The 72,089-nt window shown below is 43.0% G+C and overlaps 1 protein-coding gene across 1 annotated transcript; it reads right to left on the reverse strand.

The window, feature by feature from the left end:
- Window positions 1–33,758: 33,758 nt before the first annotated feature.
- On the reverse strand, window positions 33,759–59,687 carry SLC17A9 (solute carrier family 17 member 9). Its single transcript, XM_072110931.1, has 13 exons — window positions 59,275–59,687; window positions 53,291–53,488; window positions 51,072–51,211; window positions 48,350–48,449; window positions 47,250–47,380; window positions 45,199–45,295; window positions 44,937–45,033; window positions 43,853–43,940; window positions 38,685–38,719; window positions 36,908–37,023; window positions 36,771–36,826; window positions 35,241–35,270; window positions 33,759–34,429 (listed from the first exon to the last, which is right to left on the reverse strand). Exons 1-13 carry the CDS (start codon window positions 59,412–59,414, stop codon window positions 34,272–34,274), a joined length of 1,386 nt encoding a protein of 461 aa, XP_071967032.1. The 5' UTR covers window positions 59,415–59,687; the 3' UTR covers window positions 33,759–34,271.
- Between the last annotated feature and the right edge of the window lie 12,402 nt (window positions 59,688–72,089).

Below are 72,089 nucleotides of genomic sequence, written 5' to 3' on the forward strand. Positions count from 1 at the left end.
CCTGCCTGATGAAGACCTGATGGAAGGGGCAGATGTACCAGAGGAGGAGCAGGAGGAGGAGGCCCTATTGTCAGGGTCAGTGTGTACTGTGCCAGAGACCCCAGATATTAGTGGTGCTGCCCCGGACCATCCAGGGACAGGTAACACAGAGGGGGACATGGAGGTAGTGGAGCAGCCATTAGTGCAGCCAGTGCCCTTCCCTTCCCCTGCCTCAGCACCAGCACCTACCACCGGGGATAATTATAATGTTGTTAAAAAGAGAAAGAAGGACAAGAGCTCCCGCAAACCCGAGAGTGCATGGACCACTGTTCAAAAACCCTCTAAAATGAGAGTTGAGAGTCAGGCTGATGTTACTGTTACAACAAACAGGTACAGTGTACTGTCCGAGTCAGATGAAGATGAGGAATTAGAGAGAGAATTGAAGCGCATGATGGAGGAATACGACGATGATCCAGGGGGAGATCCTCCGACAAAAAGGAGACCCCTTCATGCCGAGTCACAGTCAGTTTGGGATATGGAAGCCGGTAGTCAGGAAGATAACTCTGACTCTGACTTATGAGGATGGGGATGATCTTTTTGTTTCTTCTCATGATGGCAGGCTTCCATCTTACTGTGGTCACCAGCAATGTGAATAGTATTAGGGCTAGAAGGACCAGACATGTTGTGTACAAACATCTAAGATATCTCAATGCCGATGTGTTTTTCTTACAGGACACCCGTTTAAACACCTTGGGTCTCATGCGAGAGGCGGAGAGAGATTGGCAGTCTGGTCCTTCCTTTTGGTCGCTGGCTGTGGAGCCTTATGCCGGGGTCTCGATTTTGTTTAACACCCATGATGTCACCGTCCACAGACTCACCGAGGTATCGATGGGACGGTGCCTGCTGTTAGAGGTCACCATCAGAGGCAGAAGACTCCAGCTCATTAACATCTATGGCCCACAGACAGTGACCGAAAGGACTCAGCTTTTTAATGATGTAAAGCCATATCTATTCACGTCTATTCCGGTCATCATGGCTGGGGACTTTAATGCCACCACTACCACCAGGGACAGGAACAGTAGGCCCCTTACCAGGGACTGTAAGGTCCTTAATAGCATAATTCAGCAGGCTGGCCTGTCCGATGTTTTTGAACAAGGTGGTAGGAGTCCTAAGTTTACTTATACCTGTGCAGGACGCAGAAGTAGAATAGATCTAGCTCTGGTGAGTCCTACTGAAGCCATCAGTGAGAGAATGGAAAGGAATGTCCCATATTCGGATCACTTGGCCTTATATTTTTGTTTGGGTGCTACAAAGTATCCTGAGGCTGGTAGAGGGCTGTGGAGACTTAATTGTAGTCTACTAGATGATAACTCGGTCCAGGAATACATTTCATCTTTTTTGCAGCATCAACTGGACAGAGTGGATTTTTATGACAACATGGCCGACTGGTGGGAGGACGTCAAGGAGGAGATCCGGTCCCTCTTACAGAGACTGTCAATTAAGAAGGGGAGAAGTAAGTACAGCCAGTATCTGAGACTGCGTAAAGAATTGGAGTCACTCTATTCGGCGGGTGGGGATGACCAACAAAGCATTGACCGGCTGAAATCTGAGATAAGGCAGTATCAGTACAGTAGGTACACCTCCCTGGTGGTCGAACGTGACTATGGCACCCGAGGGGCACCGGATCCGTTTGAGAATTGCCGGGAGCGTGTGGAGAAAAAACTGATCGCAGGTCTCACTGACTCCCAGGGTGTCTTACAAGAGTCTCAGGAGGGTATCCTGGGAGTGGTGAGATCGTACTATACTGACTTGTTTCAGAAGAAAGCTTTGGATAAGGAAAAAGTGACCCAATTCTTGGAGGCAACTCCAGGCCCTGATACTAGAGAATTGGACTTTTCTCCTTTGACAGCAGAAATAACGGTGGAGGAGATAAAAGAGGCTATTGATAAGTTAAATCTGAAGAAGGCACCAGGTCCTGACGGTATTACCGCAGAATTTTATAAGAAATTCAGAGACCTCTTGGCTCCAATCCTCGTGGATGTTTACAGAAATTGTCTAGAAAATCACCTGATGCCTCCATCCATGAGGGTCTCATCGTTAATCCTGCTGTCTAAAGGGAAAGAGCCGAGTGACATCAAGAACTGGAGGCCGATCGCCCTCTTGAATGTCGACAGGAAAATTATGGCAAAAATTCTATTCTCTAGATTAGTCTGTTTGTCCCCGGCACTGTTGGCAGGCTCTCAGTACGGCACGGTAAAAGGGCGGAACATCTCTGGAGCAGTCATCTCGATAAGGGAGATGTTTGAGAGATGTAAAGCTCTGAGGTGTGGGAGATATGTTGTAGGTCTGGACCAGGCTAAAGCCTTTGACAGGGTTGATCATGAGTATCTATGGGCCACTTTATCAAAGTACGGTATTCCGGGACAATTTATAGATTGGCTAAGAACTTTGTACAGAGAGGCGAAGAGCTTTCCTCTGATCAATGGTTGGCAGGGGGACACTTTCAGGGTAGAGGCAGGGGTGCGACAAGGCTGCCCCCTGAGTCCACTGCTGTATGTGTTTGCTTTCGATCCGTTCCTGAGATCACTGCAGCGGTGTGAATTTCAGGGGGTGCCTGTCCCCCAGTGCTTGCCCCTGGATGTTGTTGCCTACGCGGATGATGTGACTGTGGTGATATCTGAACCTCGTGAGGTGGAGATGTTGTCTGCAGCCATCAGAAGTTACTCAGGGGCCTCCGGGTCTCTGGTCAACCTTGAGAAGAGTCAAGCTTTCTGGACATTGGATGCTGCTCCTGGCTTTGATCTACCACAGTTCGCCAAGGCCTCCACCCATATTAAGATCCTTGGGGTTAAATTCGGGAGGGAAGATAATGCCAAACTAAATTGGGAGGAGAAGTTGGAAGCCGGAAATGTAAAGGTTCAGCGATGGAAGAACTGGAGGCTGACCTATAGAGAAAGGGTTACTCTGCTGAAGACTTACCTGGTCCCTGTCTTCCTCTACGTCTCTGTCGTCTTTCCTTTGCCAGAATATTTCTCCGCTAGGCTCTTTAGCCTGTTCTTCCAGCTTTTATGGGGGAACAGGTTCAACCCAGTGAAAAGAGGGATCACCTACCTGCAGAGGAGAGAGGGTGGACTGGATATGTTAAATCCAAGGGTTTTCTTTGACTCCATGTTTCTGAAAGCTAATTTTGGTAACTTGAACTCAAACCACAGTCCCCTGTGGGTGAATAGTATCAAGGACTGGATATTGCCTTTTGCAGAATCTTGGATGCGAGGCGGCAGTCTCAAGAGGGGCCGATGGACTCCTGGCTTCCTCCCCCAGTATCTGGAGTATGGGATACGGTGTCTGAAGAAATGGGGGATAGACAAGGGTTTTATTGAGAGTAAGACCAGGAAAGATCTGTACTCCCGAATATGTAGGACATTCTACTCTCTACAGCTGGCACTTCCAGATTGTCCAACCACCACACTAAAGGACAGTCTAAAGTTTCTGAATGGTCGGAGGCTGCCCCCCAAGTTCGGTGACATTGCCTGGCTCTCATTACAAGGGAAGCTCTTTGTTAGGGGGAACCTAAAGTTCCTGAGTGTGACAGACCTCATGTGTCCCCTCGGGTGCCAGCAGAAGGAGACTATGGTCCATTTTATCTCTCAGTGCTGGGGTGGTCGGAATATTTGGCGTGAAATATCCACCAAGCTTAGGAGTCCCTTGTTGCAGTCCCTACAGTACCCGGAAATCCTCTATGGTATAACATCTAATGTAAGCAACATCAACCGGGAGACCACGTATATAGTTATCCAGGTCATAAAGTATTATCACTGGCAAATCAGGACTAGGGTGTCCATACATGGTGAGACCTTCCATCATGACAAAGCGATAAGCCTCATCATGTCAGAGCTCAGGTGGATCAGGTCATTGGAGGTCAAGAAAAAGGAGGAGAATAGGAGTCTATGGAGGAACATTCATCTAGACTGACATATGATTGTACAATGTGATTGTATTTGTTTTCTAATTTTTTTTTTCCCCCTTTTTGTAGCCAAAATGGACTCAAGTTAAAGTTGATCTAATTTTTCTCTCTTATAATCTTGTATGATTTGTACTGAATGACTTCTGATTTTGATTTATTTGATGGAAAAGTATTTCTGCATTTTTGTTTGTTTTATACTAATAAAAATTGCCCCCTATGTACAAGAATATAACTACTATAATACTGCCCCCTATGTACAAGAATATAACTACTATAATACTGCCCCCTATGTACAGGAATATAACTACTATAATACTGCCCCCTATGTACAAGAATATAACTACTATAATACTGCCCCCTATGTACAAGAATATAACTACTATAATACTGCCCCCTATGTACAAGAATATAACTACTATAATACTGCCCCCTATGTACAAGAATATAACTACTATAATACTGCCCCCTATGTACAAGAATATAACTACTATAATACTGCCCCCTATGTACAAGAATATAACTACTATAATACTCCCCCTATGTACAAGAATATAACTACTATAATACTCCCCCTATGTACAAGAATATAACTACTATAATACTCCCCCTATGTACAGGAATATAACTACTATAATACTGCCCCCTATGTACAGGAATATAACTACTATAATACTGCCCTCTATGTACAGGAATATAACTACTATAATACTGCCCCCTATGTACGGGAATATAACTACTATAATACTGCCCCCTATGTACAAGAATATAACTACTATAATACTGCCTCCTATGTACAAGAATATAACTACTATAATACTGCCCCCTATGTACAAGAATATAACTACTATAATACTGCCCCCTATGTGCAAGAATATAACTACTATAATACTGCCCCCTATGTACAAGAATATAACTACTATAATACTGCCCCCTATGTACAGGAATATAACTACTATAATACTGCCCCCTATGTACAGGAATATAACTACTATAATATTGCCCCTATGTACAGGAATATAACTACTATAATACTGCCCCCTATGTACAGGAATATAACTACTATAATCCTACATATATACACAGAAGCGAACATGCAAAAAATCAGTATGTATCATATACAGCTACAGAAAACACATGAGATCCTCACCTATTGCATCCAGTGACATCAGGTGACGTTTCCTCGGATTGTACTCGTTCCTCTTCTCCATTAGTTCCACCATCACCTTGTCTCTTCTTCCAGGTACACAGCTTTCCTGCAGAGTTTACCACACAGACGTCTTATGTTCTGCACTTTCCCATTGTCCCTTCTTCTGCTACCACCAATACTGTGCCCCAAATACTGTAATAGAGCCCCCTAAAATATTAGTACCACACAAATAGTGCCCCATAATGTAACATACAGTAATGGTAAGGATAATTTATTTCTTCTATTCTCTCTTGAAACCTCCGTTACCCCCCCCCCCCCCCAGTATTGATAGAGCTCCGACTATGACCCAGGTGTAATAATAATGGCCCCAGCCTACCCCAGTCATAAAATTAATGCCCCCAGCCTGCCCCAGACATAGAATTAATGGCCCCATCCCACCCCAGAAAAAGAATTAATGGCTCCAGCCTGCCCCAGAAATAGAATTTATGCCCCCAACCTACCCCAGACATAGAATTTATGCCCCCAACCTACCCCAGACATAGAGTTTATGCCCCCAACCTACCCCAGACATAGAATAATGCCCCATGCCAGCCCAAGATATAGAATAATGCCTGCCAGACATATCATTAATGCCCCCTGCCAGCTCCAGATATACAATAATGCCCCCACAAGGAAAAGCAAAAACTCCCTAAAATAGCTCATGTAAGTTAAAATTGTGAAAGGTGGGATAAAGGCAATTGAAAAAAAAAGTAAATCCTGAGGTAAAAATCCAACACAGACAAGACTGCAATTCTTAACATGCAACACGCATAGTGGATAGCACACTCAGCTCCAGAACTAGGGGCATAAATGATCACCTTCAACCAGGGGCGGACTGGGAATTTAAAACGGCCCTGGAAAAAAACTATAAAAGTGGCCCCATTTTATGGGCGGAGTCAAAACAAGTGGGTGTGGTCATATAATGTGGGTGGGATTATAACAGACAAATTGTTGGTAGATGGCCTTAATGCAAAACAAGAACATGTTTTGCTAGTAAGTGAATCTAATGTGCAAGGAATGTGACCTGTCGATCAGTAAATGATGCAAACACACGACCCGATAAGCCTTAAATACCTTTCCCCTGTGCCATACATGTACAATTCAGAGAAATAATATATTGATACTGCCTCCTACGTACAAGAATAATGCTGCAATAACACATTTAGAATAACACATTCAATCCTGCCTTCTATATACAAAATAAAACTACTACAATACCTACTCCCATATGCAAGCCAACTACTATAATACTGCCCCTATGTACAAGGATATAACTACTATAATACTGCCCCCTATGTACAGGAATATAACTACTATAATACTACCCCCTATGTACAAGAATATAACTACTATAATACTGCCCCCTATGTACAAGAATATAACTACTATAATACTGCCCCCTATGTACAGGAATATAACTACTATAATACTGCCCCCTATGTACAAGAATATAACTACTATAATACTGCCCCCTATGTACAAGAATATAACTACTATAATACTCCCCCTATGTACAAGAATATAACTACTATAATACTCCCCCTATGTACAAGAATATAACTACTATAATACTCCCCCTATGTACAGGAATATAACTACTATAATACTGCCCCCTATGTACAGGAATATAACTACTATAATACTGCCCTCTATGTACGGGAATATAACTACTATAATACTGCCCCCTATGTACGGGAATATAACTACTATAATACTGCCCCCTATGTACAAGAATATAACTACTATAATACTGCCTCCTATGTACAAGAATATAACTACTATAATACTGCCCCCTATGTACAAGAATATAACTACTATAATACTGCCCCCTATGTGCAAGAATATAACTACTATAATACTGCCCCCTATGTACAAGAATATAACTACTATAATACTGCCCCCTATGTACAAGAATATAGCTACTATAATACTGCCCCCTATGTACAGGAATATAACTACTATAATACTGCCCCCTATGTACAGGAATATAACTACTATAATATTGCCCCTATGTACAGGAATATAACTACTATAATACTGCCCCCTATGTACAAGAATATAACTACTATAATACTGCCCCCTATGTACAGGAATATAACTACTATAATACTGCCCCCTATGTACAGGGATATAACTACTATAATACTGCCCCCTATGTACAGGAATATAACTACTATAATCCTACATATATACACAGAAGCGAACATGCAAAAAATCAGTATGTATCATATACAGCTACAGAAAACACATGAAATCCTCACCTATTGCATCCAGTGACATCAGGTGACGTTTCCTCGGATTGTTCTCGTTCCTCTTCTCCATTAGTTCCCCATCACCTTGTCTCTTCCTCCAGGTACACAGCTTTCCTGCAGAGTTTACCACACAGACGTCTTATGTTCTGCACTTTCCCATAGTCCCTTCTTCTGCTACCACCAATACTGTGCCCCAAATACTGAAATAGAGCCCCCTAAAATATTAGTACCACACAAATAGTGCCCCATAATGTAACATACAGTAATGGTAAGGATAATTTATTTCTTCTATTCTCTCCTGAAACCTCCGTTACCCCCCCCCCCCCAGTATTGATAGAGCTCCGACTATGACCCAGGTGTAATAATAATGGCCCCAGCCTACCCCAGTCATAAAATTAATGCCCCCAGCCTGCCCCAGACATAGAATTAATGGCCCCATCCCACCCAGAAAAAGAATTAATGGCTCCAGCCTGCCCCAGAAATAGAATTTATGCCCCCAACCTACCCCAGACATAGAATTTATGCCCCCAACCTACCCCTGACATAGAGTTTATGCCCCCAACCTACCCCAGACATAGAATAATGCCCCATGCCAGCCCAAGATATAGAATAATGCCTGCCAGACATATCATTAATGCCCCCTGCCAGCTCCAGATATACAATAATGCCCCCACCATATAATTAATGCCCCCTGCCAGCCCCAGACATATAATTAATGCCCCCTGCCAGTCCTAGATATACAATAATGCCCCACCGCCCCAGACATATAATTTATGCCCTCTGCCAGCACTAATGCCCCCCTGCCCCAGTCATATAATTTATGCCCCCTACCAGCCCCAGATATAGATTAATGCCCCCTGACAGCCCCAGATATAGAATAATGCCCCCCAGCCCCAGACATATAATTTATGCCCCCTGCCCCAGACATATTATTTATGCCCCCTGCCAGCCCTAATGCCCCCCCCCCCGCCCCAGACATATAATTTATGCCCCCTACCAGCCCCAGATATAGATTAATGCCCCCTGCCAGCCCCAGATATAGAATAATGCCCCCCCCTGCCCCAGACATATAATTTATGCCCCTGCCAGCCCTAATGACCCCCCCGCATATAATTTATGCCCCCTGCCAGCTCTAATGACCCCCCCCCCCGCCCCAGACATATAATTTATGCCCCCTGCCAGCCCTAATGCCCCCCCGTACCAGACATATAATTAATGCCCCCCTGCCCCAGACATATAATTTATGCCTCCTGCCAGCCCTAATGCCCCCCACCCCAGACATATAATTTATGCCCCCTGCCAGCCCTAATGCCCCCCACCCCAGACATATAATTTATGCCCCCTGCCAGCCCTAATGCACCCCCCGCCCCAGACATAATTATTGCCCCATTCTATCATTAAAAAAAAAAAAAAACATCATACTCACCTCTTTGGAACAGGTTTCTTCCCTCGGTCTTCGGTGGCTTGGTGTAAGAGGCGCGGGATAGTGACGTCACTGCTCCGCGCCTCTTACACCAAGCCGCGGAGATGCATGGAGGGCCGGACAGCTGACAAGGTAGGAGTCAGCCTCCTCCACGCTACACAGGTCACGCAATGACATCAATTGCGCAACCTGTGTAGCTGCAGGTGTACACAGACGCAGAAGCAGCGGTACGATGCAGGTACTATAGATTAGATGAAAAGTTTTAGGGAGTCCGGACCGGCCCCGCACCAGCTCCGGACCGGCCCCACACTGGCCCAGGACCAACCGGCCCACCGGGAAAATTCCCGGTGGGTACAATGGCCAGTCTGCCCCTACCTTCAACACAACATTGATCAAGCTTTCCCTATTATATCAGGATCTACCGCAAGTCTGAGCTGTACTATGTACATGCATTCCGGATAGTTGCCCCCGCCCTCCATCAACAGCACAGGGACAAACCCCGGCCTAGTATCTACATAAATCACTACCATGCACCAGATGTAGTAGCAATGGACACACCACCTCCTATGTGGTGTAGTTTTGTGCTCTTTTGAAAATTCGCCGTTCATGTATCCTGCATTGTACACCCAGGTAAGTTGTTGTATGCCAAGGTGGCATATTTTCTCTGACACTGCATGATTGCAAAAAATTGTGCAAAATAATACGCCAAGAAGCTAGACACAACTACTATAAATTCATAAAGCTTCCTGGAGATTGGAGGATGCCTCTGCCTGCTTTCAATCTGCAGTCAGGACCTTTGGAGGACCTTCAAAGATCCGGAGATGGCTGTTGTGTACATGTGTATCAAGAGCAGGAATAGATGTGTGAGGATTTCATGGGTGAAAGTCCTTCTCAGCATAAAATTGGGTGGGTGGTTTGGGTGCCCATGGGCCCCCTAAAAGGCTTGGAATCCCAAACTACTGTCCAAACTTGCTATATTATAATCCCTAATGACTGTGACTGTCCCATATCCAGCAGTAACCAGACCTGTATAATCTGTTCCACATAAACTTGAAGCCAACTCCATCTGCCAGTATATATCAATGTATACGCACAGTGTATACGTCGGGAGCTTTCCATGTGTATACGCCAAGAGTATCCAAAAAAGAGGTGTGAACTCAACCTTTGCTGTAGTTGTATTGAGTTTGGTTGTTGTCAAGATTTTCAGTTTTTTTTTTTCTTTATCATAGGTCATAGGACCAGAGGTGAATTTACTGCATGTAATGAACCTGCAACGACTAGAAAACACATTTGGGAGATTGATTAGGCCTTTTTATGTACGTTTTCTGGCAGAGAATGTACATTAATCTTTGCCTCCCCACCAGTTTTATGCTTTCTACAACCCAAACGCCACTATGGGCATGTGGGGCTGAAGAGCAGGCAGAGGGGAGCCTGGGGCTTGGACGGAAAACCGGCAGAGACTACAGCAAAACACTCTGCAAGTTCTGACCTAATGTACAGGTCAGAACTGGCAGAGTTGGTGCCCATAGTCACTAAATGGACAGTGCCTCTTAGTCAATACGGGGGGGATTTTAAGACTGGCGTTCTAAACACCAGCCTTAATGAATTCCCCCCATTCAAGCTACTGCAAATATGTGTTTCAAAATGGCAGGTTATTCCATATCTCTTTGAGGTATCCATTGGACTTAGGATCCTGCAGTGTAGCACGGAGTGTGACATTACCACATTTGGATAAAAACGAAGCAGTCCAGCAAATAAAAGGTTACATTCTTGCTTTGTTTAAAGGAAACAGATGGATGATTCTTTTAAAAGCCCAGCGTATGCAAATCTCCATACTAAAGTGTGCGGGATGTATTTAATAAGAGACCACCGCCTGAGGCCATCATTTAAATCCATCTCACTGAGGCGCTGGGCTTTTTATCAGTCAGATGCCTTGAGCGCACAGTCAGTGCGGACATCTGGGGGTCTCTCTATGCTTTTCCTTTACATGCTGCCAGAAAAGCTCTGCAAATCGAGGGAGCACAATGTATTTAAAGCAAATGTGGTGTGCATATTTCCTCACTTTTTTACCCAATTTTAATAGCAAGCACTCACGTTTCTGCATCCATGTCATGGATACTTACTTTAAAAAGACTGCAACCCTTATTGAGTACGGTGGTTTCATAATCAATCATAAATTGGTGCTTTATATTGCTGCCCAGCCCCATTCCTTCAAGTGACCACAGAGCATCTAAAATGCTTCAAGCAGCCCATCACCAGGTGGGTACTGGTTATCAACCCCCGCCAATCTGTGTCACATTCTAGGGATAACCCAACTTAAAAAATAAATTTCTGAGTTTCTGCAACCACCACCAGGGGGAGCTTACTATGCATTGTTTTACTATGGCATATGGTGTAAGCTAAAAGCTGCTTTATAACGTATCAGGCTGATAATACACATACCACCTAATACTAAAAGCCACCTGATGCAGGGTAGGCATGCCATTAGCACAACAGCTGAACAGAGACCCAAGTGGCTTTTGTCCTCCTATATATTTGTATGGGCTAATTCATTTCAGGGTTAACTATTACTAAAATTTGTTGATTGTTACAGAGATCCATAATAAATTATGGAATAACATAAGGTATCGCTACTGTTCCTGTACAGAGGTCCTCTATTGGCTGTATCTCCCCCACTGAACCAGTTGTACTGGAATTGTCCTCCTACACGGTTCTGTTACATCCAAGGTTTAGTTTTAGCAAATATTTCACAGACCTTTCCCCCAGTAGCTAGCTTTTATTCCTGATTCTGAAAAGGATGTCTTCCCTATGTACAATAAGGATAGAACCCCTAGCTGGTGGGAGCTGCTAAATAGGCAAGGCTCCCTAGCTCAGCTTTGTCCAAAATTCAGGTTCTTCCAAATTGTTTAAAATGAGTGGCTACCTAGAAGGTCCTAGGTGCAATGCAAACTTTGCCACTAGGAGCATAGCTATTTGGGGTGCAGAGGCAAAAGGTCCCCCTGTGGTGCATAAGGAAACCAAAAGTTTTTCTACAAAATAGAGATACAAGTATCATAAACGTCATATTTTTGTTGTGTAGACCTGTTACTGACCTTACCGTGGGGGCCTGGATCATCAGATTACAGTTTTTCATCACTACACCATTAAAAACGGTTTCACATTTCATATCGCGCAACTTTTGATTTAAAAAGTCTCTATATTCAAAGCTAGACTCTCTATTAAGGTTTGCAGAAAAGTGGCACCCACAAGGCTTAGTACAGCCCAGATACACACTATTTCAAGAATTTTAATAGTTTAATAAGCTGCTTTCTTTCAAAATAAATTCCACCATGGCACCCCACAGGCTTTGTATATTCACTTCTATGGAAATATTCAAGACCATACACTATATCCATGGATCAATGTGACACTGATGGAAAAAAAATCAACCATTTATTTTATATCTTGTATAAATCCTTAAAGACGCACATTTAATTACTAGGTCACGGGGGAAATGTGGAACTAGAGGCATAGGACGACATTTATCTAAAATAGTTCTAACAACACTATGTGCAGTTTTCCTGCAGAGCAGGGGTAGGGAACCTATGGCTCGGGAGCCAGATGTGGCTCTTTTGTTGGCTGCATCTGGCTCTCAGACAGATCTTTAATAATTAGTGATGGCTGCTGTGTGTCTCTTAGACTGATCACTGGACACAGGCAGCGATGTTACCACTGCCTACTTCCTTTGTGCAGGCGCCATCACTGCTATCGTGTAAGCCTGAGTCAAAGAGAAGAACATGGGAGCGATGAGGAGCTAGCTGCAGGGAGCGGATTGGTGAATATTCTTTTTTTTTTTTTGCTGTGACTACCTGTCTTCTGTGAAGCATGTGCTGTGGCTACCTATCTACTGGGGTGCATGTGCTGTGGCTACCTATATACTGTGGGGAATGTGCTGTGGCTACCTATATACTGGGGGGCATGTGCTGTGTCTAGCTGTCTACTTGGGGGCATGTACTGTGTCTACCTATCTACTGGGGGTATGTGCTTGGGCTACCTATATATTTGGGGGTATGTGCTGTGGCTGCCTATCTACTGGGGGTATGTGCTTGGGCTACCTATATACTTGGGGGCATGTGCTGTGGCTACCTATCTACTGGGGGTATGTGTTTGGGCTACCTATATACTTGGGGGTATGTGCTGTGGCTGCCTATCTACTGGGGATATGTGCTTTGGCTACCGATCTATTTCGGGGCATGTGCTACCTAGTAACTGGGGGTATGTGCTGGGGCTACCTAGCTACTGCGGGTATGTGCTGGGGCTACCTATGTGCTGGGAGGCATGTGCTGTGGCTTCCAGGGGTGTAACTACAGTGGTAGCAGCCAAAGCAACCACTATGGGGCACACAGTGTCAGGGGGCCCCAGCATACGACCTGATACACTAAAGAGTGGAGGATGTGCATCATTATATCCATATTATGCTGCACATTGTACTGCATAATATGTATATTGTCAGGCTTGCGGGTTGTGGATCATCTGGACCACTGATGACTGATGACTCAAGCCACTACCTGGGACCGGAGTCTAAGTGGTACCTGGTTTTCACCAGAGCCCGCCGCAAAACGGGTTAGACAAGCTGTGGCATGGTACCACCAGGTCGTTCCTCAGGCGTGACTTGTCTGCAGTGGCGGCCAAGGTTGAGGTACAGAAACAGCAGTCAATCTCGAGGTCACAGTCCAGGCACAGGGTCAGGGCAGGCAGCAAAGATGCAATCCGGGGTCAGCAACAGGAGGTCCAAGCAGAGGGGTACAGGAACACAGCACACAGGACATCAGCACGGAGGAACACTGGTACACGGAAACACGGAGGAGGTCAGGTAACACAGCAACACGGAGGGACTCAGGAACGCAGGAGACACAGGGACGCATGAGACACTGGAACGCAGGAGACACTGAAACGCAGGCAAATCGCAACAGAGCTTTCTCTTAGCTTGTGAGGCACAAAGATCCAGCAGGGTGAGATGGGAGAGGCAGGTATAAATGGCCTCATGGGAAATGGCCACCGCCAATTAAAGACATGGGGACACTCGCACACAGAGCGAGGCCGGGACTCGGGAGCGGAGAAAGACACCAGAACGCCCATTTAGGTGCACATTTTTTCTCTCAGACACAGTGCAGCTGCAACACAAAACTGGTGAAAACACTTTATAAATACATGTGCAAGAAGATGTTCTTTCTAGTGCAAAGGGGGTGTACTTCATTGGCCTCCCTCCTAAGATCGCCCACTGATCGATCTTCACTAATGCCTTCGGGTGAGTGTACTTGATTTATGCGGATTCATTGAAGCCAGAAGGTACATCCGGTCTAAACTTTGGCTGCATTTACTATTTGATATTCGTACCCCCGTTTGCTTTATTTGCTTTTCAATTAGATTTTACATTTTGGAGACATCAGCTATCTATAGATCACTGGGCTTTCAGAGGAGGGTGGCTTTTGTACTCTGTACCCCTTTGTATATTATATTGCATACATTATGTATATATTTGTGTATTGACCCTAAAATAAAAAAATTAAAAGTATATATTATTTTTATGGCTTGTTGCAGCTTCCTTTCTTCTTTGGGTTGTTAGATTGTTTAGAGGGAACCTGTCACCAGGAGACCCATTTTAGCACTCCCCCAGTCCCCACAGAGCATAGTGCTGGAAAGGAGCAGTCCCCCCCCCCACCTTTGGGAAACATGTGACCTTTTCAAATATATGAATAACTCCCAATACTCGGGGGCGTTGCTAAGCCCAGTGATGGGTGTTTTCATATATTTGAAAAGGTCACATGGAGTAGCGGTTTCCCAAGGGTGGGGGGGAACTGCTCCTTTCCAGCCACTCCCAATAGGCAACTGCCTAGTCACACAGCAGATGCTAATGAAAGGTACAATATAACATATCTTTTTTTTCTGTAAAACCTATTTTTAATACAAAAACACTTTGGCAGTGTATGTACTATGCTCTGTGGGGACTGGGGGAGTGCTAACAATGGGTCTCCTGGTGACAGGTTCCTTTTAAACTCTCCACCTCCTTGACTTTATGCAACCAATTTACTTTTCACTTCAAAGTTGATTTTCTTGACAATGCCATCACACTGGGTCATGAAAAAAAAAACAGTTTTACACTGTTTGACAATATACTATGGTTTATAAGGCCAATTTCTTATGACAGGTTCCCTTTAATAAACATGGGCCATAGTGTTTCTTTTTCCATCCCTGAAAATTATTTGGATATTTAAGATCATATCAAGCACTGGGCATTGCTGATTAATTGTGGAACATATTAATAACTACCGCCATATTTTGAGCAAGGAAATCCATGTTAGTGCACTGTGGTCTCCTAGCTGCCAGGATGATAGCATCACTCCTATCCATCACAAGTTGGGTTCAAAACTGCCTTTAAGTGCACATAGAAGGCGCCCCCCAACAATTTATTTATCTTTTTTGTTCTTTGTGGCAATATTTTCCCCGGGCAGCGGGGAAAGTTATTTTTTATTTAAAACTAATTTGGGTCTCTTTCTCTCTGAGGAGCTTATAATCAGCGCAAAAAGCCTGAGGCTGAATCCTGATTGACAGGGCAACTTTACTGCTTCTGAAAAGCAAATTGGCTATTGACAGAACAGTGTACAAAAGGAAAATGCTAAGCGTGTGTTATTTAGAAGCTATTAGGGAAATGCTGGGAGCATCTGTTCTACACATGTGCCAGAACACCTGTCATCCAGCTCCACATCACACACAAAGCGCTACCCTCTCAACTCCCTCCCCCTCTTCTCCAGTCTTTTGAGCAGTGGCTTTGTTAAAAAGTTATTAAAAATTGAATGTCATCTTAAAACAAACTTTGCAGATCAGTGGGGCCCCCCTACAACCAGTGCTGCCTTTCATCTTTTCCAATTGTAATGTTTGCTTTAGGAAACATTCTTGTGGTGAGAAGACAATTTTTACAGAATTTGAGAACCCAATGCCATGTCCATGGGTTATGGTGGACATTGGTCCACATTGTGGGTAATGACCTTTGCTGATTTTTGCCCAATGATACATTACAGATTTCATTTCAATATTTTTATAAACATTCAAAAATTCAAATGATTGATCCAGTAGGTAATTTTTTAAAATGTTTATTCAACCAGCATGACCCAATCATGAGGTTGATCCATTTGCCTCACATTTATAATTTATAGTCAAGATTCTCTAGATGGTGGAGTTCCCCAGGCTGGAATCACGGCTTACTCCAGCAGTCCGAGGTATCCCAGGACATGCCAGGCTGAGTGCTATTTAAAATCGACATATACTTGGTTGCCTGGGACTACAGGAGGCGCGAGAAGGTGTGGACAGAGCTGCAGTATCATTGGAGCTCCTGCTCCAGGTCCTGTGATTCTTCCAGTTCAGGGAACTACAATTGGAAGCTGCAATGATCATCTGAATTTCTCCTCCTCCTTAATGTATTGTTGTTCCCAGGATACCAATACAATTGAAAGCTATGATGGAGCAGGGGGCAATAAATCGGCATGTTGGCACTGATAAATAAGTGGCTTTTGGTTTGTGCACTTGGTCTCCAAAAGTTTTTTCATCACTGTTCAAGGCTACTGGATAGTATATTAATGCAGAGCAAAGTTAACTGAGCAAAATTTGGCAAATTCTCGGGTATAAAAATAAATTGGGGGAAGTCCTCTTGTTTGCGTATTGAAAGCGTCCCATCTGTATATCCTTCAGATAAACTGATGGCGGTGGAGAAGATGTGTTATCTGAGAATTATTGCAAGTAAAGAACCCAGAGATTATGTAGAGCTCAACGTGAAGCCTCTCTGTCAGAACTCACAAATTGTACTGATGGGATCAGGTTTAAGGCTTCTTGCTGGAAAACCACACCCAGAGCTGCTTGTGATTGACAGCTCCATTTCTAATCCTGGGAAAGCTGGGTCTTTGTACTCGTTTTGTCTGCAGCTGCGGTTTGAGTGATGGACGGCTGAGTCAGTCAAGGCTGGAGGTAGTATCCATTCCTCCTTTATATTCTGCCCAGCCCCTTCATTATGTGCTGGTTATTCAGTCTCCTGTGCCCTCTAGTGCTCTTGCCATTGCGGTTCTGTGCTTTGCCTACTGACCACTGATCACTTGTGTCAGTTTCTGTGCACCAGTGTGAACACTGGTCTATACCTGTATTCCAGTTACCTGTCCGCTCTACCATCCAGCAGCTGCCAGACTAAGTAGGTTTTTCTGTCATCTTGTAGGGTCGCTCAGGGACTGTCAGTTAGGTTCCCGATAGCAGTCTGGAAAAGAATGAATTTATCATTGGCAGCAAGAATAGTAGTTTTCAAAATTATGCTGTTACCTCAGATTCTATTTGTTTTTCCAAACAGTCCAGTGATTCTTCCTAGGAAGATCTTTCTGGTTCTTGATTCTATGTTAAGGGATTTCATATGGAATGGGAAAAAGGCAAGTATAAAACTAGAGAGAATGTATCCACAGATAGAGAAGGGAGGATTAGCCATCCCTGACCTTTTTGTTATTTTTTAGCCACACAATGGCAGAACATTAGTGACTGTGATATTTAATGGTGCACTTTATAATAGGGAAAAAATATGAGTTTCTGACCAAATATGATATATGGAGTCTATTGGAAATGGGAGTTTTTCACAAAAATGAATACAATTCACTATGTTTGCATTAATGCAGTGGGTTTGGGATACGATAAAAAGTTAGGGTGTAAAGGATATATTGGGATATCACCACTATGGGGATTTAAAAAAGTGGGCTGTGGCCCGACTGGTTATACAAGGGTTTTTCAGGGTAAAGGGTTTTTATTGTGGAAGATAGAAAGATAGAAATCTTATGAAGAGTTGGCAGCCGACTTTCAGTTGGAGGTGGGAGATTGGTTGTTCTATGCTCAGCTCAGGTGCGCCTTTAGTGCCCGCCAACTAGAGGAGGATTTTAGGGAATTGACCATTGGAGGCTTTTTTTGCCCAGCAGGTAGACAAGAAAGGAATTATGTCTAGGGTTTATAAGACTTTACAATAAAGGAATATACATCCTCCCTCCAAGGATTGTTTTGATAAATGGAAGAAGGATGTGGAAAATCTAACGGAGGAAGAGTGGGTGGATTCATTGTATATGATAAAAAAAACTACCAAAAATATGTCATATATTGTAACCCAACTATACATAGTGCATAGGGTGCATTTCACACCCAAACATTTAAATCTTTTCTAGAAAATAAGGAGGAAAAATGCCCAAGATGTAATCTAATAGATGCTGATTTGATACACATGCTGTGAAGATATCCGAAACTACATCGCTATTGGGTGGAGGTAGTTGATAGATTACAATCAATATTTGAATCCAATATACCGGTGAGTGTACAGATGTGTATCCTGGGAACAAAACTGGGTATAGGGGGAAAAATGTTATGTATATATTGAAAGGCCTCTTAGCAGCCAGGAAATTAATCCGCTATCATTGGAAGGATAGGGAGCCACCAAAGCTGAAGGAATGGGAGACGAGGTTTGATCTTGTATGTCATGCAGACAGGCAGGAGGCATTAGAAAGAGGGGATAGGACAGAGATGATCTGGGAAGCCTGGTTAAATAGATCATAATCCTGGGTGATCGAACACGCCGAAATGTTTTTTCGTTACATATATGATATTTTCATTTTATGGAAGGGTGACTCATCTGATTTTGGGAGGTTTGTGGAGACACTTAATTCTAACCATATTGGATTGTGTTTTACGTCGGAAGTCCATACAACGAGACTCCCATTCCTTGACATCCTTATTACAAGATCTGAGAATGGTACATTACATTCATCTGTCTACCGTAAGCCAACAGCAACTCATTGCTCAGATGGGATAGTCATCACCCTTACCCCCTCCGTAAGGGGATCCTAGAGGGTCAGTATTTTCGGATATGCAGAAACTGCAGTTCCTCGAGTGAATTTCATCTGCAGGCCAGGGATCTAAGGAACAGATTCCTGGAGCGGTGGTACCCAGACAAAGTATTAAGGGAAGCGTATCAGAGTAGTGTTAAAAAGAGCCGCATTGATCTCCTGCAAAATTCACGCAAAACAGCAAAGGAAGTGGATAGTATACTCATAGCCCCCTTTGATAATGGGTCAGAAGAGGCCAGTAGTGTCCTTGAAAAACACTGGCCCTTCCTGTTGCTTGATCAGGACATTAAGGACATCGTAGGCCCCAGACCGTTAATCACCTTCCGCAAGACAAGATCCATTAAGGATCGCCTGGTTAACAGCCATTTTGTGGCCCCTAAGCCCAAGGGCACTTGGCTGGATAGACGTATCCTACTATTACAAATGCGGAGGTTGCATCGCATGTCCATACATACAGACTGGTAAGACCTTTATGAGTAACGTTACAGGCAAAGTTTACAACATCAGAAACTTTACAAACTTTATAAGGTCACCTGTAGGTGTGGTTTGGAATACGTGGGAAAAACTTACAGAGAATTGCGCAGAAGAGTGGGGGAACACTTAGGGGATATCACGCATCGAAGAGATAAACCACTGCCGAATCATATCTGGCCATACCATAATGGGGATGCGACGGTCCTGTGCTTTATGGGTATTGACACTGTCCTGTTTCCAGCAAGGGGTGGGAAGTGGGATAAGTTTATCCTCCAGAGAGAGGCAAGATGGATCTTCACTCTGGATACCATCTCCCCTAAGGGTCTCAATGATCAACTTAGTTTTACATTATTCTTATCAGACCACACCCCTGTCCTCTCCGGTTAATATCTAAATTCAATGACCAATTTGGCTTTACATTATTTATGAGATCATAGCCCTTTCTTGTCCTGTTAACACTCCTGTACACATTGAACAGGACACATGGAATAGGTCCAAAACCAGAACCAAGTCCAGAACCAGGACTTGGCATGCTCAATAGATGCTATTTTTCATAATGAGCCCCTGTATCATCAAATAATGGGCGGTATGTTATTTAGCATGTTTATGCCCTGTCCCTATGCATCGAAGAAAATAAGAGCCAGAGACTAACACTAATATCATATGTGTATTTGCCTGTAGTGGGACGGAGCAGGGGTGATATACAACCCCCCTCCCCCGATTCTCAGCACGATCCAGCTGTCTACAGATATTTACCTGCTGTACTGACATCGCTACTATCGTAAGTGGTACACACGCCCCCAAAGGGGTTGGGCGTTGCACGTCGCTTGGCGACGCAGTAAACAAACCCTTTTCGGCACTTCCGACACATGCGCACTGTGTGATTCGCTGCCTCCAGGCTGTCTACCTAGTGGTCCGCTGATCCACAGCCTTTGTGGTCCGCTGCACAGTGCTGGCAGCGGCCCATGCTGTGACCAATGGGAGGCAGAGATGTGATGGGCGCATTCTATTAGGTGAGTGCCAAGGGCGGGCCTTAGGGTTTAAAAGGGCGGAAATATCCTCCTCTTGGCCACCTACTGCATACTGAGGGTCTCCTCAGCCCACCACTGGGGCCGGGGACGAGCAGTCCAATGGTTAATCAGGGCTACAGCTTACAGCGAGCCCGTATATGAGCTGCATGCCACTGACTGTTTGGCCTGAGCTGAGTCTGGAACACGGCAGGCGGGCTTAAACACTAGCATATTTTCTTGAATCCCTCTGAGGAGTCTGTTTTGACGAAACGGGTCAGGGAACATGGCATTTACAGGGGACATGCGTTTTCACAACAGGGTCAGCTGTGGACTGCCCTTGTTAGGGCGGGAGTCATTTGGGGTTGTATAGGGACAGCTGTCTCATTTGCCACTCCTGACCTCCAGCCTGGTAAGCATACTGACATCAGAATCACGGTAAGGCCTACGCTTTTTTTCTGAATTTTCATGTGGATTTTCCTTTGAGGATATTTTTCAAGTAGGAATGTTCTACTTTTATTAAATTACCTTACATTGCACTTTAGGCACGTGACACTTTAGTGCGGTTTTATGTGGACCTAATAAAAGTTATATTTTAGCACATTTTTGATTCGAATTATGACATTTGGAGACTGGTAGGAGTGAGCACTAATATTTTTAATGATTAATTTATTGCTTTGGTTCTTAGAAAGCAGAACCTCATAAGTGGCTCCATAGCTGAACTAGCATTGGGGATATAACTTCCAAGGAATTTAAGTTTCTTGACTGAAAGTTGTTTGGATCATTATTAGTATTGACCAATCATATTGCCCACGGTGTTATTAGATTACCCAAGGCCAATAAAAACTGTTTTGATCAATTTTATTTTGTACGTGATAAATGACACAATGGTTTGGAATGTTCAAAATATTGGATCTCCCACCTTCAGTGAAGTTTTAGTGACTGGTATGTTCGTCCTTTCAACATTCTTGGATCCTTGTTATATCTGTCCCCATGCAGACTGATCAGAGGTGTAACTTGTACTGGTTTCCTTATGCTAAATCTATGTTGTATTCCCCAAAGTCTTGGTTAATTGTAGACAGAGAAAGCAGAGAGAATAGAAAGACACATGTACAATCAGATTACACATTTGTCATCTACGTGGAAAATCAGAGATCTGCATTCGAGCTGCATACCCAAGTCTTGTCAAATGTAATTCACCCAGGAGTCTGCAGGGATACGTACACAAAATAAAGGATTTTACCTCGAAAGAGCTCAAACGACAACATGTAAAACTTTGAACAATCTTTTCGCGAGCAATTTATAATAATATCATAGTCCTTTATTTTATAATGTGAACACATTCACCACATTTTAAGAATAATATTTATATTATTATTTGTAATATAATTTTAAGAAAAATAAGGAATGTTAATGTTTTTCTACTTTTCATCAATTTCATCCTAGATGTTACTAAAATTACCCATGTATTGGAGCCATAAGGTCCTGCTAATTAGGCAATGGGTGGAACAGCTCGTTAGTCAAACAGACAAGTTGTACTCTTCCCATCTATGGCCGCTGATACGGAATCATTAAATGGACAAAACCAATCCCACAAACCAAAACCTGCAGTAAACAAAAATGATGATTAAGGATGCAGCTGTGAACTCATTATGCAGATAGACAGATAGATATAAGATAAGTAGATAGTTTCCTTAAGTATATATGTATTTTGTAATTTATTGGTTCCAAAGGGAAAAGAATGTTTAAAATACAAAGTCATTTGAAAATAATAAAGTGGGTGAATAGGGAACCATTCACCAATGTGTTTTACAGTCTAGGGCTAGAGACACACCACTGTGGTCAGTCTGTGAATCAAGCACTGTGTGCTGGCCAGATTTCACAGACCAAACACAAGTATGAAGTCAAGACTCCAAGCAGCATAATGATATATTATGCAAGGAGTTCCTGCTTCGCCACAAAACCTCCAATCCACATCCCTGTACTGTAATCATGATACTACTGCTGTGCTGCTGTTTACATCGTAAGCAGGGTCTCTTACATCATATATCCCTAGGAGGCTCAGAGTCCTATCCTCTGCCCTGTATTTGATGCAAGAAATCCAGCCAGTGCACAGTCCGCGATTCACAGACTGGTTGTGGTTGTGTTTTTAGATATAGTCACTTACTGGTCTGTGTAGAAACCAATGCAAAAAGTGTCCTTTGTGTTTAGTCTCTACTAGTATGTACGTGCAATAATTAACTCATAGTCAGTGCAGTCAACTGGCAAAATCTAAAAGAAATATGTGCTCAACAATCTCAACTCCTGTCGAGATCCCACGGTGCGTTGTCCGACGAGGATTTGGGTCTGCCGCGATTCACTAAGGTCGTGCGTCCAATTTCGCACATGTGTTGCTACTGCGCCGAGGTCCGCCAGAGTACACCTTCTTCTTCCTGGTGCATGTGAGTGCGTGTCTTGCGATACAATTCTAAATGTTAAATCCTGTGCGTTGTCCGAATCAGTCGGGTTGTCCGACGGCCCACCCCCCAATTTCGCGTACAAGCCCGCGCCGATGCGCTAAAAACCAATCGTGTGCGCCAAAATACCAGGGCAATTCGCCGCAAAACCCGACAAAAATCCGCACCACAGACCCTTAGTAAATGAACCCCATAATGTCAAACTTAGACCAAGTTTGACATTGTCCTTGACACAGTTCCATCATTTGACTATGTTGTTTTTAAGAAACAAGAATGCTCCAATTCACTGACAGGAAGCAGAGATGCTGAAATCTCTGCTTTCAAACCTATAGAAAATCAGCTTGTGATGCAATTTTTAAACTGGGACCACATTGTGTAAAGTCCGTAAGGCGCGGCATCTGCGGATGTATAGGAAACTTTGTCTTCATTTATTTTAGAGAAAATTACGAAATGAAAGTTGTGCCGTGATTGGTTACTATGAGCAAAAATGACAGTTTCATAAATCTCTCCTATAGTCTGTTAGAATGTAGCAGAATAAGTTGTTGGTTCTCACTATTCATACACTTTCTGTCCTTGGCCAGGAAGAAATCAAAGTCACATGATGAGCACATCAGTGATTCACCATCTCCCGTCATGTGGGAGGTCCCTAGGGGGCTGCTCCACCAGAACCCCAATCATACAGGTTCCCCGTGGGCACAAAACAGTCTCATCTGTTTCAAATGCTAATGTGTTTAGATCAAAATAAAATACAAATATTCTGATAACCTGATTTACTTCTCTGCTTGTTTCATCTCCGAATTTCAATCAAAGACAATTATCCTTCCCCCCACATCACGAGGACATAACACTGGGGATTCAGTAGAGGGTTAAAGGATGAACATAATTATCCATGGTGCATTGCAGCATCCACCTCACACAGTGAATGGGGGCTATTGGTATATCTGTAATAAAACAGGACTTTTCACCACCTCCTTCAACTCCAATATATATCGTGCTATTAATTCTGATGCAAAGGGAGCTCATTTTTTACCTTCAGCCCTTATTATTAAAGTGATGTCATTATTTTTGGTGCTGTCCGATGGGTGTGGCCAGGCACTGTGCTCAAGTGTGGTACAACCCTTCTAAAAGTTAAGAGGCTAATTAGCATTTTGGATTCTGAAATTATGTTAATTAGGCTCTCTACTGACACATGGGAGGCCACTGTCTGAGTCCAGAATCAGTGAAACAGTGCCTAACAATAAAAATGTATGGAGGTGCTCCAGGGATGCGACATCTCCATACATGGCAGGTAGTAACCTTTAACATTTGCTCTGTTAAAGGGGTTGTCCATTTTCTGCAAATAATTGATATTCTTTATGTAAGGAAAGAACTTAAAATTTTCCAAAATACTGATTTCTGAATCAGTTCCTCAAGGTTTTCTAGATCTCTGCTGTCCTGCTATAGAAAGCTTCATTGTTTACTTCCAATGGATAGAAATCTGTTCATGGTCACATGGCGGAGATGAAAGTGTACGAGCTATTAGTATCACACCACACTGATTACTCTGTGATACGAAGGCCTCGCGTCCGTTAAAGTTGAAATTGGAACATACCACTTTCTGTAGGAAGCATCAGAGGCCATTTACCATATTTACCATATTTTTGTCAGTTTCTCACAGATTTTTTTGTATACGGTATTTGTAGGAAAGATGGTCAAAGTAAAGCATTAAAAGGGTATACCGGGAATATTAACATTGATACAAACCCCATAATGCTACAAGTAATTACAACAAAACTCATTGTCATTAATCAAAGAATGGAACTTAAATGCTTTGTTTTTATGATTCACAAAATTTTATGAGCTTTCTTAAGTAGGGAGAGTTATCACCAAAATGGCCACCCCTAGAAACTACAAGTCCCATGATCCTTCATTCTGAGGAACACCTCCGCCCTCTCATGTCTTGCTCCCAGTGATAATGTAACAGACTTTCTTGCTCTGTTCCCATAGTAATGATGTGTAACTGCCATCACTGCACATTACCTCACCGAGAAGACGTTTTACCACAACACTGGCCATACTGGATGCATTGCAACCAACGACTACAGCCAATCATAGTGATGATCACATGACGTCCCCAGGCAGGTGCAGGACATGTGATCTGGACATGTGACCAGCGGACCTCTTCTGTCCTGTGTTCTTCCACAGGGACAAAGTCACAGATCTAATTAAAGGGCCAGTAGCTTTTTAATACTCCATTATAGTGTTTTTCTGCTAAGGGGAGCAAAATTTTAATTAACAACTAATTACATATTAGCTTATATTTTATGGATCCATTTAAATATGAATTATTCCTGGAATACCCCTTTTGACAAAACAGTTCCAGTGCATGAGGTCTACAAACAAAGAACACATTTTGGCCAATCAGGCCCAAATTTAATAACTCTTTTCCTGTACATGAAGGGGTGATAAAATCAACTGTGACCATTCCAGATGCTAGACTACATCCACATCTAGGATAAGATGGTTATCATGAAGTTATTCTACTATACTGATTCCTTCCCAGCCCATGTTCCATGGTCACTCATCCATTACCCAATATGTTGGCAGAAAACAATATTATGCATTCAGTCATCCACTTGTATGCCAAATTAACTACGGCCAGCCATCTGGCCAAGATACTGGTGGCTGGCCGTACTCTTAGAGGATTTAGCATCAAGTCTCAATGCATTTATCCTGCTTTTTTTCTCCAAAAAAAGTGTTCTTGCCTTTTATCATCATGTGGCAGAGGACATGGGCAGCTCCATGCAATGGTCACTCTGCAGCAAACCACTTAGATGATCCCCAAAAAGGGCTAATTTCGGGATTGGCTGTAAAGGCCATAGTTTCTCCCACCAATACTATCTTTTAGGGCTAATCTATTTTTTAGGTACTGATGTTACAGCAGATTGCTCCTATAATGTGACTAGAGAGCTTTCCTGTGGAATCGATTTATAATGTCCACTATATCCAATAATGACTAATATTCATTGCCAGTTCTTGCAATAAGAGAATTTTCTAGGATAGCATGCTACATTTATAGCATGACTGCTTTCGTAACAAACAGCAACTTGCATGTTGGTTTTGCAGCTCACTTCCATTTTATTCAATAGCAGAGAGTTGCAATACCAGACAAAACCTTTGGGTTGGTGTAGCACTATTTCAAGACGATCCAAACTATGGACCTCTCTGCAAACTTTCTCCAGCCTGCATTTTTTCTGGCGGCCACAGGCCAACCTTGGCTTTTTAATTAAAATGCATATTCTTTAATTAAAGCCCCTATAACACATGAAGGACACTCATTGAAATATGATGTGTGACATAGTCATTACCCTGCTGTTAATTACTAATTAATGAAGCTATTTCAATTAATAGCTTTCCTGCTGTCATTTGGAGTCTGACAGGCCTCCTAGCTGTGAGTCAGAAAGGAATCACAGAACATCAGGGTAGCTGGAATGCCACCAAACGGGACCGCATTGAATATTCATGCTCCGAGTCCGCAGTTCTTTTCAATTAAACATAATAGAGACAACCCCTTCGTCAAATGCACAAATCAAACGAATGTCAGGACAGGGGCCTTTGTAACAACAAGAAAAATAGAGCCGGAGGCTGTCTTCACAAACTCTGAGACAGGAGAAGAGCAGGACAGGCTGGTGGTGGCAGTGCTGAGTGTAAGCTCTTTGCTCAAATTAACACTTTTAGGGAAGGCTCACAAAGATTAAGGCCAGCGAATGATGTGATGATAGGTTAGTAGGGCCAAAGGTTAACCAAATCTCATATACTGTATTCTGGTAGACTGAGGTGGACACTTACTTTAAAGATGTAGCAGGTGGGCAGTCATGCAAAGTCCATAACAGGCCCCCACCTACCATATGCCATCTGCTAAATGATTGTTTCCTTACTTGGATCCACCTACCACCTTGATACTTATGCAACTCTGTTACTAGAGTGGACATACTCAACAGATTATAAAGAAAGAAAAAGCAATGGAGGACTTTATCAAGGGTTAATCTGAAGATAGAGCCCCTGTCTAATTTTACCATTTGGCCCTTACTCAAGGTGTGCTTACAATTACTTGCGGACAATGAAAAGGAAAGTTCTAATTTACAAGCAGAGATTGGCTACGTTAAACATTGTAACAAATTGTGCACATAGATAACAATTGGTCATATACAGCAATAAGAGGTCATATACTGTTGTAACAGCAGCCATATTTTGCTGATACGGATGTTTACACCTGACTTAAGGCTCAAGGTCAGGCAGCAGCAGCAGCAGCAGCAATCTCCCAGCAGAAGTAACAGGAACAAGAGTGTGATGGGGCACAATGGACCAAGCTGCAATCAGACTTGTGCAGAGAGCAAAGTATTACAAGTCTCCAGTAGGACCTCTCCATCAGGTCTGCCGCAGCACTGCAACATCTGTTCAGCAGAGTCGACTGCGTATGTGCACAACAGCTTGACCTTCCACACCCTCGTTTGCAGATATACCGTGTATTCACAGTATTGGTTTCCACTTCCCTCCTCCCACTCACAGAAAGCCTGGGCATCACACTGGGCAGGACGTAGAAGGATATATATCACAGGAGATGACCATTCACTCTGTCAGTGTCCAAATAGCAGGACAGAGTTGTGCGAGTGAATGGCCTAGCACCATCTGTCCACTTGGCAGAGAGTGGAGGCCTCTGGGATAGCGCCATTGGCTTACATTAGCTCATCTACAGTGCCACTAACACTTCCATACGGCAGACAGGAGCCCAGCCATATGGACTCAGCTCTTAGGGGGAACCGAGGGGAAAATCATGCAGGTCTATCAATAATGTCCAATCACCGGGACATAAAGGAGTGCAAGGCTCATGTCTGTAACAATGTGCAGCCCCCTCTCTTTGCAGCCGCAGGAGTAAACATGGGCACATTACCTCAGTCCAGTGACTCCAGATTTTATCCAGGAAATGGCTGCAACCCGTGTCAGGCAATAGTGTCACTGACACATCTTCCTATCCAGTTGTACAAAGCAAGAAAGGAAATCTGTAAACTGTAGCAAGAGATGCAGCAATTCATACTATATAGCACAGCATCCATGGTACAGAGATGCATAGTATTTCCACATAGCTCTAATACAGCAGAATCCATAGCATGGTTCTTGTAGGTTTGCTACAGATAGCGAGGGGTATGACCCACAGTGAAAGCCTACATACACTTCCACACAAAGGATTTACAATAATCAAATTATGACATTTTCAAAACATCTGTGGCATGCATGAAGGGCATAAAAGCCAGACACTTTTGCACCAAAGGAGCATGTCATCTGTTGAAAAGGGATTGTGGTGTAAGTTTACGACAAAAAAAACGGTAAAGTGGAACTAGACAGTTTTAAACCTCACCAGATTTATCATATCTGTAACAGACTAACTTTAGAAAATAAATCTGCCTTATAGAGATTTATCCAAAGCAATAGTAATTGCTGCAAAAAGTGGCTTTACAAAACATAGGGGTGTGAATAGTTATGCACCCTGAAGATTTCTGTTATTTTTATATTCCTATTTGGTTTGCTTCAATGTAAAAGCAACACCAAATGGTCAAAGTTATAAGCATGCTCTACGAGAAATTATGTATATGCAACACCCTCGCCGATGCAATGGCGAGGTAGTGCTTGCGAATACGTCCCATCTGTAGGTAACATCACATTACACTACATGGTCCTTATAGGATCAAGGGGAAATTGCAGTGGTTAATCCTGCCTGGCAAGGCAGATGTTAATATGTGATGTAATTTCTATTATCCAATGTCTGTGTTACATCCTGTCTTTGTGCACTGAGAGGTAATTGGAGGAGCAGCCACCACCTGACCAAAGGGAGGTAATAAAACCCCCTAGCCTGGAATGTTCTAGAGGAGAAAGAGCGAAATCTCTCTCAGGAGAGAGACCGGTCCTAGTCAGGCCCTCTGGGTCTGCAGGACGCAAGCAGAGAGTAGTTAGCTGAGCAGCAGCTCAGAGTCTCTAGCACACCAGACCAGAGCAGGAAGAGCCTAGCCCCTGCCTGAAGTGGAAGATAAGACTAGAGCTAGTGTAGTGAGGAAAAGGGGTATCATTCCTACCTTCAAGGGTGATACCTGAAGAGTTCCAGGACCGAGCTGAAGCATCCTCTAAGGACACATCTGCCTTCCAGCCTGCGCTTACATCCAGGCTGGTCATCTACATCCTGTGGCTACCTCCAAATACCTCTCCAGTACTCCACCTGTTAAAGGCACGTTTGCTGCAGTTCCTGCCGGTTGCAATAAACGAACTGTAAGTTGTTTTCTTCAACTTCTGCCTCCGTCTGGTCCCTGCTAATACGGCTGCCTTCATCACCTGCACCCTGTCCATCACCCAGAGACTCACACTCGGGACATTAAGGGGTTGCCCCAGGGAGATCCGCTATAGCAGCCTCTCCCTCATCATTTCTTGCCAACACCACCCTGCTGGAGACCTGCCAGGCTGTAGGACAGCCCTCCGGTTCCCCCGTACCAAGCACCGTGACAATAGCGTGCTTAGGCCGCAACCGCCAGCCACTCCGGTACCGCGGGCCCCGGCTGTCACCAGGCCTCACCTCAAGGGCTAGGCCCCGGTGGGGGATGTTGCAAGTGGCGTCACGAACAGGATATAGACTTCTGTGCCTTATTACGGCATTAAAGACTTTCCTTTACTGGAAAAAGACTGTGCTGCCTAACCCTGCTGCCATCCGGGTTTAGGCCTAAGGACTTGTGCGTTTCTGGAATGAACTGTGTTATACTGCTGCCACGTGCGGTCGAGCGCCGCTCCCGCACTCCAGAGGTTAATCCTGGCAAGAACTGTACCAGCTCTGCTACATCCGGCGCTGCCGCGCCTGAAGATTTTTACCTCAGGAACTGTGGCGCAGCAAATAATTCAAGCCCGCCAAAACCTTCACTGGCGGGAAACCCAGATGACGCATCAAGCTCCACCCACGCGCGAAGGGCGCGAACCCCGCCTCCTGTGGCGCAGGAAAAATTAGAGCCCGCCACAGCTCTTGGCGGGAAGGACTTGGACTCCTCCCACTGGCTCGAGGCGAGAGAAGCGCCAGAACTGCAGTGGACTTTGGACAGCGAGGACAACATCATGTGGGGTCCTCCGCCCTTCCCTCCTGTGGAGCGTCCTGAATTCTATGAGGTACTAGAGACTATGGTGGTGGTCTCCGCGCAGCCGGTCCGGAGACCCTCCGCTGGACATCGGCTGCACCGAGGATTGACTCGGGCCTTCGTCACCAGGACATGCTACCAAACGGTGACGCAGTATCAAATCCCACCCGGGCGGTTCCTCGTCCCTGTCCCGGCTACCATCCCGGTACCGCGGGTCCACGTGGAGGCGCCACGTGGGGAGGCCCCGACTCCTGCTGAGCCAACGCCTGGTCCTAGTGTTGCCGCTCCACCTGCTCCGAGGCCTACTACTCCTGCTGCGCGGCCTGCTAGCCCCGATGTGGTGGTTCCTGACCCTCCGGTGGTTCCTGCTCCTGTTCCGGCACCTACCTGTCGCCCAAGGAGATCCGAGCCTGCACCGGAGCCACGAGCCCCAGCACCGGCACCTCCGCAGCCTCAAGGCCGAGGTGAGGCCGCCCGCTGGCGACTCCGAGACGCTGTCTCGGCCCAGCGACGCAGAGAGAAGGAGGCCCAGCGGTATATGGCCGGCCGATCTACAGCTGGAGCTTGGGTCGAGAAGAATCGCACCACCGGCATGGTCCGGTTCTTCGACAAGCGGAAGGGCTATGGCTTCGCTACCCAGGACTACACCGGACGGGAAGTATTTATACCCCGCCGGTCCGTCAAGAGGCCTGATCTGCCGGAGAGCCTGCACAACCTCAAGCCAGGCGAGTGTATCGAGTTCTCCCTGCAGGAAGGACCCCGAGGACCCTGGGCGGCTGGCGTGCTCCGGATCCCCGACTCCGACGAGGACCGTTACTTCCCGCAGGACGACTGGTATGAGGACGACGAGTGGCCGGAGTCTCCGAACACCTCTTCCTCCTCGGCTGCAAGTCCCCGAGCGGTGACCCACGTGAATGCCCCATCCACAGTAATTGTGAGTACGGGTCCCATTGCCATCCATGGGCCGGGCATGATACAGGGCGCCACCCCCACCGGTTCCCCTGCCGGGAGCATTGTCAGGTCCCGCGGCTCTTCTGTGGGTGAGGACATCCCGGCTAGTGAACCTTGTCCGGAGGTTCCATCTAGGCCCGCATCTCCCCTTGCCGGTTACCAATGGGGTGATGACCCGGCCCCGGAAGAACCGGAGCTGGAAGGAGCCGCGGCACGGCCGCTGGACTCCGTTTATTTTTTCCTGGACCCCTCTGTGGTCCCTGGCTCAGTTGAGCCCCCGGCTGGAACAGCCGACACCCCGGGCGACAGTGCTCCTCCCCCTGAAGGTCCGGAGGATGTTGCTGCACCTGCAGTACCCACTGCTGCCACCGGGTGTCCCCAGCCGGTACCTACTCCCGCTGAGGATGTACAGGATTCCCTGCAGGAGCTGGATCCTGTCTTTGCTGAACCCAGCGATACTGACTAATCCCTGAAGGGCTGTCGCCCTCTCCAGGTACTATGTCCATTGTAAATATTGTGTATATCTCCATTTTCCCCAAAGAGCCAGAGACAGTCCTGAGACTCTTACCCTTATTTATCTCAGTCCAGAGATTATACACTGTCATGTGCTGTGATAGCACCCTTCCTCTGCCACAGCAGAGATTTCTTCAAAGGACTCTGTCCCTCTCCAAATAGAGGAGACCCTTTGTTTCTTCAGTGCACTTTTCCCCACATCAAGGGCTGTACCCAGAAGATGGACTTTGTCAGTAGAGACCTTCTGTGAGACTTTTGCCAGATACTCCAGGGAAAAGTTGCTATGTCTATTGACTACTATTTTGCACTTAATGCCTTCCTTTTAGGTACGGACATTCTGCATGCACTTTTTATGCCTTTTCTTTGCAGGAAAAGAGACATTTGCTACCGTGCTACTCTGAGTAGCCTATCTATCTGTAACGTTATGTTATAAGATGTGTACCCATTAGGCTGCTAAGCCAATGTGAGTTTACAAAAATATTTGCACACTGTCAATATATGCCAGTAGTATGCATTAACCCTTTCATAGGCTTTTCAGGTTGTAGTGTGGCTGTGTCGGACCGTCTTTTTGTGTGAAACACTGACCGCTACCTGATCCCTCAAACTGAGGTTTGCACATGGGGGTAGTCCGTAAACTGCGGGTCTTTAGGGGACCGGGGGTGTTACAGAGATAGCACCTGGATGCCACTCATACATGGGTAAGGTTGTCAGTCAGGAGGTACTCGTGTCGCATATGCTCATGCAATGCAGATAGACACCTTATATAATTGCCGCCAGGGAAGAAGCGTTGATCAAGCAAATATACAGGCCTTGGTGCAAGGAGTGGATTACAGGACATGACACCACACCTTTCCTACTGTACAGTTCGGTTTAATGGCGTCAGCGACCAACTGTCATACAGCTACATTTTTGTCTTAGTCCGACACCAACCCAGGTGCCTGTCTCCAGGACCATGGGCGGTTTGTCCCTACACCTCACATAGCCTGCACTTCCCAGAAGTGCCCTTAGCCCCCTCTGTGCCCCAAAACATCTATAGTCGAGCCGAGGGCGGCTCTTTCAATTGCCCCCGGGGTATGCAACACCCTCGCCGATGCAATGGCGAGGTAGTGCTTGCGAATACGTCCCATCTGTAGGTAACATCACATTACACTACATGGTCCTTATAGGATCAAGGGGAAATTGCAGTGGTTAATCCTGCCTGGCAAGGCAGATGTTAATATGTGATGTAATTTCTATTATCCAATGTCTGTGTTACATCCTGTCTTTGTGCACTGAGAGGTAATTGGAGGAGCAGCCACCACCTGACCAAAGGGAGGTAATAAAACCCCCTAGCCTGGAATGTTCTAGAGGAGAAAGAGAGAAATCTCTCTCAGGAGAGAGACCGGTCCTAGTCAGGCCCTCTGGGTCTGTAGGACACAAGCAGAGAGTATTTAGCTGAGCAGCAGCTCAGAGTCTCTAGCACACCAGACCAGAGCAGGAAGAGCCTAGCCCCTGCCTGAAGTGGAAGATAAGACTAGAGCTAGTGTAGTGAGGAAAAGGGGTATCATTCCTACCTTCAAGGGTGATACCTGAAGAGTTCCAGGACCGAGCTGAAGCATCCTCTAAGGACACAGCTGCCTTCCAGCCTGCGCTTACATCCAGGCTGGTCATCTACATCCTGTGGCTACCTCCAAATACCTCTCCAGTACTCCACCTGTTAAAGGCACGTTTGCTGCAGTTCCTGCCGGTTGCAATAAACGAACTGTAAGTTGTTTTCTTCAACTTCTGCCTCCGTCTGGTCCCTGCTAATACGGCTGCCTTCATCACCGGCACCCTGTCCATCACCCAGAGACTCACACTCGGGACATTAAGGGGTTGCCCCAGGGAGATCCGCTATAGCAGCCTCTCCCTCATCATTTCTTGCCAACACCACCCTGCTGGAGACCTGCCAGGCTGTAGGACAGCCCTCCGGTTCCCCCGTACCAAGCACCGTGACAATAGCGTGCTTAGGCCGCAACCGCCAGCCACTCCGGTACCGCGGGCCCCGGCTGTCACCAGGCCTCACCTCAAGGGCTAGGCCCCGGTGGGGGATGTTGCATATATAATCAAAAACAATTCTTAATTAATTGTGGCCAATCATAAATAACTTACCTACCATGGATCTCATTGCATGGACAGCAGAAGAAAGATGCAGGTGACGTACTGACATCATCTTAGCAGACAGGGCTTGAATACAGAGCTTATTCTGCTGTATCAGTCTCCCAACCAATGGTATCTAAGACTTAAAGATGCATATACCATTGATTTCCTTTTATCCGCAAAAAGTAAAGAAGATGGAGTCTAACAGAAAAGGGGGCATTGTAAACATGAGAGCTACAATTATAGGGCTATTATAGATGGGGTGCTAACGAAAATTCAATGATAGCATGCCAAGCAGAATACAGAACTAATTGAGATGTTTTAAATATATATTATATTTTTAATATTTTTGCTTAATTGTCATAATATTAACCTGTCTATAGATTGTATAATTTCCATAATTACCTGTTTTTGCCTTTCCCGTTCTTATTTCCAGAACAAAAGAACATAACTGTATAAATGTAGTATTTTATTAGGGAACACTTTTGTAATACTTTTTGTAATAGTCAATATGGAATTTCCTGTTTAGGTCATGGTGCATCTGTATGTTTATTTTATTCACAGTATAGCCTTCCATCTGGTATGTAACAAATAAATCCTTATTTGGGGTCATGTACATATTTTTTCACTGGCAAAAAAAAAATATATATCAAGTAAGTTATGCTAAATAATAAATAAAAAATAAATCTTTAAAAAATGTCTATGCTTTTGCGCTTTTTGTTGGATCTTCCTTGGAGTCATTGTGGTTGATACTTTCCCATTTGCTTCTTCAGCCTTTCTTGACCACTAGTTGTCTTTTTGTTCATCCTGATGATGTTACTATCGACATCCTCAATTGGCAAGAAGGGCAGCAAGTAGACGAAAAACTGGAGACTTCTCAGTCTTGACTTCTCAAGTTCATCTTGCACACTTAGAGGTGGATCATCTCAACATCCATTCTCTCAGACTTGGCAAACTCCAGAAACACAAGTAAACCCAATACATTAACTGCAATTACCAGGTGAAACATGGGACCCCAGGAACCAGTGCTCTCTATCAGGTAACCGGAGAGATAGACCCACACTACACCTATGACCAAAACAGAAACAAGGAAATCCTGAGTGAGGTCCTGGAACCTAAGGCGTGTTATGATACAATTGGAAATATCAATCATTTTTAGTAGTATAGATAAGACGTCTTTATATATGACCCTTCTTAGGCACAATATAGGGCAGTTGACTGCATGATGATGGCAGTACTATATAGCATTGTTACAAGTCGACCCCATCTGAAGGCACTCCAACAAACTACAACATAAGGTAAATACATCATGCAATGGTTTTCCAACCATATGTTAACATGGTCAATCAATAAGAAGAACAAATGATCTCAAAAACTATATAAACCATCAAATATATAGGACAATTAAGGTCTCAATGGTATTATGATGAATACTTATGTTTTATAGGGAATTATGTTTTCCACTCCCTCTGAAGTTTACAGGCAGGAAATACAACACATACCTTCCCCAAATTGTACAAACCTTTCATTGGCAATTAAATCAATTGGCTAGTGAAGGGATTAACATGTTCACGCAAGGGAAGTATACAGACGTACTTGTCATGTTATAGAGACATCTTGTGGCCAACCAGGGTAATTAGGGGTAGTTAGTCAAACATTTATTATGGTACAACAAAACCTGTATATAGGGGAATACACCTGGTTCAAGGTTCAATGCAACCTGTGTATATGTGTTTTTTGTTTTTTTAAATCAACAACAAAATTTTATTGAAGGAAATCGAGGGAGATGGTCTGTACAGAAAAGAAAAGATTGGAAATAGGAAAACGCTGTATGATATGATAAGGGCTTATGTACAGAAATTGGTGACTACTGACTTACCGAGTAATGCTCCTCCTGTATTGGCCACACCTAAATAGAACACAAAGAGGATGAGTTATTATACAGAGATGAACTTGAGTGGAATATATTGACATGAAACACATAATTCTTCCAGATTCTCAGTTTTAAACGCCAGTCTAAAAATCCCGGCATCCTGAATCTACTAAGAAGCAATCTCTTGACCAGGTCTGATATGGTGAAGATATCTGCTATGGTCCCTCGCACTTTTCCGGTGGAGACAAAAGTAACTGTTCCCCACTGAAAGTGGTATGTGGGGGCGGAAAAACCGCAGAGCTGTAGGTGATGGGGAGATTTTAAAGCCACCGGGAGATAGATTTATTATGTCATAATAAATCTACCCCAAAGTGTCAAGATCCATCTTACAATGCTGTGGAATATGATTGCGCTATATAAAATAAAGCTTTATTAAGGCTGACTGCTCCACTATAAGGGACAACAGTACTACCCCCACATACAGCCAACTGAGTATCATTTCATCGAACAATAGGTAACTTGTATTACAGTCCAGAGCTGCACTCACTATTCTGCTGTTCACTATCACTGTATAAGTAAAATATTACACTTCTTATCATGCACTCCGTCCATGTTTCAGTTCATGTTGCTACCTGGGGTTGACTTCTAACCCAATATAATCCAGTTATGGACTGAGATTATATCAAACAAGAAGCTGGTGTAAGTCTACCATACTGATTCTGTTTTACTGAGGCTTGTGCATGGGGTCTGGTTCTGATGTTCAGGATTACGGGCTAGCGTTGTGCCATACCAAGGTTGTGTGGACAATGCTAACTCGCTTCCTGCACCTCCCAGAACCTGTGCGTTTAGAAAGTGTCTATAAAAACAATATTTAATAACTGCATTTACAAACAAGACAATGAATGCCACTACCAGATACAACAGTGAAAACGAATAATGATGCATCTCCGGATTATCGCTCATGCTCTTTGTTGAATTTTCCATAGCTTGGAGAAATGGTTATGAAGTCCTCTTTCTAATAGAGCAGATCGCCACCTAGATGCCACTTATGTCTGTGCCACTGACTGACTACTAGTACATAAGACATGTCAGCATGTGTAGTGTAGGTCTCATGGTTCACAATGTTTTTTAAAGACATGTCTAAATTCAGTTGATTGAATATAGGAGGATCAGGGGGCAGCATTTCAGTTATCGCATCAGGCAGCAAAAAGAGTAGAATCGTCCCTCTATGTACTCAGACATGCAGAATAATAAGTTATGTCCTGTATTACACTCCAGTGCTGCACTCAATATTCTTCTAAAAGAATCAATGTGTACATATACATATATTATACAATACGGATCCTTGGTTCCTGTAATTTACTTCAAAGTTGCATTCACTATTCTGGTGGAAGAATATATATATATATATATATATATATATATACACACACACACATATATACATATATATTTTTTTTTATGTACAGTTTATGTGGTATACTACAGAGCTGCACTCACTCATTTGCTGGTGGAATCAGAAACAAATGTATTTACCAAAAAGGAAGCCGGCACAGGAGGGAGCAAGATCCTGAACATTGACCGTTATACCACTGTAAGAGAATAAAGTCATACGTTATAAGGGAATGTGTGCAATCCTCATGGGCCACACCATCTATCAGCAGAGTACCTACCTGTGGTTGAATGTCTGCAGTCCTACTGCCACGGATGCAAATGCAATAGCTTGGCAATAACTATTTGTGTGAGCCAAACACAGAATGAAGAGACTAGAAAGTCCCATTCCACAAACCTGCATAGAAAAAAAAATTTTAGTTACATTGAGAAAAAAATAACACCACCACAAACTTGGTAATGAAAGGTAGCAGAGCTCAACTTGTCTGCAACAGATTTTTGTCGAAAGTGACAAAAGTCAAAAAGTCTGCATCTAACATGCACAGCCTATTAGCCGTCAGCTTGGCTCAACCGGAGCCCAAATCTTTGGTTGTTTATCTGGCGCAAAGTGTACATGAGTGAAGCAAACGAAGGATCTCACCACTTTTGATATATTTGCACCCCTGTCTTTCTGTAGCTCACAAAGCCATAAGATGATTAGATCTGAAACATGTTTCTAGGTACTGAAAAACAGAAGACAGGGTCTTCTTAAGTGACATTACCTCTGCAACCACTAAACTTGACCAATCTCATGTGAAAATGAGGATGGAAGAGTCGTATTTGCATGATTTTGGGTGAGATCTTCTATAGTTAAACAGGGAATATTTCCTATAAAAGAAGGAATTCTAGAAAGGACATATCACACCCTACCTGATGGGGCTGGTAGTTTAGTGTGGTAAAACCTGGTGACAGGTTTACTTGAAAAGGGCAATTTGTGACACTGAACAAAACTTAAGGTCCTTGTGGACCTGAGGTTTAGTGTCACAAAATCGCCTTGCAATCACCTGGCTTTATTGTCCTGTACCTATCGCACATGTGCAGTGAAGCCAGGATGTACTTTGCTGGCTTCATTGAATCACTGCACAGGTAAGTAAATTTTGCTTTTTATTTTGGCCACTCGGGGGTGGTTTAGTGTGTCGAATTACCCTGACATGTTCCTTTTGATATATTTATTTGGAATGCAGTTGTAGTGAAATAGTTAATGTTACTTATCAGCGATACAAAAAGTTATGATGTAACCCTTCCCATTACAAGCTACATTAGACTTAAGACTTACTGCATATATTTGAGTATAAGCACAAATAAATGTGCTGAAAAACCGTAACTTGGGTTATAAGAAAAATTTTCCCCCGCAGGCGTGAATAGAGAGGGTTTTTTTTATAGGCTGGGAATATTGGGCGCAGGGAGCTGCTGGCTATATACAAGGGGGCAGGCACTGGCTATATACTAGGGGTCTGCTGGTTATTTACTGGGGACATAGGCTGCTGGGGGCAGGGAGCTACTGGCTATATACTAGGGGGCACACACTGGCTATATACTAGGGGGCATGAGCTGACTGGCTATAAACTGGGGGTAGTGGCTGACTATATACTGGGCGGCATGTGCAGGCTGGCTTTATACTAGGAAGCTGTTGGCTATATACTACTAGAGGACAGACGCTAGCTATATACTAGGGGGCAGGGCTTGGCTATATTCGTAGTTTATAATAGTTTATTATACATTACTTAGCTCCCTGCCAGTAGTGTGTGATGAGTCCCGGGGTAGAGGCAACTGCAGCCTGTGTGTGCCTGTGTCTCATCATGTATTCCTTCTTTACTCCACACCACCACCCCTCCCTCCCCTGCCTGCTCAATGCACATGACAGGAAGTGGGGAGGCTGCTTCTGCTGGCGGGGAGATTCAGACAATTCAGAATGCTGACAAAGGTATTTTTGAAATCAGCATAGCAGAGGCTATTGGAACCTGTCACCAGCTAAAAATCACATTCCAGGTGACAGGTGCGCTTTAAAGCGTTCGTTACCTGCATTAGCTTCCGAACCCAAATAGTTTTATACCCTAAAAAGCAGAAGAGAAGGTTGTAAATATAAATGCGTTTTTGGTACAGTTCATTCAAATTAATGTTTTTTTTGCAACCAGTGGATGTAACAACAAAAATTAGTCCTTCATTTATATGTCCCTTAAGGGACACATGAGGTGAAATCGCAATATTTAGACGCTGATAAATTACTGATAGCTATCCAATAATCATTCACCAAAGCTGATAGGATTTATACAAATCTGGGATTAAACCAAGGATACATGGGGAGGTATTGAAGTTATCAGTACTTGCACACTGCAAGAATTTGCAATTATTATGCGACTACTCCACTCTACAGGAAACAGGGGTACAGTGCTGCTGGGAGTGGGTGGGCACAGGGTGTGCCAGTGTATTTTTTTAAAAACCTGCAGACAGACCAGATCGGGACTGGCGTAGCTGTGACTGGCGGCCTCCCGCAGGGTACATCAAGAGACCTAAGCCTCTTGATGCATCCGGCGAGACATACCCCATGATGTGTATGCACAGCAAAAGTAGCACTGATTTCCACTCCAGCCTTTGAAACTTTCTACAGATTTTACTGCAGATTTCAAATCTATGTTGGACTATGGAATTTTTCTGGACTGATGTGGTTAACATCCACTTTGCTGCAACTGTCGGTAAATCAATAGAGGTAAGATATTTGATCATGGCACCATTGAGTGGGCAGCACAATGACAGGGAGATCATCATAAATTGCAAAACCAACAGTGCCATCTACTGGGTAATTATATATTTTTTGTAGATTCTTCAAAATGTCTATAAAAAGATAAACTGGGATTTTTGTACTGACTATAAAATCTGTTTCTCGTTGATACATCGTGGGACAGGGATAGAGGCAGACCATAGTAGAAAAAAAGGAGTCGGCTCTTCCTTGCTAGGCTAGACCCTCACCAAAGGTCTTATGCTGATCAGTACATTCAACAGCAGTAGGAGCAAAATTAACTAATTAAAATAAACTTAAAAAACCACTCACATATTTACCTCATTTTGGGGGAGATTTTCACATGCCCAGAAAACATAAAGCAGTGGGAGAAGTATAAAATTCCCAATTTTCTTGTTCTAGCGGCACCATGGAACGTCCCAAAGCAGTCCCTTAAGGGAGTGGGAGTGGAACATGACGCCAAATAAAAAAATTTGATAAGCACACTACTCTGATATACAGTAATCTTACTTCATATAATACATTGTAGGTCTATGTATATTTTCTTGTGTTCATTGTGCATTTTCTGGTAGATTGTACTATGTACTGTAGCTACACTCTTTATTATACTTATTTTTTCCCTCATATTATTTGTACTTTTTAGATTACTCTATTGTGGGAGGGCTAATTTGTTCTTTTCCGCTTTTTTAGGGGTTTTTAAATGTTTTTATTAATTTTCGGTGTATCAATAAAAATGTATTCATTTTGCTTACACATCTGCTTCTTTCTTTTCTGAAATATATGAAAACACCCATCACTCGGCTTATCGACGCCCCCTGCTCTTCTATAGCCAGTTGTAGCAGCGATTTCCCAAGGGTGGGGGGGGAACTGCTTCTCTATAGCCACTCCCAGGGGACAAGTGTCACAGAGCACACGGCATTGAAAGTTACTATACAAAATAGCTCTGTGGGGACTGGGAGGAGGGTGCTAAAAATGGGTCTCCGTTATATATCTAATAATCCGGAACGATACTGAAGACCAGATCACAGTTTTTGTTAATTTCCTGAACAACAAGGATTGGGGATTAAGATTTACAGCTACATCATCGCCTCATGAGCTCAAATTTCTGGACCTCCATCTGACATTGCTCAATAATTTCAAGACAGTGGATAACACTTGTGCACATCACCGCAAATGGAAAACGAAAATTCCTTTTAGTCAGTTAAGATGAAACTGGTGTTTTCAAACACACAGGGGGAGATTTATCATGAAGTTTCTGAGGTAAAACTGTTCTAGTTGCCCATGGAAATCAATCAGACCTCAGATTTAATTTTATAAAAAGCTGTGGGAAAATGAAATCTGAGCTCTGATTGGTTGCCATGGGCAACTAGAACAGTTCTGCTCTAAGAGACTTCTGATAAATCTCCCCCACAGACTTTATTAGTCAAAGTCAAAAGTATGATGCTAAATACAGATTGCATGAAAAGATGCTTCCACAATCAGTGTTCCAAGCAGTTTTTGAAGGAGCTGGAGCCAGACAGAAATGATTAATTATCACTTTTCTGCTGCAGTTTTGCAGATTCTAGTGTACATTCTTAAAGGTGAGGGCATAACATGGTATTTGACCACTAACGTGATTACCATGTGCAAGCCTTGCCACTTATAATGCCCTGTATTCCTCCATGCTTCATTACTGTAATCCAAAATTAGCTTCCTATGTGCCCTGCAGACTTCCAGTTGTTCATTACTGTGGATATCCTTGACACGCTCCTCCAAGCAGCGTTCACAAGTTGCGTTTTGAGACTCAATCCAAGAGATTCCTGCATGATCACATGTCAAGGTAACATTGCGTTTCCATTGCATTAAGCGGAAATGCAATGTTACCTCGACATGTGATCATGCAGGAAGCCCTTGGATTACTTCTCAAAACGCAAGGTGTGAATGCAGACTGAATGTGGTGTTCACAGATGTAGTAAGCATTCATAATGAGAGCAGGTTAGCGCAAATCCACTGGAAGTCTACAAGACACGAGATGTCACAGGAAGTCCTTAATAAATAACTATAATAGACTATTTATTAGATGTATCAACGGAATCAGAAAGAAACAGAGTTATAAACTTGCCTGAAATCTAAATATCTTTAGAGTGAGTCGAGGGACGTGGCCTAGCCTCCTAACATTAGCAAACTGTACAGCATGCATATATCTGATACAAATTTGTTGCTCAAGTATAAGAGATGCATACATTTGTTGCGCAAGTAAAAGAGATGCATACATTTGTTGCACAAATATAAGAGATGCAAACACCACACATTACATAGCATAAGGGTGATGCCACACATGGCGTTATTGGTCCGTTTTTAAGCATGCATTTTAAAAACGCACCAAATTTTTACCATTTACCATGCGTTTGGCTGCTTTGAACTGAAAATGTAAGCTTAAAGGAAACCTACCACTTGTAGTGGCAGGTTTCCAATGGCAATATCGGGCACCAGCTCAGGGTGCCGGTATTTCCATCGGAAACCTGCCACTACAAGTGGTAGGTTTCCTTTAAAAATGGACCAAAAAGAGCAAGAATGGCATCACCCTTTGGTGAGACACACTCAGCTCTTCAGCATTTGCTCCTACAGTGTCAGCACAGGCAGCCTCCACTTCCCCGCCCACAGTCCAGAGCCTGGCCCCTCACACACTGTGTGAGACACATCGTCTTCTGATGACGTGATCCCAGGTCCTTCATGTGCAGAAAACAGCTACTGGTATGATGTAGTGTGTACTGAGCAGTGCCGGTGATTCTAATGTTTGCTCTGTGCGCTGGACTGCTCAGCCCGCGCACTACAGGGCATAATTGCCAAGTGTACTTTTGCACTTTGCAATTATTCTGGGGAGTAATGGCACCTCATCATGTGTCTATGGTGAGGCGTTATTGCGATCTCTGGTGCCAGCTGAATAGTGCTTCTGCAGACGGTAGCGCAATTTCTCAGTGGCTAAAGCCATCGTAAATATGTATTTTTCGATGGCTTTAGGCGACCCCTGTGTTGAAAAACGGGGTCGCGACCCACAGGTTGAAAATCCGCTGTCATAGGGGAATCATTACACAGAGCATATCTAGAAAACTCTCCATGGATCTCAAAGAGCCAACTCTTATGGCCAAAGCAGCCTCCAAAATTATGGACAGAAAACACATTCGAAGAGTCAAAAAACAAATATTCATCAAATTTCCATGAAATGTTATTAGCCAAGTATCCCAATGACTGAATTATAAAACATATTGATCAGTGTTTAAAAGGACACAGTCTACTAGCCTACTGTACAATCAATACCCTGCATGAACACATCTCCTAGCAGACTACACAATACCCTGCGAGTACATGACTCCTAGCAGACTATACAATGCCCTGAGAGTACATGGCTTCTGGCCAACTATACAATGCCCTGCAAGTACATGGAGAAAGCTGCTATAACTTTCCAATAGACGCTGCTGATTGCACTGTAAAAGCAGGATTCCAAGCTGTTTTACAATGTTACCTTTCCTAGATTATTAAAATCCTTTATGTATAAAGTTGGTCATGCATAGCTCAATAATCTGAGTGATCTTCATGCTTCTGGTCTTCACCTGTACTATGAGAACTGACTGTTCTGACTCTTTTAAAACTAGGATACGAGTTCTCAAAATTGTCTATGAATTCATTCTAATCAGTTGCCATGGCTTTTTTTTTTTTAAATCATCAAATCAACATCTTTGCATTGACTTTACCATTGGCTGTGCTAATGGACAATTTTAAACTACAAAGCAGCTGATGATGGATAATAAATCTAGCCTGGTTTTAGTCTATTGTCACTTGGTACATTCTATTATTTGGCTTAATTTACACCAGAAACATACACCTACATTTTTATGTATTTGCATAGTTTTTGATGGTAAAGCTTATCATGACACTAGTCGTCAATGTGTCTAAAACGCTTGATACATCTATGCAAGGCATTTTAGACAGATGTGTGTCGTAAACAGATGAATAAATATGCCTCTGTGGAATATGACATGCGTGGACCTTAATTCAGTCCTGATCAGAGTTAAGAAAGTTTATTTTATTTGAGACAAATATAAAAAATCTTCCCAAAAGTATCCATAAAAGAATGCAGTAGAACTAGATGGGAGTGTATAGCTCATATAATTCAGCCATGGGTATAACTATTGATGGGTCCTCGCAAGCTGTCTCCATGGCCCAGCTCTTTCAGGTGAACAACGGAAGCATGCCAATGATTCACTTAAACCTGCCTCTAATCAGGTAACCACGCCCCTTTAACCCAATAAAATCAGGTTAAAAAGTGGTGTGGAGAGGGGTCTCTGACTCCATTATACATTTAATAGGGAGCCGTTGAGGAGCCACAAGAGCCGGCTCTTTTTAGTGAGCGGAGCCGAATGATAAAGCCGTCACTAATGGTAACCATTATTGCAGTCAAGTACCACCTTACCTTGTGCAATGAGGTAGTCAGACAGGAGCCCGCTAACAATAGCAGATGGAATAGCAACTAGCCAGGGCACAACATTAAATACCCAACCCTAGAAGGAAGAAATACAGAAAAATTAGACAGCTTACAACAGTATTGTAGACAATATAGAATTATATGACTCATAGTGATGGGTCAGATGCTAACGAGCATCCAGTATAGCTGGCTCTTTCAGGCGAACAAGAGGAGTTGGCTCTGTATTGAGAGCTGACGGGCCACTTAGCCCATCCTGATTCAGATAGCGCTGCCCTCATTTCATGACCAGGCCCTTTTTAAACTTTAAACTTCAATTTCCCGCAATAGTGGAGTGGGGATGAGTGTATGGCTGCCTAAAAACTATTTCCTATGTTACTACATTAGATCATTAGGCTCCACTCACTATAAAGAGCCGGACTTCCAATCACTAATGACCAACATTACAATCAACAAATTGTTGCTGTGCTTTACAACATTACATTGAATTTTGCAACGCACATTTGGTATAAGATTATTATTATTATTAATTTCAATTGGAATGAGTCTTTGCCGTGCAGTTCCAAATTTTAACCAGAAGGTGTCACAAGACAAACACATGAATTGATTCCTATCCTAGAAGTAATAACTTTCCCTATGGAGACTTTGCAGGTTTGTAAAGAATTAAAACAGACTTACAAGGTAGCTAGGAGGTAATGCTTACCTTAGCCCATCCTGGAAACGTATTTGCATATTTCCCAGAATCCCTAATCAATGGATGCAAATCTGCACATGCCTGCATGGCAAAGTCTCTGTTAGGAGAGCTTTTCCTTTCGGGACATAGTCTCTAGCCTCTCACTCACCTAAACCTGCCCCCTACACTGAAGAGATGCAAAGAGTCTAGAGTGAACAGATATACTGGTTTGACTTTTATCCCACATCATGTCATTAGGCTTTCAGAAGAAGCTATGCTTGATGTTAAGGGGGCTGCACTATAAGGTAGCCAATAGGCATTGTTTTCCTTATCCCATCCCGGAACACACATTTGTAGATTTCCTTGATTCCTATTCACACAATTAATTCACATGACTCTCACCTTGGCATCTGGGAACCGCTCCTTGAAGAATGTTGGAACCCAGGAAAACAGGGTGAAGGAGGTGCTGGCCACACTAAGCTGTGCGATAATTACTGCCCTAATACATAAACATGTATAAACTTTTGAGAATACAGTAAAAAATTCACAATTATCATAGGAATGTAAAGTTGGTGCCAAATGATGGTCTGAAAATGAATCAGATATATATATATATATATATATATATACATATATATACACACGTGATGGGTGAACTACATACCACACAGCTGCCTTCCTAAACAAGCGCTTCCAGGACACACTCGTCTGTGTGGACCTTGAGAAACCCTTTCCCAGATCTTCAAAAGTAATAATTCTCTCTAGAAACACACAACATTTCTAATAAGACCATTACCACAGGTATCAAATAAATTATACTACAGCACTGAAGGGCAGGCTGATGGCCTGTTAATCTATTTTTCCTTATGGATAGAAATGAGAAAAGTTTGGGGTTGGATTTTTAGTTGGAACATGTCAGCATAAATTCAGGATGACCTTAGAAAGGATAAACAGTAACCAGAGGTATTACTCTAGTTTACCCGTTTCAGCTAATGATACAATATGCCCTATATAGTGGGAAGTCCCATTTAAGTGTACCTTTAGTTTCATAATGATTTTACATAGAGGCTCTATATAGTGACTAGCCTGGCAGCTTTCATCACATCGAGGAACAGCTAAACATGAAGTGTATAGTCAGGGTCAGCTACAGGTTTCAGTAGCCCCCTGGGCGACAGAGCCTTAGTAGGCCCCTTTGCAAGGAACTTATGTTGGGGCTTTAAAAATTCAGAAACTATGGTAAAACAGTCTCCTGTTCCCTAAAATATTCCATAGTTTATACCAAACAGTTATTTTATACACAGCCCACTCATGGGTATTTTAAATAAGCCCCTTCACACCCTACAGATTCATTAGATAGAGCCCCCTTCACGCCTATAGATTCCTTATCTACAGCTATATGTTGGCCCCTCCAGCAGCTCTGGTATGCCCGGGTATGTCAAGTGGTGGAACCAGCCCTATGTATAGTCCATGCTGTTTATGTACACAGCAGAGAAGCAGTTCCCTTAGAGCTTAAAGTGTCCAGATACCAGGGGCTAAAGGGAAGAGAACTGTAGGAAATGAAGGATGTGGTGGAGCCTGAGCTGCAGAGAAAGACACAGAAAGTTGGCCAAGGTCACAGACTGGCATGAAGTTACTGAAAGGCAACAGGTATGCCCCTCTCCCACCAATGGTGGATCCTCAAATAAGCAAGATGGGCAGGAGCCTGGGGCCTTTGGCTTCCAAGGGGCCCACACCCGCCCATGCCTGAGCCCAATACACAAATATTTACAGTATTAGGGGGAGTTCAGCTACAGAGCACAGAGGCCGGGGCAACTAGGGGTAGTAGTCCACATCTCCTACACTGTCTGGGCGATCTGGTCAGGACAGTAGTCGGGGAGGAGGGTTTCATGCGGTTAGATTATTTATAAGAGCAAGTTTGAAGTTCATCATTAAATTACATTTATGAAGAGTACAAGATTGAGGATATAGAGTATATAGAGTAGTACTTAAGTCCTAATACCCGGGCACATGTTTTTTTGGACGCTGGGGGGCCTGTGTGAACAACCCAGGGCCCATGGGACAGTTAATCCGGCACTGTCTCCCACCCCTATTATAAATAGAAAATTGTCCACCTATTCCCCTACCCGAATACTCTCTCCTCACCCCCATCCCAACTTGACATCCCTTGCACGTACGATGAATGTTGTAATTTTACTACATTGTTGTTAGATTAGACAAAATATTTCTACCTGTAAAGCATACCATATGTTAGGTTAACAAAAGTTGTCAATTGATAAATAAATAGCAAACTGTCATTAATCTTTCTATGGATTCATAGAGAAAATAAACAGATTACAGCTCTGACTACAGGCTACTGCTGTGATGGGCTAAACTGGGCAGAATAGCAAAAAACTGCTGAACCTGGGTAATAAAGCATTAGATTAGGGTTGTTTGACATAACAAGAGCTATTCATTTGTGAAAAACATGACGTGGCTAAGCTTTTCTTTTAATTCCTCAAATAGACTTTGTCTATATAGTAGACCAAGGGTCAAGGAGAGACATATTGTTGAACTATAAAGTTAATTCTTGACTGATAGGAATTGTGAAAACTCAATTTCTAACACTACTAACAGACAGAGGACAGCTGTGCGTCAAAGGATGGATGAACACTTGCAGATGGCTATCCACGACTAACCTCAAATAAGGGATGTTGGTGACAGCTATTAAAATAATACCTCTTTCTTTTAGTAGGTATGTGCTCAGACAATATCCCCAACTGAGTGTGAGGAAACCAGCAAAATAGAATACCGACTCCCAACCGTACCACTCCAGCAGCACTGATCCGACTCCACCAATCAGCAAAGTCCTGAAACAAGAATATGCAAGGCAATACTTAGATAATCTGTCACCAGTATTTTCACTGTCTGGTATCACATGAAATATCCTGTATTTAGCATTCTGTATTTAATGTTAAATATCATCCAAAATATAAAATATTGCTTCCATAGCCATATGCAAATGAGCTGAAAAGATTTGTGATGAAGGAGAAGCGTCAGTTTACATGCTGTTATCCTACACTCTATAACACCCAGTATCATACTTCAGGTGTCATTTAAAAGATAGAATGCCAGCTTTAAAAACCCAATGTTGTATTTTCTCTGTAATGTAGAAACAGCAAAACAGCAGTGAAAAGCACTGTTGGAAAAGTGAGATGCAGAGTCTTTGACTGCCCATAACTCATAACTCTAGTTCTACAACACTGAGAACTGCGATTCTGGGCATTTGTTTTTCAACACAGAAATTCTCATCTTAAGGCTACCTGCACACAATATGTACAGGTATACAGGACACACACAAGGTTCCCATGGACCTTTCCATCCCTCGAGTCATCCACAGGTAAGCTCCACCGATTCTCATTTTCTTGTCATGTGCTGGTAGACTTATTTTTTTTTTTATAAAAAAATATTCTGAAGCAACAATTATAAAATATACCTGTCCTGGCTTACATACAAATTCAACTTTAGTACAAACCTAAAGAACCCATCCTGTACCTAACCCGGGGACTGCCTGTAATGGCACCAGAAGAATAGTTCTAGTGCTGCACAGCCAAAGCTACATGTATCTGAAAAAATCCCACCCATCAGGTTTCTCAGCATGATTCATCCTACACAAAATGTTACCCTTTTCAGTTAATTGGCGCAATCAACTGCATACCCAGCCGAAGGGTGCTGATAGCACTGGTAAAAATGCTCTTTTAAGGTTATGCACTGAAACATCCCCTTCCTTAGGTCATAGAAGGCTGTAATCGCAGGCCCTAAATGTCATGGGTACATACCCAAGCTGTGAACCACAGCCCACAGCACTACAGGTAAACGCTCGCTCATTATCCCGAACCCGCTGAGAAAACAGACTGGCAAGAGCAGGAAAGTGCACACCTAGTATACAGAGGGAAAGAGAAGGGATAAAAGAGGAAAAAATATTTAAAATATAGATCTAACACATGGTCACATCACTAAGTAGCATTTAACTGGAGAAAATACTCAGAAATCTGACTCAAAATCTGTTACATATACATTAAGGCATGTAAAATAGATAACACAATTGCATTGACTACCATATATACTCGAGTATAAGCCGAGTTTCTACTTGAGTCAAGAAAAAAAACAAGATGAGTAGCCAGCTTCCAACATCCCCCCCCATCGGCATGCACTATTATGTCAGAAAGTGGCTGACGCCATGGTGCATGCGACGGACAGCGCACGACGGACAGCGCTCCGACGCGGAGCCGATGACGGAGCATCCTGCCGGAGGAGTGTCGGCAGGGGAGTACACATTTTGTTTTTTCCTACAGATTATATACTGGGCGGCCACAGCAGCTGCAGGCTATAAACTAGCGGGGGGGAGGGCTGGAGCTGCAGGCAATAAACTGGTGGGGGGAGGCTGGGGCTGCAGGCTATAAACTGGTGGGGGGAGGCTGGGGCTGCAGGCTATAAGCTAGGGGGCGGGGGCAAAGGGCTGGCTGTATACTGGGGCGAAGGGCTGGCTCTATACTGGGGCTAAGGGCTTGCTATTCACTAGGGGCATGAGTAGGCTGTCTATATAATGGGAGCAAGGGGCTTCTGGCTATATACTGAGGGCATGAGTTGGCATGCTATATACTATATGCAAATAGTCATGCAAAACAGTGGCGTACCGACAGCCGTAGCAGTCGTAGCAGTTGCTACGGGGTCCAGACGGTACAGGGGCCCGGGATGGACGGCGGACTCAAAATTCATCAATGCCGTTCTCCCGTGTCCACCTCTCCCGGATGACAGGTGTGCCGGGGCTTAACAACAGCACAGCAGTAACAGTGGCTGCTGTGCTGACCAGGCCTGCCCGCACACCTTGTCTGCGGCATGACTTTTCCTGCCCGCTGGACTCCAGACACCTGTTTTGCTAGCCTGCCCGATCAATGTCATGACCAGCCCAGCAGCCGCCCGCCCGATTGATGCCACAGGCCGCTCACCCCCCCAATTGACGCCACTGCCAGCCCGATCGGTGCCTTTGCAAGCCGCCCGCTGCCTCAGACTTCTGTCCTGCCTGTCTCCACGGCCAGCTTCCCGCCGAACTCCAAAGGTAATGGTCCTGCCACCATGGACACCTGTACTCCCCGCCCGACACCACGGACACCTGTAATGCTGGCCCGACGTCAAGCCCCCACCCGCCACCACAGATACCCGCCACCACAGACACCCTACTCATGGCCCACCAAAGCTGGTAAGTCCCTCTATATGTATTTGCTGTATGAGTGTATATACTGTGTATGTATGTGCTGTATGAGTGTATATACTGTGTATGTATGTGCTGTATGAGTGTACATGGTGTGTGTGTAAGTGCTGTATAAGTGTATATGGTATGTGCTGTATAACTGTATATGGTGTATGTGTATATGCTGTATTTACTGTACATATGTGTGTATATCTTTTGTGTGTGTATATGATGTATATACTGTGTGTGTATATGCTGTAATTTTGCATGTGCTGTATTTGTATATGCTGTATGTATATGCAGTATGTCTGTATATACTGTGTTTGTGTATGTGCTGTATAAGTGTATATATTGTGTTTGTATATGTGCTGTATAAGTGTATATGGTGTGTGTTTATGTGCTGTATGAGTATATATGGTGTATGTGTATATGCTGTATATAATATATGTATGTGTGTATATATTTTGTATGTATTTATGCTGTATATACCGTATTTATGTGTATATTCTGTAATTCTTTATTTACTATATGTGTATATGCTGTTTGTACGCAATATGCAATATGTCTGTTGATACTGTGTGTGTTTGTGCTATATGTGTATATGGTGTGTGTCTTTATGTGCTGTATGAGTGTACATGGTGTTTGCATATATGCTGTATATACTGTATGAATGTGTGTATATGTTTTTTGTATATATGCTGTATAAACTGTATGTATGAGTGTACGTGCTGTAATTCTTTATGTACTGAATGTGTATATGTTGTATACATATGCAGTATGCCTGTATATACTATGTGTGTCTATGTGCTGTATGAGTGTATATGATGTGTGCGTGTGTGCTGTATAAGTGTATATGGTGTATGTGTGCTATATAACTGTGAATGGTGTGTGTATGTGCTGTATGTGTGTATATGGTGTTTGTATATGTCGGAAGGGGGGCCCCATGCAAAAGTCTGCTATGGGGCCCAGCCTCTCCTAGTTACGCCCCTGATGCAAAATATGCGTAAAATAGGTGTTCCCAGATTTTTGTGTTAATATTAGGGGTCTCGGATTATACTCAAATATGTACGGTATATTCACACTTTCCTGTGAAGGGTACTCGACCTAACCTTGACTAGCCTTCTCATAAAGAGACTGTATTAGTCTGCAGCGTACTAACGCTTCATTCTTGGAAGCTGCCAGTAAATTGTTGCCATTGTGCCAAAAATGTTTTGTTTAATTCCAGAAATACTCTGGACTCTGTGCAATACATCTGCCCAAGTCGAAATAAATTCTTAACTTCATTCCACTCCAAACTCCCCAAGGATTACCTTGAAAAAGTCCCATTAGAAATCGTAGAAGACTGACCAAAAGGAGCGGGTCTTTGGTTACATGGGCCGCCAGTGGGGTGACTGCAGTGATAAAGCCCCAGGAAAGAGCTGATAGAAGAATAACCTTCTCTCCACCCACCCTAAAAAATAAAAAAAAAACAGATAGCACAGATCAACAGACATGATAAAGTGAACATTCCCAATGAGCTAGGATATGGATAAACAGACTCTTCAGTCATATCCTTATTAAGCTCCTATCAAACATCTAGAAGAAATATGAACCTTTAAGCTTAAAGGGATTTGTCCATGAAAGAAAGTTCTCAAATTTTCATCCCCTAGTGATGTTAACACAATAAATACAATTTTTAACCCTTAGGCTATCGTTCCTTACCTCAGTTAAAAAAGTAAAAAGTGGTTTAACGTATCAATTAAAAATCCCATTGACATCAATGTAGATTTTATGCCAGATGTTATATTCCATTTAGGCAGGGATCCGTTATCCATGCTATATTTTTGGACTGAAAAACGAAGGAGGCTGCAGAAATTTTCCACCGTTTAAAAAAAAAAATGCATGAATAACGAATCCATGCCAAACTGACCATAACAGATGACATAAAATTTACATTCATGTCAATGGGATTTTTAACAAATACGGTAAACCTCCATTATTCACTTTTTTAACAGAGGTAATAAGGGTAGTGTGAATTTAGCCTAACTTTAGAATTTTATTGCGGTTTTAGCTCAATTTAGTCTGATGAATGGAAACAGTTGTGAGGGGGTCCCAAAGAATATGGTATATTATTTGTCATACATAACATCCATGACCTACTAACATTATGTGGCCCCCTGTTTAATAAACCGCACCTAAATTGTTGCCCCAAGAGCTGCTGAATGAGAAACAAAAGTCACCCCTCAAATTAAAGGGAAAGAGGGTGCAACTAAAATCACAAAACACTTGTAATAAAAATAATAATCTTTATTAGTGCCAAAATATATGATAAAAATGACAAACTGTAGTAGAAAATAGTGGTCCCAATGTAAGGGTGTCCACACAATGCAGTACATAGATGGATGGTAAGACACAGAGACCAACAAAAGCAGTCTGAACCCAGACAAAATGGAGATAATGAGTATGTACACTGTAAGAGGAACTTGGCAAACAAGGAGGAACAAGTGGCATAAAACCTATGAAATGCTGTCTATCAAGTACTGTGTATAGATAGCAAGAGGAGGTCGCTAAGAAGGTACCAATATGTGCAAGGCCCGCTCAATATTAGATGCCAATTCTTACCTCATAAAAGTACTGTGCTCCACTGTCCGGGAAGACGAGGTGCAAGGTCACTAAGAAGGTACTAAGATGTGCACTAAGGCACGAAGGTACTAAGATGTGACGCAGTCTTGCACATCTTAGTACCTTCTTAGTTGCGCCCTCTTTCCCTTCAAATTGAAGGGTAACTTTGGTTTCTCTGCTGTTTTAGCTCCTATAACTCAGTGATTGTAAAATTCCAGAGTGTGGTTTACTATGAGATGCTGTGTGCTGACAATGTGCTTAGATTATCATGGTTCAGGGCTTATCTACACTTTTATTTAGCTTCTGATGATTGTACTAGTATCTGACACATAAAAAAAGAGAGATGAGACGGATTAGTCATAAAATGGATATTAGATACAATGACAGTTCTCCAGGTCTCCTATCTTACCTTTTACACACATAATCAGCTCTGCTATAAAGGCCTTATTTTATCTGTAGGTTGTAGAGTAAGTCTCTGCACAATGTTTGCTGGCAGGAAATGCCTGTGTCTGAGCTGGTCTTGTAATGCAGGGGGGAGGGCCAGGAGGCAGGGAGCACTGCAGCGTGCAGTCAAGAGAAGCTATTCATGAGAAGAATCTGACCATAGTCAGAATATTTACAGTCGGATCCATGGACAAACAAAAATGCATACACCAGGACTGATAGAGACAGGTTGGAATTATATCTGTTTATTTACGTTATTATATTGCTTTTTTAATAACACTGATTTAGAGAATTGCTATTTTTGTTATCCTGAGTATATTTAAGAATCTTGTCTTTCTAGGAATACCCCTTCAAAGCCTTAAAAGTGAACCATAGGTCCTTTCATACATGAGATCATAATGTTCCCAGCAACAAACTGGAAGAACATAAATTGGAGGTGCTCACTTTATCTAATACATGTGGATAGGACGATTGCTGTACTCACTTGTCACTCAAATGACCCCCTGCAACCTGGGTTACACAGTATCCCCAAAAGAAGCTCCCAAGGGCAATGCCAGACTGCCTCTTGTCCCAACCAAAGTACCCACTCATGGACACGGCGCAGATTGGCATGCTGGCCCTGGCACAGTACAGGAGACATGTTCCCATCAGAAGAGTCACAGTCCAAACACGGGTCTCCAACCTGTAACAAAGAATGGATACTTATATAAGACATGACATGAGATTTACAGTATTTACTGCATTGAATCTGGACAGCAATCGATACATTGTGGCTTCATTGTGGCGCTCTCTCCATTGCTTTCAGTTGTAATGAACACAGATGTATTAGTCCTGGCTAGAGTGTCACGCCCCAAGAGGACACCTGCTCCAAAATAATACTGCTCCAAAAGCGCCAAAAATAATACAGCAATAGTAAATTTAATAGCAGGAAATTGGGAGTCACACTTTGTAAATAAGACACAAATAATGAAATTCAACATTTCCCAAATGCAAACCACTAACATCTATAAACCGCAGATTGTGATTCATATCTTATCGGTCTTGATTATTCAAAGTTTATGGCACACCAGACCATGGGGCACTTGGTTAACCACAGATTATCTCTTTACTCCCAATTTTACAAATAATTTCCAAAACACCTGAAACATTCCCCTTTCTTTTCAGGTAGTGTATTTAGCAAGTTGTCATCATCTAATAATAACTTATCCCCTCCTTACTGCCTGGACAGCATCCAGATTAAACAGCCTCTATCTCAGATAACATATGTGACAGAAAGTGCCAGTAGAACAAGTGCATTACACAATATAGGCGAGACAGACACACAGTAAAAAGCGGCTTTCCAGATCTACCTCCCATCTTTGGAAACAGTCTGTAAGGTTGCCCACAGATATATACTTGCATCTCGGCTGAGCTCTTACAATACAGGGAGAATAATACAATTCTAAAATAGAATAGCTCACAGAATGCACATTATCAGTGAATGCTCTGCAGAACAGGACACCATCAGGTAATTCCCACATATTCAGTAGAGAGACAAGTACATCTAACTATTAAAAGTCTTGGTAATGGATGCTCATCTATTATGACATTTTATGTTGTAAAAGAGTGTACTCCTTTAAAGGAAACCTACCACTTGTAGTGGCAGGTTTCTGATGGAAATACCGGGCACCAGCTCAGGGTGAGCTGGTGCCGGAGCTTATTTTCGTTAGTGTTTTAAGCCGCGGTATCGCGGTTTAAAACACTTTTTAAACTTTATAGCCGGCACAGGCAGGTACGCGCTCGGCGCTTAACATGCGCGCGGCTCTCATTCACTTCCTATGTAGCCGCGCGCACGGTAAGCGCCGAGCGCGTACCTCCCTGCGCCGGCTATAAAGTTTAAAAAGTGTTTTAAACCGCGATACCACGGTTTAAAACACTAACGAAAATAAGCTCCGGCACCAGCTCACCCTGAGCTGGTGCCCGGTATTTCCATCAGAAACCTGCCACTACAAGTGGTAGGTTTCCTTTAAAGGAAATTTACTATGAGTTTTCCTTATTATTAACCCTTAACGCTGCTGGCTAGATCCCATAGAATCCCATTGCTTGATCTGTGCTCCTGTACTTAATGTGTAAAATCAATGTTATCTTTATGCTAATGAATAGGAACAGCCCCAGGGGGCTCCAGGAACTCTGGCTATTACACTCACCCCAAGGCACTTCTTCCTCGTTGCTCCTTTGTGCTGGAAATATCACAGCAACACAGAACTAATATTGTGTGCTGCCCTGGGATTTCTGGCAGAATGAGCAGGGAGGTGAGGGAGAAGTGCTTCGGGGGGAAGGGGGGCTGTTAATAGCCAGAACCCCTGATGACACCCGCGGAACACTTGCATTCATTAGCATTCATTTGCCATTAAAGGGGTTGGACACTTTTCAATAAATCTGTTCCTTTGTCTCTGCATGTATATGTACCTTTTCCTGGCTCCTCCTATTTATCAAAGCTCGGACATGTAAGCAAAGGTGCAGGGAGAGGCCCCTGGGAGCAAAATTTGGCGAGGCCCCCCACTGAATGTAGCCCAGACAGTGGTGCACATTACTTTTCTAAATGATCATTAATATTCTAAACTTTCCCCTACTTAGATGTAAGCCGAGCTGTTGGCCTAGCAGGCACAGTGGCAGGAGTACTGACTACTACTCCTAATCACCACACCAGTCCCCTGCGCCACTGCTTCTCTGAGAGATCTCTCTCCTCCTATCACAAATCGGGTTGAGTGATCTGTGTGTAAGTAAATCTAACATTGATTGGCTAGGACTTGGCTGGCACGCAGAATGCAGTTGAGTATGGCTGGGTGGCCACTCACTCACAGACAGAGCTAGTGAGTCATTGTCACAGCTTGGAGGCAGGTGCAAGTGCTACGTGGCTGCACCACCGAGGCGCATCTCTCCCAGAGATAGACAGCTCAAAGCTGTGAACTCACTGTCAAACATTGCTGGTGGAGGCTCCCTTATGAGTACAGTGGTGGGGTCCCTGGGCACACACCCCTGGAGCCCTCCCTATAACCCAACCCTGCAGAGTGCACTAAGGTTGCTAGTAGGACTGCTGAATCACTTGATGAACATTCAGAACATTCAGGTGGTATTGACAGTGGCTGCACAGGAGTTGTGGCAAAGTGGCCATGAATCCCCTGCCTAAATGATTACTGGCAAGACCTTATCCGTCCCATCATACATATCTATATATTTATATAAGCAGATGATAAATAATGTAAATCGTAGCCCAGTACACGTGTTACCATATTCTGACACATAAATTCCACAACATAATGATCCAAAGTTACACAGCATAAGCATGCTGGAATGTGAACAGGGAAGAATTCCCCTCCTCCACCCTTCAACTTCACTGCAGGGAAGGATCAAGTATAACCAGCATAACCACAACCATAGGAAACTACTAATAGAGCAATTAACTAATATATACAGACTTATAGAGCCACCACTATAATCCATAAAACCGTATTTAGTGAACTCGGAGTTGCTCTTGCATTGGATACTGCAGGAAGACTTATGCTCTCTGTTCATGTAGAGAATTGAGACTCTGAATATGTAATATTTAGCTTTGACTGACATAAGTTTATACTAAAAATACTCTGTACAAGTATTTGGACAGGGTTAGAAAAAGGCTCTAATACATGTTGTAGCTTTCATGTCTCCTGAGGGTGCAGTCATATGTGGCGATTAACTCATGCGTTTCAAAACGTATTGCAACAGTTAATAAGAGTTTGCCTAATTAAATTGATGTCAACCATTAACCCATGTGTAAGCATAGTGTTAACAAACACATGTGTTAACATAATATTAACATATGCGTTAACGTCATATTAACGGATGCGTTTTGTAGAAGCAAATGTTAACATCAATTTAATTAGGCAAATTAAACTTCAGCTGATGCAGTGCATTTTGAAATGCATGCATCAAAGGGGTTATCCGAGACCAAGTTTAAAAAACGAGGTAACCAAGGGTGGGCTGCATAAAAAATAGCTTGTACTTACCTCATCTGTTTTTATTCTCACTGATATGGCTGGAAAAGCAATTTTTAAAGCAATGCTAAGCCTTTTTTTTTTTTATTGCGGACGTGGAGACAAAACAAAAGCAAAATGGAGACACAACAGAGACAAAATGCAATGGCTGCGCAGTGGAAGCTGAGCAGCGACACCAGTGTGAAAGAGCCTCAAGTCTCTCTTCTTTTAAAGAAAACTGGTATTTAATAATTATTTATTATCACCTATCCACAGAGAAAAGAACCGGCTCAAGTCATCGGAAGAACCCAGAGCACTATTGGGGTATTGGGGAAGTACTAGGTCTGTGGGAAGAAATCTGCCAAAACAGATGCCTAAGGAAATTATACACCATCACGGGGAACAGCATTCACCCACATACTGCTACAGCAACGGAGCGCCATAAACCAGCGCTACCGCCAGATGGGTTGCCGTACCAATAGGTTCCACAATTCCTTCATCCCAAAAGCGATTGAGCTACATAACCATTCAGTGACCAAAGCAAAGGACTAAAATCCCAACCCCATCTCCCCCCACCCCCAAGTGTGTAGTACCCATGAAAGTAATGTTTGTTATGTTATGTTATTTCGCGAGCAGTGATGCACAGAACAATCCCCCCAACGGGATTAATAAAGTTTTATTCTATTCTGTTGCCATGGGTGAGGCTGAACAGTCAGAACCCCCAATGATCATGAAAACAGTGGTCCTGTTTCCCCTAATAGACTGAGCCGCAGGTCAAGCCTGCACCCAGCTGCTACATTCATTGTCTCCGAATCTCCTACTGCCCAGTTCACAACTGTGTTCAGACCGTTTCAATGGACTTCTAATGGTTTCTGTCTTTGCAGTAATTTTGTTATTGCTTTTGTTATTCGAGCATAAAATTGGGCACACTGGTGATCAATTATTATAGGATTTCCGCCAGTTTTTTGGCAGCCACTTTTTTTTTTCCTGCTGCACCATGTATGACGTGTTTATTATTTGTCAGCATCATAATTAGCTTCTGTTCTGTCACTTAAAGAGGACCTGTCACCACAAAAAAGACCCCCACCAAATATGCCCCCCATAATCCTCTCCCCCAGCCCCTTTCTATATATGCCAATTTTTTTTAAATTTAAGTTGTTTGTAACAGATCCGACTTCTTACCAAATAAGAAGTCGGCTTTATTCACGATGGGGCCAGCCGACACTCCCCCACCACACCCTTGTCAGCGGGGACCCGTAAGAGTAGCCGGCAGCATTGCATATATTGCACAATCGCTGCCGGTTCTGACAGTGGCCGTGGACTTGCTTATTCCCATTGCTTATTGACAGCGCAGGCCGAATGTTATATATATTCACGGGTGGCTGGCGCTGTGAATAAGCACGCCGCAGTCGCTGTCAGTGCGGCTTGGCTGCATCGAAGAGAGCCAGCAGCAATTACGCAGTTTCCGGCGCAGGGGGTACGAGGATCCAACCTCTTATTTGTTAAGAGGTCGGATCTGTTGCAACCAACTTTCCCAACATAAATTTTTTTTAAATTGGCATGTATAGAAAGGGGCTGGAGAGAGGATTATGGGGTGAATATTTGGTGGGGGACTCTTTGAGCCATTTTTGTTTTGATCACTCAATCTGGGCAAAATTTTTAAATCCCAACGCTTTTTTTATGCAATTTGTGTAGCACACTGAGACCTACAAAAAGCATGTATACCTAGTTCTATTTCTCTTTCATGAAAGTGGAGTCATTTCAGACCCTTTCGGCCATGCGCCAATTTATTAAGCCCGTGCAACCCCAAAAAATGATAGAATATTACAGCACACAGTTTTGCTCATAAAAAAAAAAAAAAAAGAATTGTGCGCCAAATAATAAATGACCCTCACTTCCTTTATTATTGACAATAATTATGGCCGGATGTGGCGTGCACTAATTGTTGCGCTAAATCTATACACTTCTTTTTTTGTACATATCAATGATACAAGGGCCTTAGTAAATGTAGGGCCAATAAGTACTGTCCTCTGAGAAAACCAAGTTCTTGATCTGGTAATATGAGCACTGCTGTACAATCAGGGCTTTGTCTAATACATGTAATGCGTGGATTTCCTACAGATATATGAAAATTCTGAACAATATATTAGAGATTTCTGACATCATAAGGGAATACTGTATTTTCCTCATAAAAATCTGTGTGTATTACTACAGCAGAGCTCTAGTAATTCTGGATCATCAGCCTCATTACTCACACAGGGGGATCCGTAAAAAAGAATACTGGTGGCAACACGTGCAAAACTGAAATGAGGCGTAAACTACGCTATTTTTTTACATTGGGACATAGCTAAACAAATAAATTATCACATATGAATCTAATCACACATATAGCACACTAAATATACAGGCACAAACAAGGAGGTTCTGCTGCTTAGATTGTAAGCTCTGTGGGTTCCATACTACACTGCATACTGACCTGGACCAGTAGGGGTCTCCGCTGTTCCTCTTCATCCGATCCACATGTTGAGGAGTCTTGAGAGGGGGCTGTGACTGATCATTTTGTAGTAAAAATACCAAGTCGCTCCTGTGGGCATCTTTGCCCCCAATAGGTGCCATTCAAAAAATCTTAGAAAGTTGCATTAGCCTGCACTAGTAGTAATAAGCATGGTTCATGAATTGGCACACTGACACCCTAAAATTGAATAGCTAAAAGCTCAGGATCATCTCTGTATACTGACTCTCCAAATCTCTCAGCTGACTGTGCATTCACTATAAGGCTAGGTCTGGGAGTGTTTAGAACTGGAACTTTTTCTAGTGGGAGGGACTGTGATTTTTGCATCACACAGAGTAACTTTTCTCCACGTTGTCAGTGCTGGCTTCCTGTTCCTGGTCAGTACATACAGGGGCAGGAAGCCAGGCCAAAACATTTACCTCAGACACATCCACATTCCTAGTAACATGGGATCTATACACATGGCAAAAAGTCATCTGTTTTACTGAGCAAAAGCTTGAGGGTATCCTAATATAAAGATGAAATGTTTTCCTGCAGCATTCATTAAAGTGGAAATGTACTAAATGCTAACCAGTTAGATAAGTGCTTGATATGGTGACAATAAGCGCTTTTTTACACGTTTTTCACCCCAGTATTCTATCTTTCATCCTTCATTTCCGCTGATATCACACTAACCCTTTATTGTGTATATGCTCATTCACTTGTTTCTTCCACTGACCCACCGTCCCCTGGAAAAAAAAAATAAAGGGAGCATGCACTATTTTTTTTAAAGTTTGGAGTGGTACATTAGACCAGCTATTAGTTGAGCTAGTTAAAGGGGTTGTCCCATCTAAGCAAGTTAGGCCCTATCCACAGGATAGTACCTAACTAGCTCATTGGTGGAGGTCTCAGTGATGACACTCACACAGATCATGAGAACGAGAGTCTGATGTATCCCTGTCACCCTGGGATGACGAGCACAGCCAGTTGCGCTTGCATGGGCTGTTGCGTTCATCTCTATAGAGCTGACAGAGAATGCTGAGTGCTGTACTTGGCAATCTCCGTCAACTACATAGAGATGACCCCTTCGGTCATCTCGGAATGGGAGCAGGATACATCGGGTCCCCGTTTTTATGATCCGTGGGAGTCTTATCGCTGAGACCCCCACCAATCAGTAAATTAGGCACTCTTCTGTGGAACAACCTCTTTCAGGACTGAATCTTCTATTTCCTGGGCTAAGCCATGTCCCCTTTTCTGACAAGTTGGAAAACTTAGGGCAGCAGGGTGGCTTAGTACTTAGCACTACAGCCTTGCAGCACTTGGGACCTGGGTTCAAGTCCCAGGGTCAACATCTGCAAAGAGTTTGTATGTTCTCTTTGTGTTTGCATGGGTTTCCTCTGGTTTCCTACCACACTCCAAAGACATACTGGTAGGTTGATTAGATTGTAAGCCCCTTGGGGGACAGGGACCAATTTGGCAAGCTCTGTGCAGTGCTGCATAATTTGTGTGCACTCTATAAATAAAGAATTATTATTAAAACTGCCTAAACCACCCTCAATAAATGTATAAATGCGGCATACTGCATTTCAGTTGCAAATTGCTCCAAATTCTGGAATAGAAAGATAAATCTTCCCCAATGAGTCCGCAAAAAGAAAGCTCAGGAGGGAAGGTGAGTATAAAAGTTTTTTTTTTTTTATTATTGTGCACACTAAGGAACCTCATACAGGGTGAATCGGGGCACTAAACCACTGGTTAATAAGGACCTGTGGGTGGTTTAGTGCCCAGAATCGCTCTGAAAGGTTCTCTTTAGGAGTGATGTCATATCTGTATTCTAGTTCTGTGACTTCCATTCTCTGTCTACAGGAAGATAACTCCCTGTAGTGTAGCTATGTGTATACCTTGTATCTTACCACCATATAGTCACTGTTTGCTACAGTTTTTTCAAACCCCTCTAAATGTCCTTCTTACGTCCAACACACATTTAACCCCTTCACGCTCCGCGGCGGATATATCCGCCACGGAGCGCAGTGACTTAGCGCTCAGTGGCGGATATATCCGCCACGGCTCCTATGCCGGCTCGGCTCTGGATCAGAGCCGAACCGGCATCGGGAAACACGGGGTGCCGGCTGTAACGAATAGCCGGCACCCCAGTGTAACACCCGCGATCGGAGTTGTCTCCGATCGCGGGTGCTTAACCCGTTAGATGCCGCGGTCAGCGCGACCGCGGCATCTAACAAGTATCTGGGGGGTCTTTCCCCCACGATCGGCCCCCCCGAACCGTTTTCGGGGGGCGCCGATCGTTGCTATAGTAACTCTGGGGTCCGATCTGGACCCCAGAGTTACTAGCAAGAATTGCCAGTAAGATGGCGTCTGTGACGTCATCTTACTGGCACAGTGCCAGCCTATGCAAGTGCATAGGCTGACACTGATAATACTCTGCAATACATGAGTATTGCAGAATATTATCATGAAGAAGCAATCAGAAGATTGCTTCTTCATGTCCCATGGTATAAAAGTGAAAAAGTAAAAAAAAAAGTTATTCAATAAAAAAATAAAGTCATAAATCACTAAAAATGCCCCAAACCCCCAAAACATATAAAGAGACATATAACTCAAAAAAAAGTCTAAATCATAACACAAACCCCACATATATAGTATCACCGCGTCCGTAACAACCCGTAGAATAAAAGTAAATCATTATTGAACCCCCACGATAAACGCCGTAAAAAAAAACTGTTATAAACCCTCCAAAAATTATGATTTTTACCTTTTCAATCCCACAAAAAATGATATAAAATGCGACCAAAAAACCATATGTACTCAGACATGATACTGGTGCAAAGTACAACATGTCCCGCAAAAAACAAGCCATCAACCAGCTCCGTAGCCAAAAACGTAACAAAGTTATGCCACTTGGAAGATGGCAATACAAAAATTATAGATTTTTCCCCACATTAGGGTTTTGTTTGACAAATTTAGTAAAACGTAAGAAAATATATTCATGTCTGGTATCCCCGTAATCGTATCAACCCATAGAATAAAGATAACATGACTATTAGTCTATACGGTGAACACCAAAAAAAAAAAAGTCAAAAATCCAGTACAGAATTGATGCTTTTCTACTCCTGCCCTCAAAAAAAGTTCCTAAATTTTCAACAATAGGTGATACCAACCCCAAAATGGTAACAATGGAAAAAGCATCTCATCCCGCAAAAAAAATGCCGTCACATGGCCCCAATAACGAAAAAGCGAAAATTTTATAGCCTTCAAAAGGGGCCAATGAGGAAACTAAAATCCTGGCAGCTGCAGCGCCCTCCTTCCCTTCTGCGCCTCGCTGTGCCCCCATAAAACAAGTAACGGACACATGTGGGGGGTCTCTGTACTCAGGAGAAATTGCAGAACAAATTGTATGGTGGGTTTTCTCTTTTTATATTTTGGAAATGTGTAAATTTTGGTGCTAAATGAACGTATAAGGGAACAATATGACCATTCTAAATTTCACCTCCATTTTGATTCAATTACTATGAAGATCTCAAGGGGTTAACAATCTTCGTAAAAGCTGTTTCTGATAGCTTGAGGGGTGCAGATTTGAAAATGGGTAGATTATATAGGGGGTTTTGATGCTAAATATGTAAAATTTCATTCAAAACTGTATTTATCCCCAAAATAGTCAATTCTGAAAATCCGGAAAAGCGATATTCTATTTGTAAGCCGCGTGACGTCAAAATAAATTATCGAGATATTTCAGAAATTATGAAAATGTAAAGTAGACAAATGGGAAATGTTATTCAGCAACTTATTTAGCTGGTAAATCTATCTGCCTGAAAACGCAATGATTTAGAATTTCGAAAATGGCAAATTTTTCAAAAAATTTATCATATTTTCTTTTTTTTGTAAATAAACGCAAAACTTATCTGCCAAAATTTACCACTAAAATGAAGTACAACATGTGGGGAAAAAACAATCTCAGAATCGTTTTGATAAGTAACAGTGTTCAAAAGTTATAACCATATAAAGCGAAGCAAGTCAGAATCCAAAAAATCGGGCTGAGCCTTAAGCTGTAAAATGGCTGCGTCCTTAAGGGGTTAAACAAGTGTGTGTTTACACCACCCTGTGTTCCCTGCCTGGGGCTTGTAGTACAGTGATTTCACATGTGTTGTTTCTGGCAGTGTATTCATATTGTATACAATTTGTGTGGAGCTTGGTTCTGCTGCTGTACTTATCTACTGAGCTGTGTTTAAAAACTGAGCCTTTTCTGGTGCTGTAGTTATTTACTGTGCCTGTCTACGATACACAAAGACATTTAATAGAAAGTGCAAAGTTAGACCATGGCAGAAATAGCCATTTTTGTCTGGTTTCTTCTACAGTAGGAATTGTTGTGGACTGTCATCTGTAAACATTGCTCAGTTATTCCAGCATGTGTGTCACTGGCTTTACGGTACGCCTAAATGTGTACAGGCAGAAAATTAACCACTGGAAACTTGTTAATCGCTGTATTTTGGTCATTTTGGTTGTTATGGTAGTTTTCATTCAGAAATATTATAGTTATATTATTTTGTTAAAGGTGTTGTCTGGGGATGTTAACTATTTTATATATGGCTTTAAAAAGTGTTAAAAACAGTTTATAAGCGTACACTCACCTCTCTCTGCAATCCCATTCCCTTACAGCACTGTCCGTCACTACCGAGTCTCTGTTTGTATACCGGCAGGCATTACTTTCCTTACCTAATTGCCCACACTGTTATACTCCACATTCTGGCTACTGCACAGTATCCCTGCGATGGCCTCCAGATTTTAAAATACACTTTATATTCCCCCCCCCCCCCCTATATTTTACAATGACCCTCTATTATGGCCTCAGCACAGTTTATTTAAATACTATACTTTATATTACAACTATTTATTGTAGCCCTTAAAATTAATACCAATAATAAGCATAATTCATATTGAAATGGTTTATTACAATATCAGCTAATATGTTTTTAGTTGCCATTTTACATTTTGCTTCTCTTAGCAGAACAATGTTGTTAACATATACTATAATGAAGAATTAAAATGTTATTGGCCCTGTACTCAGGCCATTGATTTTGTCCGGGTAGAGTAGACACAGGACTGATGATGGCCGCTGGTCACATGTCCATCACATGTCCTGCCCTTGTCTAAGCAGGTCATGTGATCAGCACTATGTTTGGCTGTAGTCAGTTTTTTTAAACATGAGACTGTATGTTGGAGAGGATAGATGGTTTTTGCATGGAGGGGATTGGATGTAATCGGCACATGGCAGGATTTATCACACTCTGGCACATCCAGTATAGCCAGAGTTACTGTGACCAAACCTCAAGATCAAGGGTCTTGTTAACTGGGTGAGTAGCTCAGGGGTTTTCCGCTTTCTGCAAATAATCGATATTGTTCGTTTAAGGAAACATTATACGATTTGCCAATATTCTTTCTTTATCAATTCCTCGCCGTTTTCTAGATCTCTGCTTGCTGTCCTTCTATAGGAAGCTTCTATGTTTACTCCAGTGAATAGAAATCTGTCCATGGTCATCTGATGAACATGCAGGTGCATCTTTCTTGCACACGCCACCTGCTTGAGACGTGCCAGGATGCAGGACAGCCCTTCGGTCCCCACACCAAGCACTGTGACACCAGCGTGCCCTAGGCCGCAACCGCCAGCCACTCCGGTATTCTGGGCCCGGCTGCCTCCAGGTCCCAAGAAAAAGCTAGGCCCCGGTGGGGGATGTAGCACATCCCATCACATGGACAGATTTCTATCCGTTCGAAGTAAACAAAGAAGCTTTCTACAGAAGGAGAGCAAGCAGAGATCTAGAAAACTGTGAGGAATTGATACAGAATGTGTATTGGAAAATTGTATAACTTTTCCTTACACATACCATATCAAATATTTGCTGAAAGTGGACAACCCCTTTAAAGGCATGTGTTAACAAACAAAACTGCAGACAGTACTTGTTGGCAACCCTAGAGGGCCGCTTAGTCATACATTTGTATGTTGTTAGTAACAGCAGTAATGTAAATAGTGGATTTATATTCCAGGATTATAGTTACATTGGAGCACTAGGGGAATGTCCTCATACTGTGGATCTCTGCAATGAGTTGCCCGGAGTTGCTCCCCTCTTCTCTGAAGCAGCCTCCTGGTTGCACACTACAGCTGTTGCTCAGAGCATGCACTGGGGCTGTGGATCAGTTCAATGCAAAGGACTGGTCCACTTCCAGAAATATAAATCCATTCTTACAATACTACAAACAATAAATACAAAGTTAGGATTAAAGCTCTTCAGTGCTGCTACCTAACAATACCTGCAGTTGGTTGCTAAAAGTTTATACTGCTGATAAACACCCTCTAGGGTGGAAATCGCTTAAATTCTGTTTGAAAGCAAAATCAAAACTCACAAAACAAATGTTTTGCATTTAAATAATACCAGACACCGGGTGCTAGTTACCGATCGCATGCGTTTCCACAGAAACGCATACACAATCAGAACGTGGTACGGCCCTACGCACGAAGATCTGCATTAAATGAGTACTGTGGGCACAGCTAGGTGCAGTTTGCCTGTGTAGTGGCGCCTTTCTTCATGAATCTGGTGTCCTCTGCACTGTCTCAGGGCGCATTCACACGATGCGTTGCGTTCTGTTATGCGTTGCGTTTTTGATGCATTCCACTGGTTTCAGCCTTGATTACATGCTAAGGTTACATTGCATTTCCACTGCATCTGCTAAAACGCAATGTAACCTTAGTATGTAATCAAGGCTGAAGCCAATGGAATACGTCAAAAGCGCAACGCACAATGCAACGCAGCGTGTGAATGCGCCCTGACAGAGTCTACCGTTATTTTTTTTTGTCCACTTTAATATGGGGCGTGCAATACATTTCTTTTGGAATATTGCATGTTAAATGTGGCACACGGACCGATTGAGGACCTGAGCGCCCATTTAAATCCAGAATTCGGGTCGGTATAGTGCAGTGTGCACCACAAATGTGTCTCAGAAACTTCTTACGTACACGTGCAAGCAGTTTGTATGTGAAAAAAGTGTGTCAAGTCAGACAGAAAACGGACACACAGCCTTCAGTGTGCCACTGTGTTACACCCACTAAAAAAACTATGTGGATAAAGCATGAAAAAGAGATTCAGAGATCAGCAAAGAGAGACTTCTAGGCACTAGGCATAACACTGTGTATCAGTGGGCATAGTGCCCACATATTAATGTCAAACTCAAATATGATTTGTTCTGGAGTAATTATGTTAGTTTAATAAACAGTCTATCATTAGGCTCTATTATTATACTGTTACTTTATATTTACTATAGCAGTGATATAAATGCTGGGAATTTTTGTGTTTCTATGCCATTGTTTACATGGAGGGTAGTGGAGCCTACAAGGAGCTGTATTGTACTTGACAACTCTGCTGTGAAACGGAAATCTCCTTGTATAATGTAGAAAAACCAAGGATAAAAGTATCTCCAGATAACGGGAGTGGTCACTAAGACTGTGCCTCTAGCATACAGACCAAGGGGAACCAAGATTACATGGTTTATAAGAGAAAATCTTCTATTTAACTTCAAGTAAACTGTAATACCAGAAATCTTCGGCCTCGGAATGAGCAGAACAGCTCCGGTCACTGAGCCGAGGAGCTGCACACCGAAGATTTCTGGTAGGAGGATCAAAGAGTCAGGGTGCGGTCACACGTCGCGTTTAAAAACGCATTGCAACGGCTGAAGAGTGATTTACCTAATTAAACAGCTGTTAACACGTGTGTTTACAAAAAGCAACTGTTAACGCAGCCTTAACATTTGCGTTTTGTAAACACACGTGTTAACAGCCGTTTAATTAGGCAAATCACTCTTCAGTTCAGGATTTATTATGCACCTCAGTGCCTGCTGCCACCAAATATTTCTAGTCAATGGTTTTTGGAGTTAGGTCATCACTTCCTACTTCTGCTATGTGTAAGTATTGTGCTTCTTCAAACTACACTTCCCTCTATGAACATACAAGCCAACTTTGTATCCGTTCCCGTGTTTGTGCAATGATTTCAACTTTTGGAACAACTGTCCTGACTTGACTCCTCTTATCTCCAGCATGTAACCAACGTCACAGTGAACAAAGCCCTGTCTTATTTTGCTGCAGTCCTTAAAAAGAAGCATGTTTTGTTGAATGTAGTTTGAGAATAATTGTACAACTATATATAAAGTAAATGGATGTCTTCTACAATTAGTGTGGACTTTCTTAATCTTGGTCAGAATAGTATAATTTCCACAATTCATCTCATCACACTTTGTTTTCCAGAACTGTTACCTTTTTAATCACCTTCCTTATCTTGGTACCGATGCCAAATCTATGCTTGTTGTGTTGTGCACTGTTCCCAAATGCATAGGGTGCTGGTGGTGGTTTATTTAGTAGACGAGACCTCAAAGATTTAATAGTATCGTGAAAATGAAGCAATGCAAGAAGTGGGGACTTGAAGATGAGAATGCATATAATAAAAGAGACAATTGGGTGCTGATCCATCCACATATGGATCTTAAGTAGTAATGCAGAAAGTATAAGGGCTAAAACACATGGCCATGGTCAGTCAGTGTAGAGGCCAAATTGCCAAGATCGGGACTCCAAGCATCATAGGCTCGTTCTTGGCACAGTTTATGGTTTGTGATGTCCTGATTAGTGTTTTAGCCCTTAAATGGAATTGCCCATGAAAGAAAGTTCTAAAATTTTAACCACCTTACTTTTAATTTTACTTTCTAGTTTTATTGATGTTTTAGCTCCTATAACTCAGTGATGGTCAGTGTAAAATTCCGTGGTCGGAGACTCTCTAACCAGACACTTCATGATTCCTCTGTGCCATGAGATGCAGTGTGCTGACAATGTGCTTAGATTATCAGGGTACAGGGTTTATCTCCACTTGTTGAGATCCATGAGATTAATATAAAACACAATAAAAAGCTCAGCTCTGTTTGCTCACCTATAACACACACAGAGTTAGCTCTGGTATACTTCCTTCCCCTGCTATAAAGATCTTATCTGTAGTTTGTCTCTGTACACTGCTGCTTATCGGCAGGAAGTGCCTGTGTCTGGGCTAGCCTTGTAATGCAGGGGGGAGGGGCAGAAGGCAGAGGGCACTGCATTGTGCAGACAGAAGAAGCTATTCGGGAGAAGAATCTGCCCTGCCCAACCATAGCCAAAAGATTTACAGTCAGATCCCGGGGCAAAATTGCATACACCAGGATCTATAAAGACAGGTTGGAATTATATCTGTGTAATACTTTTATTTGTTAATAACAGTGAATTACAGAATGTGTAATTTTGTTATCCTGAGTATATTCAAGAATCTTGTCTTTGTGGGAATATCCCTTTAAGGTGCAGGTTGTGAAGCAGAGTTTACTGGGGGGCTGGCAGATATGAATGCTAGCAGCAGTACAGTGCTGTATAATGATGGATGTAGGTAGTATTGCAGCATATGTTTTGGTACACTGAACAGTACTGCAATGAACTGTAGTCTGGGTACAACCCCGAAGGAGTATGTCATGTCTTTTCCTAACTATCCAATGGTTCCTAGGGAATCAGCTGCATCTTTCCATAAATCCAAAACAAGACAGGTGGGATTGTCACCGTTTAGCCCTTTAGGTATTTATGGCATAGATAATGGATAATAGGAAATAATCCTTAGGGTGTGTCACAAATGCAATGCTGGTTGGTGTACAAGAGCGGGCCTCTGCCCGATCGCATATGCCTTTCTATGGTATTATATTGATTTAATGCAAAACCCTTGGTTCTGGTTACCAATCTCATGCCTTACCAAAGAAACACATATGCGATCTATCCGAGGCCCGCCTCCATACGCTACCGTTGCGTTTGTAAATGCAGCACTAGAGGTACCTGTGACTGCACCCTCCATGTGAGAACCCAGGAAAAGAAAGAGTCAGCAAAATAAATATCTGGTCTCAAGTCTTTTAATCGCAAAACATTTCACTAACCTTTTTCAGGTTGGATGCACAACTTGTACAGCACGCACACACATCATTCAATCAACAGATACAACCTGCAAGAATGTAAAACTATATACAAAAGGCAGACTGCTATATACAATGTGACGCACACCTTCCTGCTACCCCCCGCACTGAGATGTGCACCCCCTGCATTGGCCTGCTGACCTAAACAATGAAAAAAAAGAGGCGATTGGTTTTAACCATAAACCTTTGTGCTCCGTCCTTCCCCTCTACAGATGTGCAGCGACTAATCCCAATACATTTACAATTCCTTATGGTTGAGGTCTGCAAGCAATCAGGAGGGTGTGAAACTACAACCACAGGCTTTTGGCTGTCAGAGCCTGCTGGGAGTTGGAGTCCCATGTCCGCTGCCATGCCACAGCTTGCATGTTACTGCTTTACTGTATTTGTAATTCAAATTGGAACGATAAGAAAAAAAATTCTTCAAATTTACCAAGAAATAAACAAAAAAAACCCTGCTGCCAGGAATTTCATAGGATCTCCACTGTATTAAATAGGGTGAAGCACCATATGCAATCTGGGCATAGAGGTGGCGCTATTGTTGAGAGAAAATAGTTATGTTTTTATCATTAACCCTGTACACGCCTCTAAAGGTATCATGCTTCTAGTAAAGCAGTCACCCTTAGCAGAGTTCACACATTGCCCTTTGAAACTCAATTGGTGAGGAGTAACTCGGGAACACAGATGCTTCTAGACCCAAACACTTGCTTTTAGGAATTAGAGACATTTTTCCTTGTTAATCGGCAAAACAAATGACCCTAGTTCCTACTCAAGTGCTTTAGTCTAAACGCATCTACATTCAGGAGAAACCCCTTTCTCTTTTGAAATGCAATTAAATTGCAAAGTGTGAATGCGGTCCTATAGCTCCGATGAGTGAATTCCATCCAGCTTTCCAAAAGATTATATATGCCTACCTATGTACTGATACCAATATGGAAAAGCTGAGTGACCACAACAAAGAAAGCCGTAACGTAGACTGTTCTTCCACCTATCAGGTTTATTCAGTAGCGGATGTATATAGGCAGAATTACGGATGAGGAGACGTATACAGCACTCTTTATGGATATTAACCTATGTTTAACATCTAGACCCACATATATCTAGCCCAATTACTAACATGGCTGCCATAAGACTAGTCACCTTGCTTTCCCTTAATCCAGAAAAGCAATCTGCCTAGATATGCATCATTAAAGTCTACAATTTTTTATAATGTCAATGTCACTTATTTTATTCAGTCAGTATCGAAGATGAGGATAAATGCTGAGAACCTGCCTTCACTGCTGGGTATACAATTGCAGTCAAACACAATTGAACAATGAACCGAATGCCTGATGCAACCTTTACTCCGCATAAAGCCTGCAAATGCTGGGAAAAGTAGCGTGTTGGAGACTTAGGGAAGTTGTACGGTGATAGACAGACCGTTATTTTTAATATTTGAAGATTCACTGAGGACTGGTTATGTTCCACAGGAATGGCGCATAGCAAATGTGGTACCAATATACAAAAAAGGATCAAATAGCGATCCTGGAAACTACAGACCCGTAAGTCTAACTGCTGTGGTGGGGAAAATATTTGAGGGGTTTATTAGAGATGCTATCCTGGAGTATCTCACTGTGCACAACCTTATTACCCAGCGTCAGCATGGGTTTATGAGAGATCGGTCCTGTCAGACTAATATGATTGGTTTCTACGAGGAGGTAAGTTCAAGACTGGATCTGGGGGACGCTGTGGATGTTGTATATCTGGACTTCTCAAAGGCATTTGACACCGTGCCACATAAAAGGTTGGTATATAAAATGAGACTGCTGGGAATAGGAGAAAATCTGTGTATCTGGGTAAGTAATTGGCTTAGTGATAGAAAACAGAGGGTGGTCATTAATGGCACATTCTCAGATTGGGTTGATGTTACCAGTGGAGTGCCACAGGGGTCAGTATTGGGGCCACTTCTTTTTAATATTTTTATTAATGACCTTGTAGTGGGTTTACACAGTCAAGTTTCAATATTTGCAGATGATACTAAGCTGTGTAAAGTAATAAATACTGAGGTCGATAGTTTAGCATTACAGAGGGATTTGTGGAAGCTTGAGGGATGGGCAGAGAAATGGTTGATGAGGTTTAATGTAGATAAATGTAAAGTTATGCACTTGGGCCATGGAAACAAAAAGTATAATTATGTTCTAAACGGTCAATTACTTAGTAAAACTGAAGCTGAAAAGGACTTGGGGGTATTGGTGGATGGTAAACTTAATTTTAGTGACCAGAGCCAGGCGGCTGCTGCTAAAGCAAATAAAATAATGGGATGTATCAAGAGAGGAATAGATTCTCATGATAAAGACATAGTTTTGCCCTTATACAAATCCCTGGTCAGACCACACATGGAATATTGTGTACAGTTTTGGGCACCAGTGTATAAAAAGGATATAATAGAGCTGGAACGGGTGCAGAGGAGAGCAACCAGGATTATTAGGGGAATGGGGGGATTAGAATACACTGACAGATTACAAAATTTGGGATTATTCAGTTTAGAAAAAAGACGACTGAGGGGAGACCTCATTACAATGTACAAATACCTGAACGGACAGTACAAGGATCTCTCCAAAGATCTTTTTATACCAAGGCCTGTGACCAGGACAAGGGGGCATCCTCTACGCCTAGAGGAGAGGCGATTTTACCATCACCATAGACAAAGGTTCTTTACTGTAAGAGCAGTGAGACTGTGGAACTCTCTGCCGCAGGAGGTTGTTATGGCCGACTCTATGTACATGTTCAAGAGAGGCCTG

Source organism: Engystomops pustulosus, chromosome 6 (genome assembly GCF_040894005.1).
Source record: "Engystomops pustulosus chromosome 6, aEngPut4.maternal, whole genome shotgun sequence".
NCBI classification, from domain to species: domain Eukaryota; kingdom Metazoa; phylum Chordata; class Amphibia; order Anura; family Leptodactylidae; genus Engystomops; species Engystomops pustulosus.

Coding starts and splice junctions, on each gene's coding strand:
- SLC17A9 (XM_072110931.1), bottom strand. CDS start 59,414: ATGGCACCTATTGGGGGCAAAGATGCCCACAGGAGCGACTTGGTATTT. Junction 47,381..48,349: donor GGCTGTGGTTCACAGCTTGG/GTATGTACCCAT, acceptor TTCTTGTTTCAG/GACTTTGCTGATTGGTGGAG. Junction 35,271..36,770: donor CTGTGCCGGCTTCCTTTTTG/GTAAATACATTT, acceptor TGTTCTATTTAG/GTGTGGCCAATACAGGAGGA.